Source organism: Mixophyes fleayi, chromosome 10 (genome assembly GCF_038048845.1).
Source record: "Mixophyes fleayi isolate aMixFle1 chromosome 10, aMixFle1.hap1, whole genome shotgun sequence".
Lineage (NCBI taxonomy): Eukaryota > Metazoa > Chordata > Amphibia > Anura > Limnodynastidae > Mixophyes > Mixophyes fleayi.
In genome coordinates, this window is record NC_134411.1 from 41,137,172 (window position 1) to 41,209,260 (window position 72,089).

The 72,089-nt window shown below is 42.2% G+C and overlaps 1 protein-coding gene across 1 annotated transcript; it reads right to left on the minus strand.

Moving 5' to 3' along the window:
• Positions 1 to 9,257: 9,257 nt before the first annotated feature.
• LOC142104082 (ribosomal protein S6 kinase alpha-4-like) lies at positions 9,258 to 52,645 on the minus strand. Its single transcript, XM_075188541.1, has 17 exons — positions 52,412 to 52,645; positions 45,962 to 46,033; positions 45,162 to 45,380; positions 43,902 to 44,017; positions 43,690 to 43,797; positions 43,198 to 43,278; positions 42,985 to 43,088; positions 42,691 to 42,835; positions 42,405 to 42,566; positions 40,989 to 41,108; positions 40,697 to 40,830; positions 39,443 to 39,536; positions 37,967 to 38,137; positions 37,678 to 37,869; positions 30,918 to 31,077; positions 17,373 to 17,536; positions 9,258 to 14,027 (listed from the first exon to the last, which is right to left on the minus strand). Exons 1-17 carry the CDS (start codon positions 52,458 to 52,460, stop codon positions 13,803 to 13,805), a joined length of 2,316 nt encoding a protein of 771 aa, XP_075044642.1. The 5' UTR covers positions 52,461 to 52,645; the 3' UTR covers positions 9,258 to 13,802.
• Positions 52,646 to 72,089: the final 19,444 nt, after the last annotated feature.

The window sequence follows — 72,089 nt, forward strand, 5'->3', positions numbered from 1 at the left end:
ATTGGCGTACGGAGGAGAGAACCTGTTAAAATAACATATCGTCCTTGGGGGTCTGTATAGGATGTATCGATTGTTATAGGAAGAGTATGATGAAGTAGAATAGCTGTACCCTTGACTTTTTGGGAAGATGTGGAATAATAAACCTGGGGGTAATTTTTGCATTGTAGATTTGGGTGCAAATGTTGGAAATGCGTTTCTTGTAACATTACAATCTGAGGAGAATGACATTTCAAGTACTGGAAAAAAATAGTGCGTTTTTGTGGTGTATTAAGACCGTTAGCATTTATGGTTAGAACCGAGAGGGTCATGGTTGAAACCAGTGGAATTTATGGCAAGATGATTTTAGGTAGTATAAAAGGAGCAGCTTGCTGCCAAGCCAAGGTGTAGAGGATTGGAAGGAAAGGGGATGTGTTAGTAGGGGAATGAGCGCAAAGTGAGGGGAAAGAAGACAGCTTGACTGGCAAGTCATGCCTTCCGAAAATTGAGACCAGTACATCCTGTGTACTTGGGAAGTGTGGGGGGTGGTTGTGTAGCCGTGGGTACACTTGCTCGGGGAGAAGGGGGAATCCTAGACCTTGCAAAAAGAAGCGGAAAAGTATACATGTGTGCAACTTAGACACGTTTAAAAGGAGTGGATAAGTAGGAGATACTATGAGGTACATTTAAAGAACATCAATCTAGCTAAACAGGTGCGGTCACTTAGCTAGTAATAACAGTAACAGTAATAGTATCAGTAGATAAGATCCGTAAAAGGATATCAATATCAAAACTGGATAATATATTCTTAGCCTTAATAATGAACTTAAATAGTTAGCTTATAACTAAACTGGAAATAAGATTCACAAATGAAACCTCTTTGAAGGTTCTCGGTGATATATTCAGACATGACTTGAGATTCTAGCAGATAATGGACAAGTTCTTCCTGTAGGGGTGGTCTTACCTGGGATGCGGTTGATAGGGCATTCCCATGGCTGATGAGGCAGTAACCTCTCAGAGGCAGATTTGCTTCTTGAAAGGAGGCATAAGGCAGAGCAAAAGCAGGCTTAGGGGAAAGTGTATGACAGGATACTCAGTGGGACATACCAGTCACTTGTGTGAGGTGCCAGTCAAGCTGGCGGGAAATGGGTCCTCAACCAAGGTAGCCCCAGAATGATGGGGTTGATGGTCTGTCTTAGAATCAGGAACCAAAACCACTCAGAGTGAAGGACTCCTATTAGCAGCCGGACTGGACCAGTAGTCCTTGTAATGGAACTATAGGCGACACTATTGCCATCAACGGCAGTTAATGACAATGGCTGCCGTTTCAAGAGTGGCAGAGATAATGTTGTTGGCAGACCCAGGCTGAAATCTCAATGGACCCACATGGGGAGCGAAGAGTGACTGGCATAAAGAAGTCTGGGTTTTTCTGAGAAAAGGGAGGAGGTACTGAAAATCCTAGGTCGGTGTCAGGCGCCGCTCGGTGGCCGCCCGCCCGTCTGCATAGCACGTCTGGTTGCCTAGCAACCAGACGCGTCAGTTCCCCTTCCGCCGGCCGGCCAGCTACTGACTTGAAAGCGTTCCCGTTGCTAGGCAACGGGACGCTGCATGAAGATAGCGCTACGGCGCTAAGGAATGACTAGCGCTACGGCGCTGGAGTATGACAGCACTACTAGTGCTGAGGGCATTGGCTAGCAGCACTATTTAAGCCTCTCTGACCCCACTTCCTGTGCCAGAGTTTCAGGTCCTTTCCTGTCCTCCAGCGTTCCAGTGTTCCTGTGATTATCCGTTTCCTGACCCTTTCCTTCCTCCAGTTTATTGCCGTTTGCCTGTGACCATTTTGACCCGGATTGCCTTTACTACCCTTTTGGATCTCCCTTTTGTACCTCGCTGTCAGAACGTTATCGACCCGGCTTGACTCACTACCCCTTCGGATTCTCCTTGTGTACCTGCATTGCCCGCACCGTTGCCGACCCGGCCTGTCTGACATTCCTCTCGTACTTCGCTATCTGACTCGTGGAAGGACCGCGACCTGCGTGTTTCCTGCAGCTAAGCTCATACCTCCTTGCGGGGGTCCCTGGTGAACACCAGGGGCACGTTAGACTCCGCACCTTCCTCCGAGTAGTGCCAACGATAGCAGGTACGCTATACTAGTCGTGACAGTAAACTCTGGCAATGTCTACCGAAGGAACTGGTGAACCCTCAGCCCGGGACCTTCTTATCCATTTGGCTGAGCGAGTAGAACAGCAAGAAGCAGCCCAAGCACATGTCCTACAATGTGTCCAAGGTATCGCTACACGCTTCGATGCTTTACAAGGCTCTCTGCCTGCTACTCCAGCCATTACCACCTCCTCAGTGGCGTCCTCTAGTGTGGTTACTGTATCCACTGCAACTTCTGGCATGCGTATCCCCACGCCTGAAAAATACGATGGAGATCCCAAGAAATGCAGGGGTTTCTTGAACCAGTGCTCCATCCAGTTCGAGTGCAATGCAGGAGCATTTCCTTCAGAGCGTACGAAGGTGGCGTTCATGATCTCCCTCCTGAGTGGTCAAGCACTAGCCTGGGCTTCACCTTTGTGGGAGAATGGAGACCCTCTTCTTAATAACTCCGGCTCCTTTATTGAAGCTTTCAGGAGAGTCTTCGATGACGCTGGGAGAGTAGCCTCTGCTGCCACCAGCTTGCTGAACCTGCGTCAAGGCAACTTATCTGTCGGGCAATATGCCATGCAGTTCCGGACCTTAGCGTCAGAGCTGAAATGGAACAACGAGGCGCTGGTCGCAACTTTTTGGCAAGGTCTAATCGACCGTATTAAGGACGAACTAATTTCTCGGGATCTTCCCTCTAATCTTGATACCCTAATTGTGCTATGTATTAAAGTTGACCTACGTTATCAAGAACGCACCCAGGAACGTCCTGTCTCTAAGCGGGTGGTTTCTCGTCTGGCTCCTCAATTTCAAAACCCAGTTTTGCCTATGGATGAACCCATGCAAGTAGGACGTTCCCGTTTATCCCCAGAAGAAAGAGAGAGGCGCTTCAGGTAGCGTTTCTGCCTTTACTGTGGCGATTCCGGACATGTTCTCAAGGTCTGTCCTAAGAGACCGGGAAACCCGTCCTCCTAAACGGTAGCAGGGAGGCCGGTTTAGGAGTATCCACAGTTGCTCCCTACTCAAAAAACACCCCTGAGCTTTTTATGGCAGTCACCCTGAGCACCCCTAGAGTTCCCTTCTCCACCACGGCCTTTGTGGATTCTGGCTCCTCCGGGAACTTCATTTCGGCCACTCTCGTTGCTGGGCTTCAAATTCCAACTCTCCCCTTGCCTCAATCACTATCATTAACGGCAGTGGATGGGAACCGTGTCAGCAGTGGCTCCATCTCCTTCATCACCTCACCTATTCGGTTAATGGTAGGAGCCCTCCATAGCGAGATGATTCAGTTATTGGTGTTGCCAAAATCCATCAATCCCATTATCTTGGGGCTTCCATTGCTACGAAGACACTCTCCGCAGATGGATTGGGATCGAGCTCAGGTTACCCGTTGGGGTACAGGATGTCATCATAGATGTCTACCTAGTGTTCTGCCTCCCGGTTCCCAAGTTGTTGCTCAGTCCACGGTTACGGAACCTAGCCTTCCAGCTGCATACGCCGACTTTCAAGATGTATTCAGTAAAACTGAGGCCGAGTTATTACCTCCCCATCGGCCCTGGGATTGCTCCATCACCTTACTTCCCGATCAACCTATACCCAAGGTGCGAACTTATCCCCTTTCTCGCCCAGAGACCTTGGCAATGTCTCAATATATCAAGGAGAATCTGGAACGTGGTTATATTCGCAAGTCTACCTCTCCTGCTGGGGCTGGATTCTTCTTTGTCAAGAAAAAAGATGGGTCTCTGCGCCCATGCATTGACTATAGACCCCTGAATCGTATTACCATCAAGAATCCGTACCCGTTACCTCTTATCTCCGATCTATTTGACAGGATCAGCGGGGCTCAAGTGTCTACCAAATTAGATCTACGAGGGGCCTACAACCTCATTCGTATAAAGAAGGGTGACGAGTGGAAGACCGCCTTCAATACGAGGGATGGTCATTTCGAATACCTGGTAATGCCCTTCGGTCTTTGCAATGCCCCTGCCATCTTCCAGAGTTTCGTTAATGACATCTTTCAAGACCTGTTGTATACCTCCGTAGTCTTTATCTAGACGACATTCTAGTGTTTTCTAAAGACTTGAGTTCTCATCAAGAACAAGTGAGGGAGGTCTTACGAAGACTGCGCAAATATCATCTCTATTGCAAATTGGAAAAATGTGTTTTTGAAGTTCTCCAAGTGTCCTTCCTTGGGTTTATTGTGTCTGGCTCTGGGTTACAGATGGATCCCACCAAGGTGTCGTCCATCTTGAATTGGCCTCAACCGCAGGGTCTTAAAAGTATCCAAAGATTCATTGGATTCGCCAATTATTATCGACAGTTCATCCAAGACTTCTCTTCCATTATTGCTCCAATTACAGCATTAACTAGGAGATCTGCCAATCCTAAGATATGGTCTCCAGAAGCTGTTTTTGCCTTTACTACTCTGAAGAAAGCCTTTTCCTCAGCCTCTGTTCTCTCTCAGCCGGATCAACAGCGACCTTTCTTTGTGGAAGTAGACGCCTCTTCAATAGGCATTGGAGCCGTGTTATTCCAAAAGACACCTTCAGGTACCCATTCTCCATGCGGGTTCTTCTCCAGACGATTTCTTCCCAACGAGATTAATTATGGAATCGGAGACAAGGAGCTTCTCGCTATTAAAGCAGCTTTGGAGGAATGGCGACACTTATTAGAGGGAGCCTTATTTCCGGTTACCATCTTTACAGATCACCGAAATTTGACATTCATTCGTGAAGCTCGCTGTTTGAATCCTCGGCAGGCCCGCTGGGCATCATTCTTTGCCCGCTTCAATATGATTCTTACCTTCTGTCCAGGTGCTAAAAATGGGCGGGCAGACGCCCTATCTCGTTCGTTTGATGATACAGACCGCCTGAATCCATCCATTCCTCATTGCATTATTGACCCTTCTAACATCGTTGCTATTACCAATACGGTGAAGGATGCTCCGCCCACAGGACGATCATTTGTGGAACCACAATTACGTCTCAAGGTATTGCGTTGGGCCCATTCGTCCTGTATTGCAGGTCACGCTGGCATAAAGAAGACCACATTCCTTCTCTGTCGTCGTTTCTGGTGGCCTACCATACGTGCTGATATACGGGACTTTATTGCAGCATGTACCATTTGTGCTCAACACAAAACTTCCAGGAAGGTTCCTGCTGGTTTGCTCCAACCCCTGCCTATGCCTGATGCTCCCTGGGAGAGCATAGCCATGGATTTTATTACTGACCTTCCCTGCAGTTCTGGATTTAATACCATCTGGGTTGTCATTGACCGATTTTCTAAAATGGTGCACTTCATTCCTCTCTCAGGTCTACCTTCGGCCAGTCACACAATGGGACATTTCCTGGTCTCTTGGGATATAAATAGATTATGATGATGATAGGTGGATAAGAGATGGCCCTAATCCCCACAGTGCAGATGATGATTCTTAATTCGGCACTCACGCTCTTCCTGTGTGAGGCAAGAGTGGCCAATCTGCATTGGTTCCTCAGGTGCCACAATAGGGTTCTGGAAGCAAGGTACCAAGAGAGGAGGGGGGACGCTAGGACCGTTCCCTCTCTTGTGTACATTCCTGGAAACAAATATCCACCTTGATGCAAAGAGAAATGAGGTGATCCAAATTTGAAGGCAGCTTTTGTGGGACTAATTCATCCTTTATGCAATCCGTCAACCCTTGCCAGTACGTGGCCACCAGAGCTTCATTATTCCATTTGAAAGCCAGGGTTTGAAATTGGACAGCATACTGACCCTCTGTGAGAGACCCTTGGCACCATCTGATCAAAGTATGCAGGGACTAGAGGCCAGGTAACTGTGGGATTTTTGAAGCTGAGGAGACAGAGTCCTGAACTTAGAAATTTGTGTAAAGAAAATTTACCTTTAGTTTGGCAGTTTGCAGGTTGGAGTGAGTGGTGAATCCTGAGCTTCCTGCGTTATATAGAATAAATTTCCTGGGATTTCAATGATGGGTTAGATGTTTTCCCAAGTATAGAGCTGGCTGATTTTCCAGCTCTCGGTCTCTGGGCTTTGTGAGGCTGCAAATCTTCTAGGTGGCAATTCTGGTGGCGTGCTTTAGAGTCGGTTTGCTGGGGCACAGATGTTGCCACTTAGGCAAGGGCAGGAGGTAGCCCCTCCACTAATGTTCGGCCCATAGCATTTGTTTCATTGTTGATTCTAGTGCTTAGAGATACTTAAAATATAACTATATGTATTTGTTTTTATCTAGAAAAGCCACCCTTACCCCCAAAACAGAGGTACAGAGCACATAGAGAGGTTGAAACCTCTTTTTGGGGGCCTACCAACATGGCTGGAATACCCACTATTGTGCTGACTCTGCCTACTTCTTTGTTAGGTCTGCCTGCCATTGTTGTGACTTTGTCTATTATCATGTGGCTAGTGCTAGTAGTGTGCTAACACCAACTACTTTTTTGTTGGCTCCACCTATCATCAGTTTGGTTTGGCCCACATGAGGCTGCTTCAGAATTTGCTTCTTATCCACTTTAAGTTCCCAATTTACCCCCGATTGCATTCACAAATTTTCAACACAATTATTACTATACCTTTTACAAATGGGTTGGGTTTTGCTTTATGGAAGTAGGTTTTAATAGCCAGACTTTCATGAGTTAAAGGGATTTGTACAAATGTGATTATAACATCTATATTTGTGTCTGTAAGAAATCATTTAGCTGCCTAAGTGATCTGAAGTGTACCCAGGACATAACATTACAGCCACAGGTCAAGCACAAAATAGTTATTACCCAAAAAATAAACAAACACAAATTTAGCCCAAACCTTCCCTGTCTCCCCTTCCCAAACAAACTAACCCTAGTGTTGCTGGGGGACTCGCCAACACAACACAGTAAATAAATACATTTTAAAAACACTGTGTCTCCCCAAACAGATAAACTCTAGTGCTGCCAGCCTAGTTTGGTACTAGCAAAATCAGAGGAACAAAATGCGTGGGTCTCCCAGATTTTCCTAGAACCAGCACTAGGCTTTGCCAGACTGGGCTGGTGGCACTATAGCAGGAGTCACCTGCCATAATGACAAACCAGCCCCAGGCCGGTCATCATGGGGGTTGGTTCCCTAGCTAATGGGGTCTGCAAAAAAAAAAAAAAAGCGGGTACCCAGATCCTATAAGGCTCTTCCCACATCTCTGGGGCGGTGGGTGTGGGGTAATTAAAAATTATTTTATACCAAAGACACCATTTTGCCTACACTACTACAGATCCCAGCAAGTCCAGGCTGCCATTAACAGTTTGGGCATGCTGGTGCTTGTAGTACTAAAAGTACTAGCATACTCATGGCTGCCAGGGCATGCTGGCACTTGGGGAACCACAAGTGTGAGCATGCCCTGGCACCCAGGGCCCTCTGGGACCTGTAGTGCACCAAGACAAAATGTAAATAACACACACCCCTCATTGTAAAATTAAAATAACTATAAAAAAACCTGCGATACACACCAACCACCAGGTTCTACAGCTGTAATAATTCCAATTGTCCAAAAAATATACCTAGTAAAATTAATCCCAGAGTTTGTGGTTGTCCCAAAAAATACCTAGTAAAATGAATCCCAGCTTGGAAAAAAAATATTTTGTTCTTTAAGCTTGATAAACCAAAATAATCCTGCAGAACATACTTGGTAAAATAACAAAAACCTTAACAGAAGACGCACACTAATCCACACGAGAGTCCTCAATGAAATTGTATGGATACAATGAAACGCGTTAGTACAAAGTCACTTAAGGACAACTAAAACTACCAGATCCTATATACACAGCCTGTTACGGAATGTGTTTCACACCATTTGCAAACATTGGGCCTGATTCATTAAGGATCTTAACTTGAGAAACTTCTTATTTCAGTCTCCAGGACAAAACCATGTTACAATGCAAGGGGTGCAAATTAGTATTCTGTTTTGCACATAAGTTAAATACTGACTGTTTTTTTCATGTAGCACACAAATACTTGATAGCTTATTTGTACACTGAAAGTTAAAGTTGATATTTGTGTGCTACATGAAAAAAAAGTCAGTATTTAACTTATGTGGAAAACAGATTACTGATACTAATTTGCACCCCTTGCATTGTAAGATGGTTTTGTCCAGGAGACAGAAATAAGAAGTTTCTCAAGTTAAGATCCTTAATGAATCAGGCCCCTTAAGAGGATCACAAGATTGGGCAACAGGGAGAGAATTAAGAACTGCTGTTATTAGACTTGGACACAGTTCAGCTGTTTAAGCTGCAGGTTTGATTTAATGAGCAAAGTCTGGAAGGTACAAATTTGAACATCTTGACAGGGAGCATTACGGCAGTTTTTATATACTAATATTAATTTACTCACCTTCCAGCTCTATTCCGTTGACAGACTGTTTACTCCAATTACACTATATTGGACGTACACACTACCTTTCCGACTGGATCAGATATAAATTAAATTTCTTTATACAGGAATATTCTATGCCCAATACGACAATCTGTTACTCCACTATACTCCGGAGTGACTGAACCAGCATATCCAGATTTATCCATGAGCATATAAGATTTGAAACACTGATACATTGTTATTGTACACCGATCAAATATAGAAATCCTGAGAGTTCAGTATATTTGGCTGTAAGAAATATATTTTGAAATTAGGAATACTAATGTGACACTGCATATTATAATTTTGACATCAGAAAAGAAAATACAGATGGGTATGTGACCCGAATTAAAGTGAATACCAATCTGACTGAAAAGAAACTGTTGAATTCAATACAAGATCAGCGCAATTTCTAAAAAAAAAATGTGAATTTCCAGGTTTGATCTGCATTTGGTGTATATTGTAATGTACCGTATTTCCCCATTTATAAGGCGCTCCCATGTATAAGACACACCTTAATTTTGGCCCCGAAATGTGAAAAATAAAAAATATATTAGCTGTCAAAAAGCAGCCGGTCCTATTTAATAGAGCTGGATAGAAGCACTTTGATATAGCTTTATTGTAAGCTCCTGCAACCTGTTATATAACATACTAGGGAAATTAAATGTTAGGGACCTAGGAACTGTACAATATCAAGGATTCAATTAAGTTCTGTATAGTGATACAATCAACCTCCAACGATTATGACTTACAAAGTTCAGTTGACACTCATGGTGAAATAATTTTTTTATTTCATAACAAAATAAAAGTTGCCAGGATTTACAATCCCTTAAATAATACATTCTGGCCTAAGTCAACTAAACAGTGCTGTTACGTTTAATTGGTTAATGTCATTGTTTAGCATGTTTAGTGCCAGAGCCATTAAAATCACAAATGGACACAACCTTCAACACTACAGCTGTTGTCCTACGATATAAGATACCTGACAACAACTATAGTGATGTTGTCCATTACTACATTAAATGGATGTCCACCCAAATCAATACGTAAAACATTTTCAATATTTGCATTTTATAAATTACATTGCTAATCTGTTACATAACCAACAACCCTAGTGCTGTATCTTGAGAAACCAGCAACCAAAATGCAGAGAACATATGACAAATACTGGTCATCACTTCAAAGCTATATCTTGCCAATTCTGTTGAGTCACCGGGAGCACTGGATGTATACTAATATTTCAGAAACGAACATTTTTTTAGAATAACGCAAGAGAATGTTCTAGAATACTTAAAATGTTTTACAGCTGATACTACTGCTTTGGATGAATATGTCCTTTAATGCTCTAGTGATCTAGTTAGTGCATACATCTCATATGAGAGAACCCATTTTTAGCTCTCCTGACAGATGCTTCTGTCCTACAAAGTGCAAATTAGTGGCAAAAAGATTCCTTCTGCAAAGCAAACAGGTTTAGCAACGCTCTGCAAGACTTCTCCAGAGTTAAGGGACGCAGAGCAAGAAATTGTTAGTAGGAAGATAAATCATGTTTGTATATATAATGCTGTTAAAAAAAAAAAAAAAGAGATGAAAAGTTCCAGCTTGCAAATTGAGTGTTACCAAATGCATTAAGGTATCAATTTTGTTTTTAATATCTGGTGTTTCCAGTTAAATGTAATGTAAGTAATTGAATTAATAATAAAAAAAAAGACTTTGTTCTTATTACACTTACTCAGTACGCCCATCCTCTTTCTTCTTGCTGGGAAACAGATCGCTACACCGCAAGTACCCCTGAGGAATACTTTCCTTTCTAGCAAGAAAAGGGTTTAAGAGCTGTTCTGCAGGTCATTGGCTGAAGAAAAGCCAGTAACTGCTATGCATCCTGTATACAGTTCAAATAATGTTCTGGGAGGCTTTGGCTGTGATGCACTGCAGTGATAAGACTACAGAGAGGGCCCAGGCTATCTCTGAAGGCCTCTACTTTGAGACAGATAAAGTGATGTTGTGCAGACTGCAGGGCTCATGTAGAATGGTGCTTTGCCCTGCAGTGCTTAAGCTGAATGCAGCTTAAATAGTGTGCTGCAGAACTCGGATTATACTATATATTACTCTCAATTTCCCAAAAGTAACAGTCAAAATGTTTACCAATGGTACAGACACCTCCCAATACCACCCCTTTTAAATCCCAAGAATACATTACGTGCAAAGCTGCACTGCATAAAAAATACATATACATATCTGAGTATTAGTTAATATACACAGATACATGTGTCTGCCTATTATAAAACTGCACACAGAGTAACCTGCCCAGGCTGAAACACTAATGCTGTAGAATACACAATCATAAAATACTCTGCATCTCTATACACTAATCTGCACACAGTTTCAGGTGAATACTGTTCTGCATAGATATATTTACTTCTAACAGATACACTGCTTTCAGAAAGCATATAAAATCGCATTGCATGCGTACACACAGTAACATACACACATCTCATCGGCTCACATACAAATGAAAGGTTTTCAGAAATTTAAAACAAACCAATTAAAAACTATAGATTCCTGGAAAAACAGGATCTTTTATACAAATATTGTGAGACTCTTTGTAATAACACACACACATATATACAGGCAGTGTAGGTTGTGGAAACAAAATGAAAACAGCTTGATTAAAAAAAAAGCCAGAGGTTGCACATACATGTTGCTTCTACTGTAGTTCAACATACTTAAAATAACCTACACACCATGGAGGCAGCCATTTTGTTGGCTGAATCAATATTCACTAGTGACACCACTGAAGCATAAGGCAATTTATGGCATTGCCCATATCAACAAGAGACTTGCATTCATATTCTAAAAAGCAATACAATAAGTTGAACTTGGTATTGTACAGAGGGCATTTGACATCACATCTCCCTGCACCAGCGCAATAGGATCCTCAGATCATTACTCTCCTTCCACTATGTAACTCTCAGTATGTGACTTCTTGGTTGCCTCCATTCCCCTACAAATGTTGGCACTGCCTGTGTCACATGCAGCCCTGTCCTCACTAATCACAAGTAGACAGGTCGCTGCTTCTCACAAGATCAGCACACACCTCCTGATGTAGTGAACATTCCGATGATATGATTGGCTATGCTGTGAACAGTTAAGTGACCTGATTGGCTAATAAACAGGATACACAGGATGAGCAGGAGCTGAAAATGGAGTACAGTAAGGCCTCATACACACAGGCATGTTTCTTTCAGTTGTTATTATTATTATTGTCGTTGACTTGTAAGGCACCACAGTGCTCCCCAGTGCCGGACAGAGGGGAGAACAGGGATGTACAAGGTAGACAAAATAAATGCAGACTTAAAAACAAAGGGTTGTGTTTTTTCTAGCGTTTGGAGCATACTGTAGGTTCTCTCAATCTGTTTACCCTCAGTAAAAGCAAAAAATAGAAAACAATGCATTCTGAAATCAGGAACACAAATGGAACGCCACTGCAACGTTACTAGAAATGGTGGTGGGTATTAGAAACAATGGTTTCTAGTGTCATACCTGTTAACATGTGTTGAAAAGCTAGTGAAATACGTGTAATAAATGTCAGTGGGTATGAGCTTAAAGGTAGCCATACCCTTGTCAAACACATCTTACATGAATTCAAATCTGTTTGGATGCTTTAGGCAGCTGTTTTCTACACATTTCTTATAATGCAGTTTTTATAAAATTTTCTCTGCTGTGTCAATATTTTTCACCAAAATCACTTGGGGGTATCAAGGTAACTATGTAGGAAAGAGGTACAATCAGACGGCCCCTTCGCTAGCCAGAAATCTAGCAGGTGCGGAGCGAGGACGTGCATGCCTTGTAACGATATTAATCATTACCATGCAACCTGCTGTCACACTCCCTCCGACTAAATTGGTGAGCAGAACTGTGCTATATTTAATAACTAAATATTACGTATGGTTCTGCTCTGCACCAGGACCGGAACAAAAGGGTCTTATGTAAATTAGTACCAATCATTACAATAATCTGGCTAATAAACAGGGTAAAGAGAACATAGTTGGTATATAACCCCTTAGCACAAACCACACCTATGTAAAAGTGCAGCATGGTGGCTCAGTGGTTAGCACTTCTGCCTCACAATGCTGGGGTCATGAGTTCAATTCCCGACCATGGAATGGAGTTTGTATGTTCTCCACGTGTTTGCGTGGGTTTCCTCCGGGGGCTCCCACACGCCAAAATAACATACTAGTACGTTACTTGGCTGCTATCAAATTGACCCTAATCTTTATGTGCATGTTAAGGAATTTAGAGTGTAAGCTCCAGTGGGGCAGGGACTGATGCGAGTTCTCTCTACAGTGCTGCAGAATTAGTGGCGATATATAAATAGCTGATGATTTTGATATACTTGTGGCTTCCTCTTTGTGTCAAGGCGTGTCCACATTGCCTGGCATGTTTAGCACATAAATACGCACTCTCAATGCAACGTCAATAGCGCCCATTGCAAAATATTGTTCCTTTGGGGTCTGTAAAAGAATATCATACATGTCAATGTCATACCTTCTTCCAGCACTGCTCATATCTACAAAAACATTTTTTTTTGCGTATAGCAATTTCAACAATGATCTCATGCTAACAAAAATAGATTTGTCATATAATAGCCATTTGGTACAATACTCCATCAGTAACAGTTATAGGATGTATATACATATTTACACATACAGATGTATCTGTTAATTTTCATGTATTGAAGCATACAGGGCTAGAGCTAGAGGGCCCAGGGCAGAAATCAAGAAGGGAACCTTAAATTCAGCTTGAATAAAATGCCTGTTAATAATAAAATACTATTATCAATAAAAAAATATACACATAACAAGCACAAATAAATCTAAAATGTACAAAACACAAGTTGGAAATGACAGTAAATGCTTGTACAGACACATCCCCATTCAAGCTGGTGGCCAAAGGCAAGTGCCTTCTCTGCCCTATCCCTACAATGTCCCTGCAGGAGCACATTTGATTTTGGAGGGAAGACTGATAATCCCTAGTAGTTGAAGAATGGCTAGTGTATAATGTCCTTTCTATGTACATTCCAACATACAAAGTGTGCAGTTATATTGTTGCTTCCTATTTGAACCTATGACTGTGTGTGACTTATGTACGTACTCAGTACTCACACATAATTCATATGCATATACGAGCCCACACCAATCTGAAATAAAATCAGCATTCATTTTAGAAGAGCTTGTCTTGTAGGGCAAAAGCACTCCTCCCTTTGTCCTCCATTTGCACAAAATGGCAGGGCCTGTAGTGTGTATCAGTAAAACAGACAATTAAGAATTTGCCAGTCTGTGGGTTTGCGGCAGCGGCGGCGGCCTGGATTTGGGGGAGCGGGATGTATTTGCAGCCGTTGATGAAGAAGAGGAAGAGGAAGAAGATGAGGACCCGCTGCGAGTATCCCCTCCAGTGCTACATTGTTTCAGTTTGCGCCTTTTGGCCAGTGGAGCGTTTTCCACGCTCTTCAGAAAGACTCCGTCACGCTTTCCACGGTTAAATGCCTACAAAAAATATGAGACAAGCAGTGGATAAGATATTTTGTATGTGCAATAAAAAATAGACCAATCAGGGATGACCTTGTTATACAGATCAATTTACATGTAGCAGAAAAATAGAAAACAAACAAAAATAAACTGCTTGTAGGAGCCATGCAGATTTTATTTCAATGCCTTGTATGAATTCGACCATGAAATGAGCCCTGTCTGATTTAAGTCACAAGGCTCGTACAATGCAGAACATACCTACAACGTTATGATTAACAAAAGGAAATTTCTTGACCCCTATAGTTGCAGATACAGCCAGCACATTATTGGCTTGTGAAGGAGCAATACAGACTCTAGAGTAGGAGTGAAACTGTGGATCAAAGGGACAGACAGCAACATTTGGGTAGGGGCCCAGTGAGCTCTGAATGCTTAGAGCGTGGGAAAGTCGCTCTGATTGGTTAGTTGCGTTTAGAACTACGCGGGTTCCCAGTGAACATTACTGGATCAATAAGGTTTAACGATCATTGTATCAATGAGGTTTATTGATACATATTAAGTTCATTGAGTCCCCAATTGGGGGTCTAGCTGCTACTAACCAGTTAGAGCAGTCTTATCATGTACTAAACAGCCAGAGCAAAGCCTCTCTAGATTGGTTAGTTGAGAACAGTCCTCCTCACTTTGGGGATCAATAAGGAGCATTTCAGCCTCTTTAACATGTTTTTGTCTTCTTTCTTTTGGAATACAAGGAAAAATAAAATAAGAAGAAGATTCCTTTTGGAATTAGTTGTATAATAAAGTGGTGGGCGAAGGATTGGGGGAGTATTTATTTTAAGGATTTTTTTTCTACGGTGTATGTTTTCTGTATTTCTTTACAGTATTTTTCTATGAGGCACTACAGGTCCTAGAGTGTTCTGGATGCCAGGGCATGCTGGTGCTTGTAGTTCTACAGGCACCAATATACTCTGCAGCCGTGAGCATGCTGGCACTTTTAGTTCTAAAACCACCAGCCCACTGAAGCAGTTTACGATTGCTAGGGCGGAAGTGCCACATCTAAAAATGCTATTTTTATTTTATTTTCAAATTTACACATTACTACTCCAAATAATGGAGGTGTGATGGGAGAGCCCCAGTGCTATCGGCGTTTGTACCGGAGTGGGGGTTCAGAATCATGCTGAACTTGTTGGGAGTTGTGTTCCACTATAAAAGAGGGAACCTAAGCTGTAGGTTTCCCTATTATAGTGTGACCAGTCGGTCATAGCCTGATAGGGGCAGATCCAGAGTGGGGCAATTTTTCTAACCTAACCTGACATAATAAAGAAAATATAGGGGGCAGCAGCAGTTTGCATGTCTGTTGCCCTGGAAGGGTTGCATGCAGATTAGAATTATTACAGCAGGCTCTAACTATGCCTGTAATAAACATAGCAGGCCAACAATCCAGTAGGCCACACCCCTGTGATCATCATCATCAGCACAGATCTTTACTCCAAGGCTTGTGTGCCCACATGAAAAATCCCTGCAGGTGTATCTGTTGAGGTTTCCACCTCTAATTTACTTGTAATTATATGAACACGCACTTGGCCTATGCTTTTTTTTTATTTTTTAATAAAAGGTAAAAAGCTACTCTCAAGCATACATTTTTACTAATAGGCAGTTCATTATTCAAGTCACTGACAAACATCCAGTGAGCAATGTCGTAATGATTTTCAACAATTGTTCAGACATTTAAGGAAAAATGTGCAAATCACCCTTCTCTAAAAAGTCTCAAAATATTTTATAAAGTAGGCCTAAACAAATCTAACCAAAAGTTGGGAGCCAGGGCCAAAATTTAATGAACAATAATAGTCAGGCCACACATTCCCAGACTTTAAGACTTTCTTGGTTGCACCCACTCTGTGGAATGCTCTCCCCCATAAAGTAAGACTTTCTCCTTGCCTCCAAATCTTCAGGCACTCCCTGAAAACTCACCTCTTTAGGCAATCCCTGAGCCACCTTCTTAATCTCCGTAGTCTCTTCTACCCTATTACCACCACACTACACAGTTCACACAAACTCACATTTATTCTCCATCTATATTCTTCTGACCCCTGACTGGATCACATAAGCACCACAAAGCCCCTTTTCCCTTTGCTATCTGGTGGCATCAATATGCAATAGGTGCATTTAACCTTATATATTGAGCTTTCCCTGTAAGCCTGAGAGCAGGGCCTCTTACCGCTTTGTCTGTCTGTTAATACCCAGTCTCTGTGTGTGTGTGTGTGTGTGTTAGGACATTTAGACTGTAAGCTCCAATAGCACAGGGACTGATGTGAGTGAGTTCTCTGTACAGCGCTGCGGAATTAGTGGAGCTATATAAATAAATGGCGATGATGATGATGGGCCCCCTGATGTCGGTAATGGTCCAGCATGGTTGTTTTTGCTGCTTCTTCCACTTGACTGATTCCAATAGGAAGCATTGCTGCCAATACCCCCCTCCTCATTGAACTTTTCATTCAATGAATGGGGAGTTTATGGAGGAGGGGCATTGACAACACACTGTCTAATAAAGGCCCACCTCTGCAAGAACGAGGTGAACATCGCTGCACATCAGTAAGAATGGTAAGCAAGATTCAGTATTATTGTTTAGATTATTCAACTTCACCCTCACTTTCCACAGCATTCGCTGTGAGGATTTTGAATTTAGAGGGACATTACTAACCTTACATTTTCAGGTACACTTCGGGGTATATTTACTAAACTGCAGGTTTGAAAAAGTGGAGATGTTGCCTATAGCAACCAATCAGATTTTAGTTATTTATTTAGTACATTCTACAAAATGACAGCTAGAAACGGATTGGATGCTATAGGCAACATCTCCACTTTTTCAAACCCACAGTTTAGTAAATATACCACCTAGAGTGAGAGACTGCAATAAGGAGAGACACTGGACTATCTTCTGACGAGTTCAGATTGGAACAGACTTATGATATACCAGGACTTTAACAACATATAACAGGAATATGGACTTTCTGGTGTTTAAAACCTAGTTTCAACATTTACATATACAGTTAGTTGTGCATCACACAACTGTTTGTGCTTTTTTACGAAACATAGACCATTCTTTGGTCACTCTCTCACATAATATGCCCTGGGAATTTTTTACTTCATTATCCCTATTTAGAGGGCCTGAATCCCCCCATCTTTTCCATTATATACAGCCACACCTAGGAAGCACAGACTACCCACCATATTGCTTTATTTAGTGTGCAAAATGTACACAAACATTTAATTGCATTGATTGTGTTCATGTGCATATGCTTGACATGCACTCAGTAATACCCCTAATTATACAAGCAGTAAACGCAGAGCCTACTGTGATGCACTTACCATAAAAGTGGCATGCACGCAGGTCTTTGTGGCAATGCCACTGGATTCCAGGACATCGGGTGTCATGAGGGGAGTGGATGAGAGAGGACGTCCCCCGCGCAGCCAGTCACTCTCCTTTAGTTCGCCAAGACTCAGTCGACAAGAAGGATCTACTGTCAGCAAGCCTGGAAGAAAAAAAAAACAACAAGCCATGCAGATAAGAGATTGCATCTTCATGGAGGGCCAGGATTGAGGCCAGAATTGCACTGCATTCCACTAAAGGAAAAATAATAATTTCTTTTTAGCAGGACAAATTTATTTTTCCTTCAACGTTCATTAAAACATAGTTTAAACCACTAGTCTTCACAGCATTGAAAGAGGTAAAATTACAGACAGACAATAGTACTAACTAGTGAGAAAATTATCCCAAAAAAGACAGTAGGATATTTACTTATGTCATAACAAAAGAAAAATTATAGTGCCTATAAAAAATCATCATACCCTGGCAAAATACACCATGGAAATTTAAATAAATGAAATCAAACTTTTTCTAGCTTTATTTGCACGTTATAAACAGCAACATCAATGTGAAAATAACATTTACAGAAATTTGTAACATCCAAGATGGCGGGCACAACTTTCCTCTGCTCCGACTGACCATCTGGATATTTGACTTTCCTTATTTCACCAACTCACCCTCTGCACTCATTGCCTCTGTACCACCTCTCTCCCACTCATGGGCTACTTACAGAGCCCAATCTCGAGCTCCTCACCTACTTAATACCATTAGAGACAGAGCTCCTGCTGGACCACTGCTCCTTCCTACGCTTCCGGAGCTCACCATTCCCAATGCACCGACCACCTACCTGAGAGTCGGGAGTCCGCAACCTGCTTTTGCCGCTCGTCCAGATCACCCACAACCAGAGCTCTGTTGCCCTCTCTATGCCAGCTCTCCAGGGTGCCTCCAGCAACACTGCACAGAGCCATGTGGCCATTGGCCTCTAGGCAGAGCCTGTCACCATCTTGTCCTCAAAAGGGCACCCCATCTCCAATCTACACTGAGTGCTCCGGCTGTACTCTTAATACACTCTGCAGGACAGACTACCCACTGAGACTCGTTACGAGCTCCTCAACTCTTTGGAATCTCCTGAATTGGTTCTCCTAGTAGTTCGGAGCTACTTTCTATGCTTCTGATGCTGGTTTTCTCTGCAGCACCGGAACTGCTGCCCAATAGCGGGGCTTTATAATACATCAACGTCCAAACCATCTGCTGAACAGAGTGCTCTTGCCCCATCAGCACCAGCTGCCTAAGACGTTTTACAGACACATCACGCTGAGCCATGGAGCTGCCGGTCTTCAGCAGGAGCCCGCCGCCATCTTACCGTGATAGGACATCTATTTCACAAGGGAGTGTCCCGGCTGCATTCACTATCAATACTGCTGAATAGGAGTCCGGCTACTTATTGGGCAACTTCAGGTAACTCCATATTAAAGGGGATTTATACAGCTTTTTGATACATAAATGCATTGACTTTATCCACCTATGCACTGCTTTACTGCAATATTAATACAGCCAGTGCATCCTCTGCTACTTAGAGGAGTTAATTCCTTTTGCCTAGTTACTCACTGTGCCACCCTGTCATACTCCCATTCTTCAATTGGGAAACCTCTCTCCGGATTCCCCTGCCCTCCCACTCTGGCACTCCAATTCACATACTTCGGATTGCAATCATAATCATCATCATCTATTTATATAGCGCCAACATATTCCGTAGCGCTTTACAATTGGGGACAAACATAATAAACTAATAAACAAACTGGGTAAAACAGACAAAGAGGTGAGAATAATACATAGGTACCCGGTTTGCTCCCTGACCACTTGACTTGTGCCTGAGACAGTGTCCTCAGAAGAACTTACTGATTATCTGGTCAATCATTTCAAGCTAGTGGTCCCTGCCTGACCTTACCACCACCAACACGTTGATGAATCTCACCTACCGGGCTCTCTGGCCTAAACTTCAAACAACTTTGCTCTATCAAGATGTGATAGTGTGCCTATACTACTACAAGGTTAAGGAGAAAGCTCTCCTCCACTGCACACAACATGAAGTCTATTTTTCATGCAGGGATTTTAAAGAAATGACGAAATCTTTTAGAAGTTACGAAAACTCTCAGATCCCTCAAGAATCAATATCGGTGGGGTTTTCCCTTTCAACTTACTTTGACTCACGCTAACAGAACATTTTCCATCAAAATGCACGATCAACCCCTGGAGTTGATATGAAAATTAGAGCTTGTGGAGCCAACTGATGCCTCGACTTCACCATGCTCCACCAGAAATGAACCCCTAATTGCAGAGTGGACCTCGACTTGAAGTCTCTTCTTGGCACTTAATGAGCTTTACAGACTTTTAGATAGCAGAGACTCTTAATTATTTTGGTTGCCTTTTCTTCTAATCTCTGTTTTTTATGCTTATAAATGTTCTTATTTTAGAGGTTGCTGCCCTGCAAGACACTCAGGAGACAGGTCTCTATCTGTATTCTTATTTGTATTTCTCTGGAAACTGTGGCCCAATTATTTCCATTTATGATTTATTGTCATCCACTCATGGTTCCCATGTGGGATACTTGGCTTAACTGCTTCAGCACATGGCGGAGTCTCTTCTGTTGTTTTTCAATATCTATTGTTATTTTATTAATGCTATTGCTGTTTGTGGTTGTTTTTGTTCTCGTTTTACTACCTGGGTCTGTTGGATGTCCTGGGAGACAGGACCGGCCTCTTAATTCCTATGATATTTCCAATCGCCATATTAAGGTCTCCTTTAATTGACACTTAACTTCCCCTTGTAATCTGCCTCCTGTTTCCTCACGGTCTCTGCTACATACAATCACATTGCCAATGTTATTAGTGTTTTTTACTATTGATTTGTCTCGCTTATTGTTATTCTCTTTGCTAATTTCCCATGTTTTCTCAACACTGTATGGGCTCCAGTCCCTTTTTGCAGTACTTTCGCATACATCCTTTAGCTTGCTTCCTCGCTTCTGTTGTTCATCTACCATGATGTTTGTCTTAACTACATAGAAGCCGGACTCACCTCCCTAGTTTCCGGGAACCGATGTTGTACCATTTATTCTTTATCTGGACTCGTTTCCCTACCTGGAGACTCATATCCCTTTATTACCTATTCTCTTTCCCATTTGAAGTCAATGTCTCATATGCCTTTCCCTGGTACTCTGACCCTCCATGACTCTTAAGATAAATGTTAATGGCCTTAATTCTTCCACTAAACGTACAATGGCCCTTCAACACTTTAAACAAGAAGCTGTCAACACCGTTCATCTTCAGCAGACACATTTCAAAATTGCTCATCTACAATGGTCCTGTAAAACTTACTCCTAACTGTATTATGCTTCAACCGACAGTAAACAGAGGGGCACTGCCATTCTTATTCATAATAAACTACCCATCCTTATTGACTCCTCAGCAGCAGACCCCCAAGGGTGATTAATCATTTTAGTGGGATCCATTGAATCTATGAAGCTCACAATGTCCTCAATTTATGCTCCTAATGTGGGACAGAGTGCCTTTTTTATTGACTTTTTTGACCAACTATCTAAGCTGGCCCAGGGCCACATTGTCGTGGAAGCGGACTTTAATACTACTAAATCCCAGGGTTGATTGCTCCTCCATGTCCTCCTCCCCTCATCACTCACTTTGTGATTCTAAATGCCTTACTTCATTGCTCAAATCTCATGACCTTCATGATGCTTGGCGTTTGGCGAACCCTTCCTGAAAACAATTTACAAATTTCTCTGCCCCACACAGCCTCCACACCCATATAGATTTAACTCTTGTTGATCGTCTGACCACTCAGAATCTAACTCACTCTGAGATATCTCCGATTCTGTGGTCAGATCGCACTTCTATCCTGATTCAAGCCAGACTCTATAGCTCCGCTTCTTCATCTCCGAAGTAGCATTTGGATGATACCCTCTTTCTCAAGCAAGAGAACTTCACACCTGTCTCTGAATCCTTTCAGGAATTTGTTTCTATTAATACTTCACCCCTTCGGTCCTCTGGGAAGCCCATAAGGCTACAAAACGTGTAGTTCTTATCAGACTTTCCTCTAACCAGAAAACGGGCCAAAAATTAACGTATTGTGGATTTGAAGACACGAATTACATCTCTCACCGTCTTACATGAACATTTTCCGAAACAATATTTGCTCTTAAGAGACAATTACACCAAATTCTATCTAAAAAAGATGCCAAAACCCTACAATGGCTCCAGCACAAAATTTACGAAAGGGGAGATCGGGCAGACAGACTTCTCTGAGAAATAAACGCAACCATAATCACATCACTACTATTAAAATGAACACTGGTGAACTCACGTATGACCTAAACAAGATGCTGATGTTTTCAAAGTACTTTTATATCTCCTTGTATAATTTTAAACCTCAAATTTCCAATCCTACTCTATTAAACGCAAAAATTAAAGAATTCTTGGATTCACTGCATCACCCTAAGCTCTCTTCAGCACACTTGAGCATTCTAAATAGAGATACCTCGGCCGAGGAAATTAAACAAACTACTAAAGAACTAAAAAATGCTTCTGATGTATACATTGCCATCTACTATATAAGATTCACTGCTGCCCTCATGCCCATGCTGCTAGGGCTTTTCAACTCTAACCTTTGCGGCTCTAAATTCGATTTAGCCACCACTTGCGCAGAGATTATTGTTATTCATACACCTGATTAGGATCTTTACTGTTGTAGCAATTACCGACCGATTTCGCTATTGAACTTTGATCTGAAATTGTTTCCCAAAATTCTGGCCAATAGGTAGAATCACGTAATTACTTCCCTTGTGTATCCAGACCAGGTGAGCCTTATCCCCGGCCGACAGGCTTCAGATAATACCAAACGCACTATAGATCTGATTTACGTATCTAACAAATGCAAGCTCCCTGCCCTGATGGTGGCCCTAGACACGGAAAAGGCATTTTATAGAGTGGTCTGGGCTTATATGAGACAGACCCTGGCGGCAATGGGCATGAGAAGTCCCTTTCTTAGAGGCATAGCATCTCTTTACTTTAACTCCATGGCCTCTTTCTTATGATTGAGCCTCATGCCATCAAACTCCGACAAAACCCTGATATTTCCAGTATACGAGTGAGCTCCATGGAACATAAAATATCATTGTATGCGGACGACATCCTCGCTGTCACTAATCCCGTTGTTTCCCCTCCAAACCTTTTTAAAGATTAATACCTCTTCAGTGACCTAATTATAAAAATGAATGCCACAAAATCGGAAATTGTATACCTTAACCTTCTCTAGCCTTCTTCAACATATTAAGGCATCCTTTAATTTCAGGCAACCTCAAAAATTCAAATACTCTTAAGATGATTGTTTTACCACGTTTGCTGTACCTCTTTCAGACCCTCCCACAAACACCTTTAAAATGCTCCAACAGCTGGCCATCAAATAAGTTTGGTCGGCAAGAAAACTCAGAATCCGTATGAGTGTACTACATAAACCCATTCAGGAGGGTGGCCTCGGTGTCCCTCATTTCCTTAAACATTACAGAGCCACACATCTCACTCAATTTGCTCTCTTACCCCCCCATGTGAGCGTTTTGGTTTATATCAAAGCTAGCATCTCAATCTTTTTCACCCTCTTATACCTAATTCCACAACATAAACCACCTCTATCTACACTACCCCTCACCGTGTCCTTTTCCTTAGCAATTTGGAACCATACCACCCGTTCCTATGACCTCACTCCTAACTCATTGCGAATGACTCCCTTGTGGAACAACCCCGAATAACCTCAGGGCTCACCCTATCTCAGTGCCCAGGGTGGACAAGTCATGATATTAAAATTCTTTAAGGATTTGGCTCCCACTCAATTTTCCCAATGTTTGATGATCTTCAGACGAGACTCTGTATCACCTCTTCCTGTTTTTATCAATACTTCCAAATCAGACATCTATATAATACCATTCTTAGTTCCCTCCCTGATATCCACCAATCCTCCTCACTTGTATCTTTTTGCACTCAAAAGGTCCTCGTCCTGAGGTCTAATCTCCACCTTCTGCCACCTAATATTACAATACCAATGGCCCTCCAAGGACCCACACAAACTTAAATGGGAGGAGGATATGGGGGGTACACTTGACCCTGAGGATTGGAAGGCCTTCAGACTTCACCTCTCCAAAACCTCAATTTGCGTTAAGATCAGCAAGAATGCTCGAAAGATTTACCACCGCTGGTATCTTGATCCCCATAAGCTTCATCTCATATTTCTGAATAGCTCTCCTCTTCGTTGGTGACTCTGTAGTGGAGTGGGCACTCTGTCTCATATTTGGTGGCAATCTCCGAAATGAATCCCTCTCTGGAGGGAAATTACACCGATTGACCACCTGTATTGCCGACGTTATCATTCCCAACATTTTATCCTAATCTCTGCTACCCTGTCGTGTCCCCAATGTTTCTAAACTTACACAAAAGTTGATTACTCATACTCTCAGTGCCACAAAATATAAAATTACCTTATTTTGGAAGAATCAGAACCCACCTCCTATCCTCTCCATTTTTAATCGGACCTGGCAAGTTTATTTTATGTAATTTATCTCTAGTATTCTCTATCATACTCCTAATAAACTTGCATGCACTTGGACCCCTTGGTCAGAATGCTTCAGGGCCACTCCTCCTTTACAGAATTAATAATATAAGACAGCGACTTCCTTCCTCCCGCTGTTTTTCACCCTTCTTTATCCTACACATTGCTACTGAGGTGCAATGTGCTTCCCTTTGAACCCCTAATGCATTGTTTCTTGTCCAACCCATGTGTCTCTCTTTTTTGTATCCATACCCTTCTCTTCTTTACCTGCTTAGGAAACTTGGAAATCCATAAAAAGTTTTATTATTTAAAAAAATAAAAAAACAATTAATATAATTTAATTACTAAAATACCTGGTTTGGACAAGTGATCATACTCTTAGAGCTAGATTTACTAAACTGTGGGTTTGAAAATGTGGAGATGTTGCCTATAGCAACCAATCAGATTCTAGCTGTCATTTTGTAGAATGCACTAAATAAATGACAGCTATAATCTGATTGGTTGCTTTAGGCAACATCTCCACTTTTCCAAACCCGCAGTTTAGTAAATATACCCCTTAGAGTAACCATAACAAATTTGCTCAGGTAAAACCAATGACCTTCCAGATCATAAAACAGGCCAATTGGACACCACCTGACACCAATTCCAGTAGTTTTGATTTATTCAGAATAAAACCGTCAGTTCCTTGAGGACTCCACCACTAGTTGTGCATGATAAGGCAAAGAATTCACCAGGGTTGGAAAGGTGCTTCCAAAAGGGCTCCGCAATAAAGTTTTGGAAAGGCACATGTTACAAAAAGATTTCAAAGACCTTTAGTGTCCGTTTGAGTACCATTCAAAGCATTATTAAGAAGTGGAAAGCATATGGCACCACCAACACCTTGCCTAAATCAGGGCGCCCCTCCAAACTGGATGATAAAGCCAGGAGGATATTGATCAGGGAAGCTACCAAGAGAACAATGGCAACTTTGAGGGACTTACAAGTCATTATGACGGAGATTGGTCAGTCTGTGCATGTGACAACTATCTCACAAGCTTTACACAATGCTGCCCTGTAAAGCAGGGTGACAAGAAAGAAGACTCTCTTGAAAAACTGCCACACTCATATGCTCTTTGCAAAAAAACAAGATTCCGATGCCATGTGGCTAAAGGTTTTATGGTCAGATGAGACCAAGATAGAACTTTTTGGACTGAACTCCAAGGGCTGTTTGGACCAAACCAAACCCAGCACACCACCCAAAACACACCATACCTACTGTGAAGCATGGTTGTGGCAACATTATATTGTGGGGGTGTTTCTCTTTAGCAGGGACTGGGTGATTGGTCAGTATTGAAGGCAAGATGGATGCTGACAAGCACACCCAAATTCTGTTAGAAAAGTTGCAGTCCTCTGCTAGACAGCTGAAGATTAGCAACAGTGCAGTGGCTTAAGAATAGGAAGGTGAATGTCCTTGACTGTCCAAATCAGAGCCATCATCATCATCATCACCATTTATTTACATAGCGCCACTAATTCCGCAGCGCTGTACAGCAAACTCACTCACATCAGTCCCTGCCCCATTGGAGCTTACAGTCTAAATTCCCTAACATACAAACAGACACACAGACTAGGGTCTGTGGTTTCACCCACCCTTAGGATGTAAGCTCGAATGAGCAGGGCCTTCTTCCCTCTTGTCTCCACACCTGTTCTTCTACTCCGCCTCTACTGCATTAACCTGCCTGGAGTTTCTGAAGCATTGGTATTTTGTTTATTGGTCTGTACTGTCTCACCCTGTATAGTCTACTGTTTGCTTTGTGTACGGCGCTGCGGAAATCTTGTGGCGCCTAACAAATAAATGATAATAATAATTAGAGATGGGCGGGTCCGGTTCTCCGAGAACCGAACCCACCCGAACTTTGGGTATCCGAGTACCGAGCTGAGCAGCTCGGTACTCTCCCGCCCATTCCGAATCCAAATCGAGGCCGAACGTCATTGTGACGTCGTCGGATCTCGGGGCTCGGTTCTCGCGATACTTCAACTTTATAAATACACGCCTCCACAGCAATCCATCGCCATTTGACAGAGGGAGAGAGCAGGGTGTAGTCATAGGCTAATTAGAGCAGGGACAGAGAATACAATATTGTTCTTGCAATTGCTCTAACCAAAATCGCTAGTGCAGAGAGGAGGATAGAGGTTTATTATTTTTTCTTCATATTTGGCACTCCCCAGCGCTTTTGGGGTGTCCCCCATAATTGTGCATAAATATTTCTGGCTGTCAAAAGTCATATCTGTCAGCAGTATCTACTAAATAATTTTTAGCACTCCTCAGTGCTTTTGGGGTGCCCTCCCTAATTGTGCATTAATATTTCTGGCTGTCAAAAGTCATATCTGTCAGCAGTATCTACTAAATAATTTGTAGCACTCCTCAGTGCTTTTGGGGTGTCCTCCCTAATTGTGCATTAATATTTCTGGCTGTCAAAAGTCATATCTGTCAGCAGTATCTACTAAATAATTTGTAGCACACCTCAGTGCTTTTGGGGTGTTCTCCCTAATTGTGCATTAATATTTCTGGCTGTCAAAAGTCATATCTGTCAGCAGTATCTACTAAATAATTTGTAGCACTCCTCAGTGCTTTTGGGGTGTCCTCCCTAATTGTGCATTAATATTTCTGGCTGTCAAAAGTCATTTCTGTCAGCAGTATCTACTAAATAATTTTTAGCACTCCTCAGTGCTTTTGGGGTGTCCTCCCTAATTGTGCATTAATATTTCTGGCTGTCAAAAGTCATAACTGTCAGCAGAATCTACTAAATAATTTTTAGCACTCCTCAGTGCTTTTGGGGTGTCCTCCCTAATTGTGCATTAATATTTCTGGCTGTCAAAAGTCATATCTGTCAGCAGTATCTACTAAATAATTTGTAGCACTCCTCAGTGCTTTTGGGGTGTCCTCCCTAATTGTGCATTAATATTTCTGGCTGTCAAAAGTCATATCTGTCAGCAGTATCTACTAAATAATTTTTAGCACTCCTCAGTGCTTTTGGGGTGTCCTCCCTAATTGTGCATTAATATTTCTGGCTGTCAAAAGTCATATCTGTCAGCAGTATCTACTAAATAATTTGTAGCACTCCTCAGTGCTTTTGGGGTGTCCTCCCTAATTGTGCATTAATATTTCTGGCTGTCAAAAGTCATTTCTGTCAGCAGTATCTACTAAATAATTTTTAGCACTCCTCAGTGCTTTTGGGGTGTCCTCCCTAATTGTGCATTAATATTTCTGGCTGTCAAAAGTCATAACTGTCAGCAGAATCTACTAAATAATTTTTAGCACTCCTCAGTGCTTTTGGGGTGTCCTCCCTAATTGTGCATTAATATTTCTGGCTGTCAAAAGTCATATCTGTCAGCAGTATCTACTAAATAATTTGTAGCACTCCTCAGTGCTTTTGGGGTGTCCTCCCTAATTGTGCATTAATATTTCTGGCTGTCAAAAGTCATATCTGTCAGCAGTATCTACTAAATAATTTTTAGCACTCCTCAGTGCTTTTGGGGTGTCCTCCCTAATTGTGCATTAATATTTCTGGCTGTCAAAAGTCATATCTGTCAGCAGTATCTACTAAATAATTTGTAGCACTCCTCAGTGCTTTTGGGGTGTCCTCCCTAATTGTGCATTAATATTTCTGGCTGTCAAAAGTCATATCTGTCAGCAGTATCTACTAAATAATTTTTAGCACACCTCAGTGCTTTTGGGGTTTGCGCTCAGAATGGATTCAAAGCAGTCCACATATGATCTGAATGAGCAACCAGGTTCTGTCACCAGTCCTGATGTTAGTGTTCCCAGTACGTCATCTGGCCAAGGCGATGTCAAACAACAGAGTGTTTTCAAATTAGTGCAAAAAACAAAAACCCCAAAAAAATTTACTGTATTGAAGCGAAAAAGAACTGTAACTGAGCAAAAGTTAAGTGACGATAAAAAAAAAATTGCAAGCATGCCATTCTACACACGCAGTGGCAAAGAGAGAATGAGGCCTTCACCTTTGGCTATTAGTGGCAGATCCCAAAAAGTTACCCAGCCTACAATTGGTGCACAACTACTGTTACGCGTCAAAGCCGAGCCTCAAGATAACAGTGAGGCATTACAGGAGAATATTTGCTCTGATTCACAAATGACAACAATCCCTGTGGAGAGTCCATCCAACAGTGGGATGTCTAATCGTGAGCATTCTGCTGATGTGTGCCTTAATAGCCCGAGTGTAGCCGGTGATACCCAAATTGAGGATGCCACTTTGGAATTAGAAGAGGATGAGGGGGAGATTTGTGTAGGCGACGAGGGCGCTAATGATGATGTTGATGATTATGATGCAGACAGATACCAAATTGCCTTTCTCAATTTATATTTATATTCTAGATTATATAACGGCTGAATAGTTTTCTATTTTACTCCTAGTGGAGAGAGGATCTGATGCAGACAGATACCAAACTGCCGTTGTCCATTTCAATTTATATTGTACAGTATATAACGGCTGAATTTATTAGTATTTTATACAAGTGGAGGGGGGCCTAGAGAGACAGAAACCAAACTGGCTTTCTCCATGTCAATTAATATTGTACAGTCTATAATGGCTGAATTTTTTGTTTTTTTAAAAAAGTGGAGGGGGCCTATAGAGACAGAAAGCAAACTGTCTTTTTCCATTTCTTTACATATTTAACTATAAGTGTAGGGTGTAATATAGATTCAAAGACGATGGCTGCATTGCCAATATGCATAGATGGAGAGGAAGACAATCTGTTTTGTGTGTAGAATAAATGAAGGCCTACCAACGAAGAATTAAACAGTTTTTTTGGATGATTTATTACCTCAACAATTAGATTACTTATTTCTAAAACAGTTGGAGCACTAAATTGGGTTATTTTAGGCACAAAAACATGTATTTTCCAACAAAATAGCAAAACAAAACCAAACAAAACCAAAACCAAAACCAAAACACGCAATGGCGGTTTTGCAAAACCAAAACCAAAACCAAAACACGACGCTAATCCAGATCCAAAACCGAATCCAAAACCAAAACACGGGGGTCAGTGACCATCTCTAATAATAATAATAATAATAATAATAATAATAATAATAATAATAATAATAATAGGGTAAATTTATTAGTAGCCAATTAACCTACTAGTATGTTTTTGGCGTGTGGGAGGAAACCGGAGCACCCGGAGGAAACCCACACAAACACGGGGAGAACATTCAAACTCCTCACAGATAAGGCCATGTTCAGGAATTGAACTCATGGCCCCAGTGCTGTAAGGCAGAAGTGCTAACCACTTAGCCACCGTGCTGCCATGACCTAAATCCCATAGAAATTCTGTGAATGAACAAAAAGAGATCAGTCCATTGCTGCTTACCACGAAATCTGACTGAACTTGCACAATTCTGCAAGGAAGAATGGGCAAATATTCCCCAATCTAGGTGCACAAAGCTGGTAGAGACATATCCAAACAGACTGATGACTGATGGCTCTACAAAGTATTAAATCAAGAGCTTGATCACTTTTCCAAACCTGTAATTCTAGTTTTTTATTTATTAATTTTCAGAACTGTTGCCATCTCGTTCATTAGTTGAACGTTGTAAATCGAAATTTGTAAATAAAGCTGGAAAAAGTTTGATTTAACGTATTTCAATTTCTATGGTGTAGAGTAACAAAAGGTAATAATTTTGACATGATATGACGATAGGCATTGTACCCAACACATAGCATTCAAAAGAAAACACTGGAGATTCCTTTAGTTGTCAAAACAATGTGTGCAGTCTGTGCCTATCTTACCGTTTGTCAAGATGGCATTTTCATTTCAGGCTGCAGAATACTAGGGGTTGAAGAGATTAGGTTCTCACCTGCCTTCACCACCAAGTACATTTACTGCTGTAGCTAGAGCCAGACAGCACTTTCCCCATACAGTGATGCACGGGGAAGCACACAATCACACACAAATTACTATGAACATCACCATGCAGTTATGTGGACCATATAGTAACAGCGTAATGCAGTAGAAGAGGAGCAATTAGGATCTAGTGCAGGTACCATTCTACATGTATCGCTTTGATAGATTTGAAAGACTAATATGACAGAGAAATAGTGTTTCCCAGTAAATTATATGATCGAGTCTGAACCAGAGTTTGTCTTGCTGAAAATGCAGCATTTTTAATTTAGTACAAAAGTAAAGAAAAATGAAGCCATTCTGTAATTAATCTTAACTGTCAGAAAACTGCTTGCCCAGTTGTAGCCAATTATACAGTAGCATGTGCACAATGATCTCTAAAGTTAGCAATACTATACAAATTGAAGACCTAACGGGCCTGAGTCATTAAGGAGAGCAAAGCAAGAAAAAGGAGTTAGTTTGCTACTGGACAAACCATGTTACAATGCAAGGGGTGAAAATTAGTTTATTACTTTACACATAAGATAAATACTGGCTGCTATTTCACGTAGCCCACAAACACTTGACAGCTTTATTTTAACACTAAAATTTAAAGTTGATCTAGGACATGCCCTATCCCAACTATAAATCTGTCCCCACATTTTAAATTTACCTCCCCCATGCAATGCAACATGGTTTTGCCCAGGTGCAAAGTTACTCCTTTTTTATGCTTTGCTCTCCATAATGAATCAGGCCCAGCATATTCAAAATGGACCTACTATTCTTTTGTCACATCCCTCTGCTGCCACTTCCTGTAGGCCACTGTGCAGCGGTTGAGGACATGGGATTTAATATTAAATAATTCTTCTGCTGACTAAGGTGAGCAGCGCAGTATTGGCATGCATATAAATACATAGAGTATATATTTGTTTTCATCTTCCCTTTGTTACTTTGACAGATCTACTTTTTGGTTGTTAAGCTGGTGGTGCTGTATTATAAAAAATGACATTAAACCCTACTAACAGGATATGCCGTATATATTACACAAAATGCCTCACCTTGCACCAGATCCTTTGCTTCATCGCTCACATGATCCCAGCTTTCACCCTGCATAACAAAGTCTCCCTCTTTGATCTTGTGAATAATGTCTGCGGCACGGCTCTGAGGAGACCCACCTCTTGCCCCTTGGAAGGGAACCTGGCCACACAGCATTGTGTACTGCAGAGTAGGGAGAAAAAAATAATCCCATATCACATCCCATAGATTGTAAGCTAGCGAGCAGGGTACCCTTACCTCTCTGTCTGTATGTATTACCCAGCATTGTTTTATTAATGTTTGTTCCCAATTGTAAAGAGCTACGGAATTTGCTGGCGCTATATAAATAAATGTTGATGATGTTGATGATGGTGTCAGTGCTGCGATTTCAGCAAATGTCATTTAGTTAATGGAACTTTACAGCAAAAAAATGTGTAATCAATGTCAATGTTTCTGTGGTGTGCAAATAATACTTCTTAACTCCGGTTTAAATTGTCACTACACCTAAATTATAATCCAGTATGAAAAAAACATAACATAAAGTAAGCAAATATATAAATCCTCAGTAATCTTACTCAAAGATTAGTGGATCACAGTGGCTTCCTGCCAGTATGCTTTTCGGCTCAGTAAACACATAACTGTGAAATAACTAAATCAGGGATAAGCCGGAATAACACTTCTACATAATTTGTTTCAATTTTGCAGATGGGAACAGTGTAAAAAAAGATTCAAAGTTAAACACCTTCTAACCAATCAGAAGCATGGGATTAGAGTAAAACCTTTTCCTTACTCCCTATGCTTGTGATTGGTTGGAATGCTCAACAATTTTGAGACATGAACACAGGTGTAAAAATATTGTCATCATTTCCCCATATCATAATGATTCCAATAGTTGACCGTGAATTAATAAACTGCCCTCTCATGAACATTGATTAAGCCTACAAAATGGTGATTTTCACTGTGTAGATTTCAGAGGCACATTATTGCCACTCATTATCTAGCGATGCTAGGAAAATGCTGATATTCATCTATCTACCTGTCTGTCTGTATGGAGTACAACTATCTGGTTAAGACCATACTGAATGGAATGAACCAACATTCTGACCACATCATTAGAACTGCAAATAATCATCCATTGTGTGTATATGTCTGCAGACACTGGTCATTATTAACCAATCAACAAACATAGCATATCGCAGCACAGTGTTCTTTCCTCTGTTACATCACACAGTGATTCTTGTGGCTCCTATACAGGTTTCTTGCTGCTGCTCATTCATTTACAGAGCAAGATTGCATTTATTGCAATCATGCCATGCAGGAGAGATGGTGACGTTTCTTATATATACTATCTAGTCTCAACTTTGTAAATCACTTAAAATCACTAAAATAAATAATTGACAAAAGTTTAGTTCAATAGGTTAGTGTCCAAATGGGCAACTAGGCAGAGCTTTCAGTAGACTTTTTCACCTTTTCAGCACAAGAGCAATTAATTTGCCCATCAGGACACAAGAGATACAAATGTAAGCACAGCAGTGCCAAACAACAGATATGTACTGCTCTGTCCAATTGTTGTCCCACAGTGCATCCTGGTCCAAACCAAAGGTAGACTAGACACGTGGGTCCAAAGTTACCATGGATGCTATAGAGAAGCCAGAACCATAAGAGCATTATTTTCCAAACTGATACACACAATAAAATGGTGAACATGACCTCTAGCAGTGGGATATCCATTTGGAACGCACAGAAGGGTGCTCTGAGCTACACAACGTTGTGTATACAAGTACAAATGGGGACAGACCCCAATTTAGAGGGAAAGAACCCTTTGGCAGGAGATCCAGACAGCACCTTCATGGTGATCTGGCTGCTGCTTATTGCAGTATTGCAGGTCTTTCATTCTTTACTCTTGGCTTGGTACTGATTCTTTTAATCTATTCACTCATCATATGGTTCATATATTGAAGAGGTAATAAAAAAGACATATTGTGCTCCATTTTGGTTAAGTCAGTGGTTCCCAAACTTTTGCAGTTCGCGGCAACCTTTAGAGTCTCCACATTTTTTCAAGGCACCCCTCCAAAATAATTATTGAGCAGTCCTGTTTTAGAAGTAGTTGGGTCAAAAAATTATAATAAGTATTTAGGTCAGGACAGAAATACTTATTTAGTTGTATGCAAAAATGCCCCCTCTGCATCCAGACACTCTGCCACCTCTGCATCCAGACACACTGCCCCCTCTGCATCCAGACACACTGCCCCCCTCTGCCACGCTGTCCCCCCTCCTCTGCCCTCTCTCACAATGTCCCCCTCCTCTGCCCTGTCACACGCTGTCCCCTCCTCTGCCCTCTCACGCTGTGTCCCCTCCACTGCCCCTCTCACGCTGTGTCCCCCTCCTCTGCCCCACTGTGCCCCTCCTCTGCTCTGTCCCCCTTCTCTGCCCCGCTGTCCCCATCCTCTGCTCTCTGTCCCCCTCCTCTGCCCTGCTGTCACCATCCTCTGCTCTCTGTCCCCCTGCTCTGTCCCGCTGTCACCATCCTCTGTTCTCCTCCTCTGTCCCGCTGTCACCATCCTCTGTCCCCCTGTCACCATCCTCTGTCCCACTGTCACCATCCTCTGCTCACCTACTCTGTCCCGCTGTCACCAACCTCTGTCCCGCTGTCACCATCCTCTGCTCTCCTCCTCTGCCCCAGTCACAATCCTCTGTCACCAACCTCTGTCCCGCTGTCACCATCCTCTGCTCTCCTCCTCTGTCCCGCTGTCACCAACCTCTGTTCCGCTGTCACCATCCTCTGCTCTCCTCCTCTGTTCCGCTGTCACCATCCTGTATTCCGCTGTCACCAACCTCTGTCCCGCTGTCACCATCCTCTGCTCTCCTCCTCTGTCCCGCTGTCACCAACCTCTGTCCCGCTGTCACCATCCTCTGCTCTCCTCCTCTGTTCCGCTGTCACCATCCTCTATTCCGCTGTCACCAACCTCTTTCCCGCTGTCACCATCCTCTGCTCTCCTCCTCTGTCCCGCTGTCACCAACCTCTGTCCCGCTGTCACCATTCTCTGCTCTCCTCCTATGTCCCGCTGTCACCAACCTCTATCCCGCTGTCACCATCCTCTGCTCTCCTCCTCTGTCCCGCTGTCACCAACCTCTGTCCCGCTGTCACCATCCTCTGCTCTCCTCCTATGTCCCGCTGTCACCATCCTCTGTCACCAACCTCTATCCCGCTGTCACCATCCTCTGCTCTCCTCCTCTGTCCCGCTGTCACCAACCTCTGTCCCGCTGTCACCATCCTCTGCTCTCCTCCTATGTCCCGCTGTCACCATCCTCTGTCACCAACCTCTATCCCGCTGTCACCATCCTCTGCTCTCCTCCTCTGTCCCGCTGTCACCATCCTCTGTCACCAACCTCTGTCCCGCTGTCACCAACCTCTGTCCCCCTCCTCTGCCACGATCCCTCTCACCCTGCCCCGCGCCAGGCGCCAGCCATAAAAAAAACCCAAAAAACCCAGAAACTTACCAATCCGTCGGGCGCCGGGACCTAGCAGCCTCCTCTCTCCTGCAGCTTGTTACTGACGTCGATATTCAGTGACAGCTGCAGGAGAGAGGAGGCTGCTGGGTCCCGGCGCCCGATGGATTGGTAAGTTTCTGTGTTTTGTTTTTTTTTATGTCTGCCCGCGGCACCCCAGTGACAACCGCCGGGTTAAGTCATATCCCTTCATGATAAGTCATACCACTAAGAAAGTTACAATATTATTAGAATTACAACAAAGCATCAACAAAATGGAGCCTGAAGTCCACTTAACAGCAACAAGAATGTTTGCTGACTGTATAGTGTAACCTCTAGAAATCCGTTCTATGCGAAATGAGGTTCCAGAGCAGTCAAATAAAAATGAAATTGCAGGGAAGATGCTCAACAATTGTGGTGCATGTTTCAAACAAGCTGAGAGGTAGGAGAAGAATCTCGTGTAATGTGGGACTATCAGACCCATCGGGCACTCTGGTGGTCACAGTAAATCGAGCACAGCAGGTAAGTATGCTTTCTGGTTTTCTATACACACAAGAATATGGATGTCACAGTCTTTCCATTACTGACTCTGCATCTTAATGAACACAAATGTTCCCAACAACAGCTTGTGTACCCATCACTTCCTGCTAAAGTTCTGGCAATAGTGGCAGATGGTTGTGGGTGTTCATATGATGACTAGGTGGAAAATTAGGTCATCACAGAACAGTATGCATTTTTCATACTCTCAAAACAAAACAAATGGATCTTAAATTGTCTGGCAACAGTAATAAACATATTTTAAAGGTGATAAAATTGCAAGAACACATTTAAGGCCTGAATTGGAGTTGGGCACAAACTCATTTGTGGTGCATAAAAATACTTTGAACCGCACATGCGTACACGGATAAAACGGTGTTTAGAGTTGGACGTAATTTGCGCTTGCAACCTCTTAACCCTTTTATCTAACATGTATCTTTAAGACATCCCTTTCTGGAGACCTATCCTGTCCCATAGGTTTGGTAAAAGTTGATGATGATGACAGACGTATTTCTGTGCTGGACATATCTATACACTAGATTTTAAGAAGCACGTATCTTCAAAATACAGCTTTTTAGGTATGTATACAGACACTTTTTTGCATGCAATTTTGCATGCAATTATTATTATATCTTTAACTCTAAATAAGGCCCCACAAGGAGGCAAATAAATTTAACTCTAAAGCAGTAAACTCCAAGAAGGCATATAAGGTCATGGACAGGGCCTGATCAAGCACTAGGCTGACCAGGCTGCAGCCTGGGGTGCTGGGTCCCGGGGGGCGCGGCACTGTGGGTATTTTTTTTTTTTTTCATTCATTTTTTTTTTCGGGGTGGGGGAGGGGGGGGGTCGCCGCGGGGGGTGGAGGGCTTGACGATCAAAAGCATTGGTGGTCAGTGGTTAGCAACACACAGCCAATCGCCAGGCTGCCTGTTGCTGTGCAGCAGACAGGAAGCAGGACGTCTTCACTTCCTATCTGCTGATCTGAGGAGAGGAGCGACGCTGGCACAACTACAGGTAAGTGAAGGGGGGAACTGCCCTGCATATCTATAGGGAGAGGGGGAACTGCCCTGCATATCTATAGGGAGGGGGGGGAACTGCCCTGCATATCTATAGGGAGGGGGGGAACTGCCCTGCATATCTATAGGGAGGGGGGGGAACTGCCTTGCATATCTATAGGGAGGGGGGGGAACTGCACTGCATATCTATAGGGAGGGGGGGGGGAACTGCCCTGCATATCTATAGGGAGGGGGGGAACTGCCCTGCATATCTATAGGGAGGGGGGGAACTGCCCTGCATATCTATAGGGAGGGGGGGGAAACTGCCCTGCATATCTATAGAGAGGGGGGGAACTGCCCTGCATATCTATAGGGAGGGGGGGAACTGCCCTGCATATCTATAGGGAGGGGGGGGACTGCCCTGCATATCTATAGGGAGGGGGGGGAACTGCACTGCATATCTATAGGGAGGGGGGGGGAACTGCCCTGCATATCTATAGGGAGGGGGGGAACTGCCCTGCATATCTATAGGGAGGGGGGGAACTGCCCTGCATATCTATAGGGAGGGGGGGGAAACTGCCCTGCATATCTATAGGGAGGGGGGGAACTGCCCTGCATATCTATAGGGAGGGGGGGAACTGCCCTGCATATCTATAGGGAGGGGGGGGACTGCCCTGCATATCTATAGGGAGGGGGGGAACTGCCCTGCATATCTATAAGGAGGGGGAGAACTGCCCTGCATATCTATAGGGAGGGGAAGAACTGCCCTGCATATCTATAGGGAGGGGGAACTGCCCTGCATATCTATAGGATGGGGGGGGAACTACCCTGCATATCTATAGGGAGGGGGGGAACTACACTGCATATCTATAGAGAGGGGGGGGGGGAAACTACCCTGCATATCTATAAGGAGGGAGAGGGGGGACTGTCATGCATATGTATAGGGAGGGAGAGGGGGACTGTCATACAAATCTATAGGGTAGGAGGGGGGGGGCTGCCATGAAAATATATAGGGAGGTAGAGAGGTTGATATGTATGAAGGAGGGCAGAGGAGGGGGGCTGATATATGTGACTGGGGGAGTTTTGATGTGACGGGGGGGGATAGCTAGCTAGCAGAGTGGAGGTAAGGAAAATAACTGCAAGGGGGATGGATGCAGGGTGGGAGGTAAAGAAAATGGCTGCAGCAGGGGTTAAGGAAAATGGCTGTGGGGGGGGGGGGTTGTGGTTAAGGAAAATGGCTGCAGGGGGTATTTAAAAAATAGAGCAGCTTTGGGGGGCAGAATCTCATGATTGTGTGGTGGTCACATGGGTGGTCTCAGCAATCACTAGAATACTAAATATTGGTGAGATGTGGCTGGTAGAGGTTTGTATTTGATTGACAACAAATATTCAGATATTGCTTATATATGCCTGTCCAATGGGGTACTTTTAGCTGGCCATAATGGAGTGTTTTGTTTTAACTAAAGGGCCTAATATTCAGGGTTTGCATTATAATACATTTTTGCATTTTCAAAACAGGACGCCAACTTTCCAGAAGCCAGCGAGAGGATAACAAAGTTGCAAGAGAGAAGAGCAAGGACAGGTAAGAGACAATGGCACAATCTGTCTAAATTTGAATGCTGGAGAATACACCTGAACATTCATATTCAGGAGTGTTCCTATACACCTATATATTCGGAGGAGGGGGGGGGGGGGGCGCTGCGGCCGTATTAGCCTAGGGCGGCCAGAACCCTTAATCAGGCCCTGGTCATGGAACACTTACCATAATTACCCCAAGGCTCCATAAATCACATGACTCATCATAGCCCTGGTGAGAGAGCAGTTCTGGAGCAGCGTAGTGCAGTGTGAAGCAAGGGGTATGAAGTGGGCGTGTCCCTGGAGGGCGGAGCTTGGCAAATCCAAAGTCTATAACCTTCAGAACAGCAGCTTCACCGGGAGATGAAAGGAGAACATTCTGCGTGAAGAAGAATATTGTGAACAATAAGATACAACATCCAATATTTTCATCCCATTTAGATATTATATTGTTCTGGTTTCTCATACACTCTCACCTCAGGTTTAAGGTCTCGGTGCACTACTCCAGCTTCATGCATGTGACAGACGGCGCTCACAAGACTGCGCATGAGACTGCTTGCCTCTACCTCACTGAAACATGACTGTTTCTTTATGCGTTCCAGCAGCTCCCCACCGTCCAGGAGCTCCATCACAAGATAGGAATGATACTGGCACAGAAATGATAGATTTTATAGAACGAATAAAGAGCCACAGGTGAAGGATTATCCAAACAGAAGAATCATGCTTAAGGCTAATGTTACATATGCATTTTATAATATTGCGCTTTCCCATCCAGACATGAGCAGCATTCTGAGACTGAAGCATAGCAGTGAACAGGAAAACTCTGCGCCCTTCCCATGTGACCAGGAAACCACAGTTTTCATTTACTTTACAAACTGCACTTTTCTGGCTGGAAGAGCGAGTCACTCTAACACACAAATGTGACAGTAGCCGTACACAGATATCTACTTTACAGATGGCCTTAGATTACCATGATTTCTTCTGTATTATAGAAGGGCTCTGCAATGCCAAGCTCAACAATAATGGATCTAGGAACGGCTAGAAATTTGCTGGGCACTTGTGACTACAATGACCTAGACCAGTGATGGGCAAACTTTTTCAGGAGCGGGCCAAATAAAAAAGAAAAACTTTAGGCGGGCCAATATAATTTATTAAAAAACTCAAATATCGAAATATATAATACAAATTTTTTGAATTGGACGGGAGGGTGTTATATAGCAGTGTTCCCTCTATAAGTGCAGCGAGCGTACAGACACAGCACTTATTTCAGCAGGTTGTTACAGATCCGTCTTTCTGGTGAGCCACTAACTGACAACACAGCAGCCAATCGAAGTCCGCCTTACTATATGGCCCAGCCCATCTCTTCTCACATGACTTTCAGCCATTAGGGGGCGGGCAGGTGTTTGAGTGATTGACATACAAAGTGTCCTTTTAGGAAGGAGGATAAAGTGTAATGGAGGAAATAGCTGGGAAGGCATAAAAATGAAGGTTCTGACACACAGGGTCGGCCCTAATAATTTTATGCATATTTTAATGACATTTTTTAAAATATTGGCGGGCCGGATAGAACCTCTAAGTGGGCCGGATCTGGCCCGCGGGCCGTAGTTTGCCCACCACTGTACTAGATTATCAAAGCAAGAAATCCACCAGCTTTAGAGATGCAGGTACCATCACTCTAAACCTGTTCGATTACCTCTTTCAAAAAACATCTGGCACAAGAAAATGTAACAGTTTCCAAACAAATGGAGTATATAAAGAAGATGAAGTAAAGCTGTAAGCTGGTAGAGGCCAGTGATAGTGTGCTAAAGTACCCACATGTAACTGCTGCTAACAAGGACAAACTGGATTATTTTAACAGAAGTCACTAACACGGGTAAGTAAACAAGTACGTATAGCAATTACACAGTAACAAGGTGGACAGAGAAAATGGATACTTATAGAGGAAGTCAGACCTGGTCGTGTAGGACTTCATGAAGAGTCACAATGTTCGGGTGTCCCTGACATAACTTCAAAGCAGCCACTTCACGCTGAGTGTTTGCCTCCATCCTGCGAGAAAGGAGAAATGTGACCTGAACGGTAAATATGAGCTGATCCAAAGTGTAAAGTGTAATATATGTAAAATTTATCAACACAATGACATTACTCCTAAACCCACAAAACTAGTGCTGGGTGGACTTCACGGTGTTAAAATAAACAAGAAAATTATACTGATGGGGTATGTGCCATTTGCTGCACCCTCTCTGGTGCCCGGAGCTCTTGATGGTCCCACACCACTGAGCGGGTGTTGATGCTTCAACCACATGAACTTGTTATTGCTTGAATGGGAAGCTCACTGGTGAGGTGCAATGAGCTAGTGTGTGGAGTAGAGCGCCATGTTACAGGCATTTTAAACCCCAGAAGATACTGAGTGGGCACCATTTGTTTTAAGTATGAATTTACTTTTCATGTTAATGCCATAAAACTTCACCCAATACTATTTTTTTTTACTTTTGGGTGCTTACCCAATAAGATAATTGACTGTAGTCCAGTTACCTAGCCAGGTTTATTTTATGGTTCCCTGTAATTCATAAGTGTAACATGCTACAACGCAATATTTAACATGTTTATTAGCTTCGTTAACTAAATGGCTCATCCAGCCATGATAATTTATGCATATGAAGTCTCTTCCTTTGGAAAGTATATAGATGATTGTCAACCTGCAAACTGAAAACACCACTTGTTCTACTATCGTCTTTCAACCTCCTCCTTAAGATCCTGCTTAGCAGTAGAGTCTGAGTGTTGATTGGATGGTGCTCCCAGTGGGATAGTGTGACCATCCAACAGTACTATTCACCCACATCATTTCAAGACTTCCAGGTCGCAGTGCCTGAATATTGGTATTACAGAGACTGTGAATATCAACTACTAGGAAGTAACAGTGGAACGACAGAGAAGTGACCCCATGTATCTGCTGCTCAGGGGCAGGCACCTAAAAAAAGGAAAAATATGTCCATAGCTGTATATCAGGTTGTTTTTACTTAAAGGGATTGTGCACAATTAATTGAATCAAGAACAAATCATTTTCCAGTACCCTTTTTCTATTTAATGCTTTCCCATATGTGGTGTATAATGGTATATATGGTGTCTTGATGCATCTTCATAGAAGGATTTAGAAGACGAGAAAATATGCAACCTCTATCCTAATGTAAAAAGGAGGCTCAGCTGACCTCTTACTCAGTATCTTCACAGAGTATTCCTTCTTGCTCTGCCGATGCCGACACTTTCTGCACACAGAGAAACTCCCAGATCCCAGAGCTGGCTCCTGCAGATCCATCTCATACTGCTGGAAGAATGGTGAATCCTAGGGGTAGAACCAGAGTGATGTACAGACAGAGGATTCAGATGTGACATGCAGATCGTGCTCTTTTAAGTAGCTGGAAAACTAAATAAAGTAACATCTTCTTAAGGTGAGCTAATAGCAGAATAAAGATCACTTATTGAATGGATTAATCCATTTACCTTCATAGCAGCGCTCAGAACCAGTGTAGGACTTCCAGGTTTGTCAGCAGACGGAGCAGGCATATCTGTCATTATAGCATTGACACCAAAGAGTACAGATGGAGCCACAAAGGAATAACCCTGAGTCATAGGAGAAAAGAACAAATATAGAAATCTCACATGTGGAGAGAGGAATTACAGCATGATACTAAGGACTAGTACAAATTTTAAAAAGATTGTCAATACCTGTAAGAAATTCTTTTGCAAGATAGAAAATTATTTTCCTAAGATAAGCAGGCAGTCTGTTGTATGATCTATACAAATGTATTGCGATTCTGTGGTTTTATGTGGAATAGCATCTCAATAACTCTTTAATATGTACATGTACATTATAAGTATCAATAAAGACTAGGGTGTATTATCTTTCGCCTACACACAATGTAGACTCTCATTTTGCTGGTGGAACAAATATTCTTTAGACTACAAATGACTGGAAACATAACAGGGGCATAAGGCCTGCAGTGCCATTATTAAGGCACACATCAATGGTCTTCTCATGAATATTGTCCCAACCAACATAATGGCAGCATGCATTGCAATAACATGAGGAGTACGTTTAAAATGAAATAGGTGAACTGGTGGAGCAAACTACAAGGTGTTACGAGCCTCAGCGGTCCACTTCTCGCTTCTTCCATCTGCATCACGGCTGTCATGAGAACAGCCGGGACGTCACTTCCTCCTGCCCTATCAGCCGGGACACTTACATAATCAGCGTCGCGTCCCGACAACTGTGGGTAGCTGGGCATGTGGGTATTAGTTGTATATTAATTAATCACCTCCTGGGGCCAATTACTATTCATTAGAGAAATGGCTCCTGATTGGTCAGTATTACTATTTTTAAGCAGGGAGGGCATAGTCTCCCTGCTGGTTATAGTGTCTGTGTGCTACACAATTGCTGACTAGCTCTGTCCTGTTCTGTGGATACTCAGCGTTTGACCTGATTCCTGTTGTGACCTTTGGCTTTGACCCCACTTGAATGCTGATTGTCCCTGACCTCTCCCCATTTACTGGATTACCCGTTTGCTACCTGCCCTGACCTCTGGTTGTTTCCTGGTTATCCTACTCGCTACTGATCCCCAACCACTGGATTGTCTCTGGTACCTGCCCTCTGTATTCCAGTTATCTTCCATCCTGCGCTATGGTTATTCTGATAAGCCTTTACTACCCTAGAGTTAAGTCCTGGGGGCATCCAAGTACCTCCAAACAAGTTCAGTTCTACAGGAAAGGTGGCTGCTTAAGATGAAGACCTCTATTAGCCCGGTTTTAAAAGCTTATCTAATAGCGGTTAGCCTAACACAGATGGAAGAAACAGAACATATGGGTACCCATTTCGTAGAAATGAGAAAAGTGACACATGGAATTAGGGTAGAGCAAGACCTGGAATATTCGTGCACCAGAAGGTGGAGTTGCAGCTGGAGAGTACACAGGGTCAAGACTGGTAAATTCATCGGAAAAATTACTGACATCCGTCTCACTGCGGATGGAGGGGCGGAATGGAGGAGTGACTTTGCGGAGAGACATAGATTCCCAGTCCAGGCCCTGCAACAGAAAAAATTTGAAAAGTGAGGTTACTAACCATCCATATCCATCAGTGGTAAGTAGGGGAAAACTGTTCAATCAATTAATTCCAAACCCTGGAAATCACAGCCTAGTGGTTCTTTACCCTATAAAAACGATGTTCCTTTATTTGGGAAGCACCTGCTGCTCCAAGTCGTTTTTTGGGGTCCTTGCGGAGCAGTTTTTGAAGAAGATCTCGAGCCTCCAAACTTAAAGAGGAGGAATATGAAGGTTCCATCTTCAGGATCCGCCTGTAGCAAAAACGGTTCACAATTTTATGTAACATTCTTCTGTCGCTAGGCTACACATTTTATGGTCTTCCATGATCTCCTAAACCCCAATTTTCTTTCTTCCATAAAACACTGACATCTATTATTATTGATTTTACTTTGTTCCTCACCTGGACACCTCGCTCTGTGTGTTCTTTTCTCCCTCCAGCGTGAATGGGGAAGCTCCTGTCAGCAGTTCATAAATGAGGATTCCCAAACTCCACCAATCTACAGACTGCATTAAAAGACACCCCAAAAATCTTATGAGACTCTCCTTCTACAAATAGAAATCCTAATAAAACAGCGCTTTCTGAAGAAATGAACGCCCGTGAAAACTCACTCACTTTGCCATGACCTCCTTGCCCTCGTATTATTTCTGGTGCCATATATTCAGTTGTGCCACAGAAAGAATATGTGCGCTCACACTGCAATGGACAAAAATTGGCAAAAAATAAGACACAAACAAAGGGTATTTTGAAATATATTTACAAAAATAAACCTTGCATTCACTTACACTGAAGGAGGCATTGTTTTATATAATTATGTTTCATTTTATACAATTATGTCTTTATGTACTGTGGAAAGCTATATTTTTGTGCATATTAGTTCTATTACAAAACATGTCATTTTACTGGAATTATTACAAACATCCTAACAAGTACGACAAGAACAACTACATGTTATAGCTTCCTCTTGTTTTTTTTTTTTTAACAATTTATTATTTAATTTCTTTATTAATCTCTGTGTAAACAGAGGCAGATTTCCATTATGCTAATATGACAACACAGCCATAATGTGTAATATAACCAATTAGTTTCCAACCAAAGACATCTCACCTCTTCAGACATAAACTCCTTGCTCAGGCCAAAGTCAGTCAGCACCACATGACCATCACTGTCCAATAAGATGTTCTCCAGCTTAATGTCACGGTATACAATGCCCAACTGGTGAGGTGAGGTGTGAAGAGTCATTGAGTAAAGCATAATATAAAAGGAAATATTCACATATTTTGCGGTTTCCTGCTTGAAGCAAGGTAGCCCGGTCTTACCTTGTGCAGATGCTCAAGAGCCAGAATAACCTCTCCGGAATAAAACTGCACGGCGTCTTCAGAAAAGTTATCCCGCTGATAGAGGTGAGTGAAAAGCTCCCCGCCACTAACATAGTCTAGTAGAGTACAAGAAAGAAAGACGATAACAATGGTATATGTTGATTGTACACTAAAAAGTCAGGGTATAGATGACGTGTACTATGTCCTGGCTACAAGACCTGTCCCATGTGATATTCCTGAGCAGCAGATGCTCTCTAGTGTTGAGAGCAGCACTTCTGTGATTGTGGACACCTAGTAATAGCCAGGCTCCATCATTACCGCTGGATCCATGCTGGTATGTGACACACCCACTGCGCAGCTGGTGCCAGCAGTATCAATCATTATAAGATGCTGCTGACTTGTGCAAATATATACAAGAGGCTACAAACCTTATCCATGTATAACACATTGGCCTTAAAACCCATTTTTGTTTGAAATTGTATTTATTTATCTTAAAAGGGTTTCTTATGTAAAATGACAATTGTATACTGAAAGAAAAGAACTTTAAATAATGAAAGGTGTAATGTGTACAATATGGTAATACAGTTTTGCTTTTCACTACCCAGTAGCTTGTTCAAGTAAAAACATTTTAATGCAAACACTATATTAAGATGTTTTCTGACATATAGCTTGTATACCCCAACTTGGATTTCCTTATAACATGTAATTAAATACAAACACCTCCATATCTGTTAATTAGCAGTTTAAAAATCAAATGGACTAGGTGGGCATGTGTGCTTAGACAGTTATAATCCACACAGGTTCCTTTCAGTCTCTTGTATGCTTGGACACGAGATACATGGATGTTCACAGAGCTCACTGATCCCTGTGAAGGAACACATTAGTGTTCTCATTGTGTTTTTAACAAAATGGATCATGAACATGGATGGATAAGAGTAGAGATTTAGGGGTTTATTTACTAAACTGCGGGTTTGAAAAAGTGGAGATGTTGCCTATAGCAACCAATCAGCTTCTAGCTTTCATTTATTTAGCCCTTTCTACAAAGTGATAGCTAGAATCTGATTGGTTGCTATACGCAACATCTCCACTATTTCAAACCCGCAGTTTAGTAAATATACCCCTTAGTCTCTCTTGCGTTTCTCCTGTGTCCATGCATGTCCAAATGCAGAAAAAAATAAATGGAACAAAAGTGGAACAAAACTTCCTGTGTGCATTTATTTTACGATAGATGATACAGAACACAGTAATCCATTTACCTACCTAGTATAAGATGGAGTTTAGAGTCTGTCTGGAAGGCATAGTGAAGGGTCACAAGGAAGGGACTCTGTCTCACATGCTCTAGCACTGTGCGTTCAGTCCGTGTGTGCTCTGCAGTTTTCTCTTTTAGAACCAGGGCTGCTTTGCGCAGAACCTTCATAGCATAAAGACGTCTCACATCTGACCCGGTTACTTTACGGACCAGGAAAACTTTCCCATATGCTGTAGGAGGAGTGGGAGGCGATTACAATAACCAGTGAGACTGATATGAATACTACTCAAAGTGTAACGATTTTTTCCATGTATTTAAATAGTTCATATTAATTCTCTCAGACTTCTGTTGCTGACAATCACAACATTGTAATGAGATCCGTATAGGATTGGTTTACAAAGCTTGTGATGTTGCTGAAAATACAGTCACTCTAGATTCAAATTGACAACGTGCAGAATTATTTACCGGCAGTCTCTATCACGCAATGAGTTTTGCATGAGTTTCTTGACCTCAAAACTTGAAATGACATCTTTCACAGAAATTAACAGACAAGATACATTTACATAAAAAACACTATTTTGTAATTAACCTCTCATTCCTCTTCCCTTAGCTTGGTAGATAATATCAAAATGAATAAAATATCACTGGAATCAACTACAGCTTAGTAAAGAGGAGAAATGAAAACGTTTGATATAACTCCTGTGATAAACATATAACTTCTGTTACTGAAACAGAACATTTGAATGCGTGGCCATTAGTCCACTGTAATAATAACACATTTAAGGGAAGAGAGGTGTTTGTTACTTCTTACCTCCAGTTCCCAAAATTTTTAGAAGTTCAAAGTCTTCCATTCCAACTTTTTCTTCATGTCCTGTCAGATTCACTGTTGTATGAAAAAAAAAAAAGAAGTGAAACATATATACATGAAAACAGACACAGGAGTTTCCACTTTAAATGTTCGAAAGACTCACAAAGTCTTCCAGGAATTACAGAGGCTGTCATTGACCTTAGTAAGCTGGTCACAGTTTACAGGTTACCAGAGCTGATATCAGCAAACTGGCCCAATAGGGGTGGGTGCTTGGTCTCAAATCTACAGACTTGCCCTGGTCAACCGATGACTATTGTGAGCCTGAGTGTGGTCACCTGCCAGACACAGGGACAGACCACCATTCGATCCATCAATTCACCCTGAACTGTCCATTTTGGCCATGAATGTGTGGAAAGTCATCTCCGTGCTCAGACTGAGCTGCAGGACTGGCCTCTGTGTGGTCATCTTACTTTTGAACACATGGTTCCTACTGAATGTAATTTTGCCCTTGCAAAACTAAACTACTTGTGTGAACAGCTCTAGAGAAATAAATGGGGTCATGTTATCCAGACTTACGCCAATATAAGTAATGCAGTGTCAAACAGCTTCATGCTTTTCAAATAATTTTCCTGTTGTTGTGTAATAGAAAGATATTATCTAATACTTCCTAGATTTTATCTAAGAGTGCCATTAGGTTCTGTTTTTAATGAACCACTTCCAGTCTGACCTTCCACAGAATTCAGGAACCACCATTACTGGGAAAGATGTACACATACTGGAATGGCCATGGGACCACCAGCGCATCTGTGAGATGCCCCCCCTGGTGCCTCATTGGGAACCTTGTGATTGAGGTGCCCTAGCTTTTTCTTTGGTGACCTCCAAATATCTACAAGGTCACAAAAAACACTTGGGTGAAGAGACCATTTGCTTACTCAGGGAGTCCACCCCCCAGTTGTTGACCCCCAGGATGATAACTGTTGAAATGGAACAAATGTCTCTTCCTATTGCGAATACAAGATTTTTCCTTTATGGCATGGGGCTGCGAGTAATACTCTGATGGTTCAGGTAAGTCACCAGTCTATCTTCAAAATTATGGCATAACCCTGAAGGAGCGATGTCCAGGTGGGCAGTGGCAAGTAAATGGCCCTGAGCTCCTCCAGGATGTTGGCTGTAAGATTGCACTCCTGAGGACACCACATTTCATGGGTGCAAAGGTGAAAGAAAGCCAACACTCAGAACTGAAAATTGGCGTCTGCCACGACAAACTGCAAAACAAGGACCAAGAAGGGCCTTCCTACCAACAGATGAAACTGGTCCATCCAACATCTCGGAAAGGTAACCACCATGTGAGATTGTAGGATGGAGCTTGCAAGGTATCCAAGAGATATGCAGAAGTGTAGTGTGAGAAGAATGCTTGCCAGATGGTTGAGCAGTTGTTGAAAAGAAGAGAAGAGATTAACCTTTAGAGTGAGTGAACCTTGCCCTGGGAACACCATGGAGTTTCATGGCACCAGAGACTACTGGAGCCTGTTGATAATCCAGCCATGGGTCTCCAGAGTTTAGATGGTCAGCTCAAGATGTTGACTTGCCAGTGGCGTGGACTTCACCAATAAGTCTAGATTGAGGCCATAACTTTAGCGAAGGACAAGTTGTGGTGCAAAGAACAAACCAAATTCTATGGAGCGTAGGTCGAGCAAAAATTGGAATTGGGATATAAAATAGAGCAAGGAAATTCCTATTCCATTATGGTTTGACTCACCAACTGTAGTGGCTCGATCTTGAAGTGGTGGAAAAACATGTTGAGGGCTTTTAAATCCAATGTGCGATGGAATGAATCAAACCTTTTAGGCGCCATACAGAGACTAGGCTAGAAATACTGACCCCCCTGGTACTATGATGATGACCACCATGTCCATGCCTGTAGATAATACTGTGAACGGGCACTGGGTCTTGTATAGCTAATAGGAGATCTGAAAACAATTGTCTTGTACCTTTTAGAATTTATGTTGAACACCAATGGGACAGGTACAAATTGAAACCAGAAATTATTAAAGGACAAGTAGGAGAACCCCTACTGTACTTTATTTTATAGAGCAGAGGTTTCCAAAATCAATCCTCAGGAGCTACCAAGAGCTTATGTTTTCAGGACTTCTTTAATCATGCACAAGTTAATCTATTTGTCTGGGTCAGTAATTATCCAACTTAATTCTACAGACAGAAATCCTGAATCCAGGATGTAGGTGTTCATCTGCATTAGTTCAGATGTGGGTGTGTCTTGCTTTAGCCCCTTTGAGAGTTGTTAGACCTGGAAGACCTCTACCTTCATTGAAATTTGTAAGATTGGCTAAATATAGGCCCTTGCCCATTTCTGGGATTGAAGCAGAAGACATACTTAGACCTCCCCCACACCCTCCAACAAGAGAAATAAGCATGAAATCCCGACCATTGAATGAGTAAGAGAAGCCACTTGGGCATTGGCATCACATGGCGTCTGTCTCTTGGGAGGTGTTGTCTGATGCTTCAGTGTAGGTAGAACAAATAGGGTCCAGCTACCACCAGAAAACTTAGTCTGGCATTAATCACAGACATGACTGTGCAATACAACGTGGTGAATTCTACCTCATTTCTCTGTGGGAAAGACCTGACTCATGCACCCTGACTGACAAGATAAGTGCAATTTTTTTGGCAAGGTGGAATTAGTTAGTGGGCATTAGTTAGTGGTCATTAGATTTTAATTAGTGGTGGTTGGTCACTGGTACTCCCAGTAAGGAAGGGGGGGGGAAGGTAAGAGTGACGTGAGGAGCTTTGGAAAACATATGATGCATTTTGTGGCAAATGGGCTTCAGAGTGCATGTGGGGAATTTTTTGGCAATTGGAGGTCCAAGGGTATTTGGGGCTTGTATTGTGGCAGTTGCAGATATTTTGCAGATGGGAGTCTGAGGGCATGTGGGGGAATTTTGGAGCAAGCAGGGATCTTAGCTGATGTGAAAGGTCTGTGGGGCATGTAGGGACATTTTAGGAGGAATGTGGGAGAGCAGACGGAAATAGCTAATTGTGGTCATCTACTGACCACATTTTTCAACATGCTTAATGATTCTATAACTATTGGACATAATGTTCATTTTAGGTCCATATAAGTAACAATTCTGTGCCAGATGCATATCTCTAAAAGAGAGGTAGAGATAAACTGTAAAGCACTATGTAAATAAAATAAATCCCCTATAAACACCACAAAGTACCATGGTGGTAGGGGAAACATGTTGGCCTCTGGCTATTTGTATTTCCACACTTATGGGGAACCCACAAACACTGCTCTAGCAGTTCTTGTCTTACATACAGGAATCACAAACAATTGGTGCCTTACAGAGGTTTTCTCTTATCTGATAAGACCACAGCAAGGTGTAACATGTGTTACCTAAAGCTGGGTACACACTACAGCATTTTCCACCAACTTTTTATCCCGATCGATTTTACATGCGATCGATGGTCCGATCGCTCGGTCCATGGACTGCATACACACTAGCCTTGTTTTAGACGATAAAGGGAAGAGCAGCTGTCCTGTTAGCGACTTTTTACAGCCATGTTGTCGTGAGCAATGACTGTAATTTCTTACTGTTGTGGATCGGTCGGAAGTTTATACACACTACACAACGGAAGCGAGATTGGAACGAAAATATTTAACGGTACGACCAACCAAATAAGGCGACAATCGTCCATTTGGGCAGACTTTCGACCATCGTGTCACTACACACACTGACCCGACTTTTGAACGAGCGGTCGTATGTCGGCTGATTGAACCGATTATTGGACGAAAACCGTGTAGTGTGTACCTAGCTTAAGAATATTTAAAACTGGTGGTATGGTAGACTTGCTTCTATACAGTCACGTGACAGTCGTATTTCTTATAATACATGATCTGTTGATTTCCAGCAGAACCAATTCTATGGGGCAGATTCAATTTCCCGCCTTGTTCGGACTATTACTGTTACTACGGTAACAGCTCCACATTATTACCGATACTACGGTAATTTTTCAGCTGAATTTTGCTTGCAGCTCTGTGAGCCGCAAGGAAAAACCGGCGTTGAAATTGCTGTAGTAGCGGTAATAATGCACGGCTCGCGTTGTTCTAAAGAACAACACGGGGGACTTGAATCTGCCCCTGTATGTACCTATTATTTACTACAAGTGTTACTATTCATTCTTACATGCTGTTTACATTTTAACTTGGTGCTTGCTGTTTTTATAATGCTTTAATCCAGTAACTAGATCATCATCAGCAGCAGCTATTTATATAGCGCCACTAAATTCCGCAACACTATACAGAGAACTCACTCACATCAGTCCCTGCCCCACTGGAGCTTACAGTCTACATTCTCTAACATACACAGTGAGAGAGAGAGAGAGAGAGAGAGACTAGGGTCAATTTGATAGCAGCCAATTAACCTACTACTATGTTTTTGGAATGTGGGAGGAAACCAGAGCACCTGGAGGAAACCCACGCAAACACTGGGAGAACATACAAACTCCACACAGATAAGGCCATGGTCAGGAATCGAACTCATGACCACAGTGCTGCAGAAGTGCTAACCACTAAGCCAATGTGCTGCCCAAGGTGTGTTACACAGTGTATAAAAGGTTCTACAAAAGATGCAGCAATGTATTGCAATTGCTCTCCCTCAAGACGAGGGTCCCTGAGTTTGAGGATACCACATGTGGACAAGGAATGCATAAAACAGTTCTCAATGACATCAGACATCTTTGGCTTTCATCGTGCTCCGTATACACAGGTGAACTTAAGCTCAACTCTAACCTTTCTGCAATAAAGTGTTACATTTATTTGTCTATACCAGATTATCAGTCAGTTACAATTCAGTAATGTAGTCCTTCCTAAACAAAGACAAGCACACATGTAAAAGTGTGTGTCTTCCCCTGTTAATATTTAGGCCTAAATTGCCACTAAAACCAAAATATTAAAACTGTCTAAAACTCTGTGTATTTATTAGGCATCTATTCATACATGAAAATTAGAAATTGATATTTTAAACTAAAATAATGGTGTGGCCTATTTGCTGATTCTGAACTGCTTCCTTATCTCCCAATGCTCTCTGATTTTAAATAAGCAGAGGTGGAATCAGGAGGGAAGAGGTGATGTGGTATGATGATGTACTATTCTATATCCACAGCTGCAACAAGTGTCTTGACCTACAATGGAACTAAAAGGATGCAAGTATCCTGGCATTGGGAATGAGGGAGCACACTGACAGCATGAGACATGTATATAGTCATATATGTTCCTATATAATATATAGAGGCATAAGATGCTATATAGATTAACTGCAGTCTATCTCACATGTGAACATATAATATATGGAGTCATTATATTGACCACATTCTGGTATGTAATGTTATACTGGCATATTAACTAGATGGTGGCATATGAGTAGAAAACTGTGTCTGATGTACACAGTATCTATTGTGCCATGTTGTGCACATTAAATATTTACATTTTCTCCATACTAAAACAAAATATATCCTTTTGTTCAAAAGCACCCATACTAAGTACTCACTATGCTGCAAAAAGTACATATTTTTTTCCACCAAAACACGCATACCAAATATTTAAGTATCCACCTAGCACATTGCATACGCTACAAATATATTTTTAGAGCAAGTTATTTAACTTTTATGTGTTAATTTAATGCAATAATTTCACTTGATGTAACAACACACCTTTTTCGTCCTAAATTTGCAGCAAGTGCTGCACGAAAATCATACTGTATACACAATTGTAGTTTGTAGGTGTGAAGTAAATATAGGTGTATCTTTTCTTATAAACAATAGCAGATAATGGCACCTAGGCTGCAAAGCAACTTCATGGTGACACAATTTTATAGTTGCTAATCTTTGAAAACAATTTCCAGGGACACTCTCCCATAGGTTAGATACACACCTATAGACACCAGAACAGCTGCACAAGATATACCCACTATGACCATAACATATTTCTATTGAATCATAAATACCTTCATCAAATCTAACACTGCATGCAGAATAGAGCATATATTGATAACTGCACTGTGGAGTTTCAGAATTAAGATAAGAACAGGGACAAATCTCGATAATCTGTGGCTTATCCAAATATAAAATTGCCCTCTCCTCTTCAACTAAACATATACACCAGGATTTATTAAGATGCACATATGTAACACACAACCAGCTATCAGCCTGTCTAGTTACGCAATCAGTGACAGTGTGCTAGAAAAGCAATGACATACAGGGGCGACCAGCACTTAAATGATTTACATAGATGGTGTTTACAGTCAGTGACCCTGTGGTGCTGCAGCCTGAGTGTGTTTTTGCGGGTAGATTATTACAGTGTGTCATATATTTCCCGGTGTAATAGTGGATCATATGATGTGATCATATGATGTGAAGGTGCTCTGGTTGTGTTACCGTGAATCGGTTTGTTGGGCTCAAGCTCTGTTCTGTCAGGATCTCCCATGTCCTGTATCGCTGGGCCCCGGAATACGGTGACTGCTCCTGTTCCGGTCCACACCGGGTCCCTGACTCCAGTGTATGGTATGAGGAAAATGGCACAACAATCAAATGGGGAACTTCCTGTACGGCTGTGCGTACAGTCTGTAGGGTGTTACCATGTGTGTGTCAGACTGTAATGTGATACAGTGTGTGGTGCATTGGGTGTGTCGCAATGTGTATGCATTACAGTGGGTGTGACAGTGTCTTTTATTCAACCGTACAACTTGCATTATCTGTGGTGTATTAATGTGATTGAGGGTTGTGACAGTGTGTATGTTTATTATTAATGTTCAGTTCAGCATACGTGTGCATCTGCGATTTGTGTTACAACAACACTCTGTATGGATGGGTAGTACTGTAGTTCATGTGGTGCAGTAGGTTTCTTTTGCAGTATAAGTGGTTTACACCCATAGAACATGCTTGAGATAAGAGACATTAGCTTGGATGAAGAAATGGATTGGGAAAACAATAGATACATTGTCAAATCTGAAATGTTCAAAATAGTTGAGATTACTAATAGTTATTGAATGGTCAGTTGTTTTGGAATTGTTTTGAAAATCTATAAAGGGCTCACCGTGTATGTTCCCATAACTTCACATCAACCTTAAATATTAACATTTGCATGCAAATAAACACACGGAGACATATATAAGTTATTAAAATTGGCAGAGCTTTTATTATTAGGATTTTATATTAAACTAAACCTATGGTGGCGGAGAAAGAGCACCGCGGAACAGCTCTCAAGCTGATAACACTAGATCACTTTGGGGACTGGCGCAAACCGCTGTAAGTCCGCAAACCATGGGGAACAAATCCCTACATAACTTGCGCTGAGTTGGCGTCAGGGTGACTGCCCCTTTCAAACTCATGCTGCCCTCCCTCACCGAGCCGGAAGGGACCCTCCTCACCGAAGGACCAAAAGGAGTTACTGGTGCCTCTAAGGGGGCAGTGACCTACGACCAACTACCTGTGCGCCCACAAATCAGCCGCTGAACGCAGTGCCTTCCTACCCCCACATTAACACACAACAATACTAAATTAAGGAGTGGGTGGGTGGGATCTTGTGCTGCAAAGTGAGGCAGAGCAGGAAGTACAGCCTGCTATATTCAATCAAGGTCCCTCCCACGGGAGCAACCATTGGTCGGTCCCCACCCTATGTTAACCCCTTAAGGTAAGTGTTCAGCTTGCTACAAACCCTGTCGCCCTTTAAGTGCGTTCATCCTAAAAAGCCTTACTTGTCATGATAGAGGTTGTTGTTTTTGTCCAGATTAAAGAGTAAAGAACTGATTTTCCTTACGAACCGTTATTCCTCTGCTGAGCCACTCTGTCAGTCTCTACATTGGCTGCCTGTATTTCAACGAATCCAATATAAAATTCTTCTACTAACATACAAGGCCATCAACAAAATTGCACCGACATACATTTCCTCACTTGTCTCGAAATATCTCCCTACTCGACACCTCCGTTCTGCACAAGATCTACGTCTCTCCTCCACTCTCATCACATCCTCCCATTCTCGGTTACAGGATTTTTTCCGGGCTGCACCTACTTTGTGGAATTCCCTCCCTCGCACAGTAAGACTTTCCTCTAGTCTTCAAACCTTCAAGCGTTCACTGAAAACCCACCTCTTCAGACAAGGTTATGATATTCCTCAACCATCATCTTAATTTCCCTAGATTACCCTATTGCTGTCCTCTACACTGCTAACGCAAGACAACAACCTTCTGACCAACATTGCAACACACACAGCCCACTCAGTACTTTTACCTTTGCAGTCTGGCTGGTCCATTGTGCAATATGATGTAGCACATGCCCTTGTGTTTCTAACTCCCATTGTTCTATAGATTGTAAGCTTTCGAGCAGGGTTCCCTTACCTCTCTGTCTGTATGTATTACCCAGTATTGTCTTATTAATGTTTGTTCCCAATTGTAAAGCGCTACGGAATTTGCTGGCGCTATATAAATAAATGTTGATGATGATGATGATGATGATTAAAGGGTTGTTGACTTTTGAAAACATGTTTCCATCACTTAGCAGCCAGCAATTTGGAATGGTCACATCACTGAGATTCTCATCATAACATAATTAACACTGCTGGCCTGTATTATTTTTAAGTGAAAACAACACTATAATATCAGGGCTGTAACTAGGGTTGTGTGAGAAGGGTGACTGCCCAGTGCGCAACGCTGAATTACGTGCAGTTTCTGAATATTTGAGGTTCATTTTGTTACATTTTCTTAGGTCTAGGTGGGCAGCAGTATTGCTTCTTGCACCAGCTGCTAACATTTTAAGTTACGGCTCTGTATAATATGACAAGAAATCTAGCACATTACAGTGCATTAGACAGCAGGAAAGCTGCATGGAAACGTGTGTCTATAGACCTTTCAAGTCCATTACCGTTAAGACTGGGAGTAGGGAGACTAGAATTGTGCAGTCTCTGTATACTGTTCAATCAGTTCTGGATCATCGCCTTGGAATGTATAAATAAAAAAATTAGTTTTTATTATGGATGAGTCATAAATAGGTGGGTCTACATCAAAATTTTATGGTACCTCCTCCAGATGTCTCGATAGTCCACTGATTCTCCCAACCAGAGTCTATATTTCCTCCTTTCATCTTATTCTTTCCACCAGCATTGACCACCTCACAACTCTTACATCCAAAATTAGAGTCCACAATCCAAAAATATTACTTCTAGTCATATACTACTAAACAGCTCAAACCAGACATACTATCTGATTCATCACGGCACGTATCTTCCGATTTTGAGCGTGTTGTATGCAAAATCACTCTGCAAATGTCCGGAACCATATCATAGGCCAGTAAACGCAGCCCTGGCCACTCCGTCTTTGAGCGCAAAGGACACTTACTACAGCCTGCAATGTGTGAACGGGGCAGGGAAGGGGCGTTTGGCCATAGTCAATGTACAGTAAGGGTATGCCAAATTCAAGCGCACGCAGCCATGTCCGAATCAAGCTGTGGGCATCTTTAAGTTAGTTGTTTTTCTGCTGTATCTCTTGTTCCAGCTACAGGGCTAGTCTAAGTCCTGAGTATTAGTGATGACAGCCTTGTATGCATGCTATAACATGTGTTTGCAAAGAGGAGCACTTGCAAAAATGTATTTTCTGTTCAGTAGACATTAAGAACATACTAATAAATGTATTTCATGCAGAAAAAACCCAAAACAAAACACTTGTTTTATCATTAATACCTATATTAATAACAGGTGACATTAATTAAATATAATTTTTTCTCTGTGCATTCTTTTGCGCATTTATATTCCACATACGTATTGGATTTATCCTGTAGTATCTTTTGTAGTAAAGCACAGCAGACCTACTCCCAAGTTCATCAGCGCACGTATCTTCAGATCTATTCCCTGTTGAATACAGGGAATACAGAGTGACGATTTACGTGCGTTTTTAATAGGGATGTGCACCGGCGACTTTTGAGGTCTCGTGTTTTGTGTTTTGGATCCGGATTTTCGTTTTTTTGGGGTTCGGATTTGTCTCGCAAAACACTTGACGAAAGGTCTCGGTTCGGATTTAAGGTTTTGGATTCGGATTTTTTTTGAAAAAAACATAAAAAGTTTAAAAATCAAGTTTTTGGGCTTATTTTCACTCCTAGGCTATTATTAACCTCAATAACATTCAATAACAAGCATTTCCACTAATTTACAGTGTATTCTGAACACCTCACAATATAGTTATTAGTCCAAAACGTTGCAACAAGGTATCTTTCTGGACTGCGTAGAGGAGTGGGTCACCACAATATATATTAAAAACCCTGAACTTTTATGATTCGCACCAATAAATGTACCTGGACTGCGTAGAGGAGTGGGTCACCACAATATATATTAAAAACCCTGAACTTTTATGAATCGCACCAATAAATGTACCTGGACTGCGTAGAGGAGTGGGTCACCACAATATATATTAAAAACCCTGAACTTTTATGATTCGCACCAATAAATGTACCTGGACTGCCTAGAGGAGTGGGTCACCACAATATATATTAAAAACCCTGAACTTTTATGAATCGCACCAATAAATGTACCTGGACTGCGTAGAGGAGTGGGTCACCACAATATATTAAAAACCCTGAACTTTTATGAATCGCACCAATAAATGTACCTGGACTGCGTAGAGGAGTGGGTCACCACAATATATATAATAAGAAAACCATCAACTTGTTTGATTCGCACCAATAAATGTACCTGGACTGCGTAGAGGAGTGGGTCACCACAATATATTAAAAACCCTGAACTTTTATGAATCGCACCAATAAATGTACCTGGACTGCGTAGAGGAGTGGGTCACCACAATATATTAAAAACCCTGAACTTTTATGAATCGCACCAATAAATGTACCTGGACTGCGTAGAGGAGTGGGTCACCACAATATATATAATAAGAAAACCATCAACTTGTTTGATTCGCACCAATAAATGTACCTGGACTGCGTAGAGGAGTGGGTCACCACAATATATTAAAAACCCTGAACTTTTATGAATCGCACCAATAAATGTACCTGGACTGCGTAGAGGAGTGGGTCACCACAATATATTAAAAACCCTGAACTTTTATGAATCGCACCAATAAATGTACCTGGACTGCGTAGAGGAGTGGGTCACCACAATATATATAATAAGAAAACCATCAACTTGTTTGATTCGCACCAATAAATGTACCTGGACTGCGTAGAGGAGTGGGTCACCACAATATATTAAAAACCCTGAACTTTTATGAATCTCACCAATAAATGTACCTGGACTGCGTAGAGGAGTGGGTCACCACAATATATATAATAAGAAAACCATCAACTTGTTTGATTCGCACCAATAAATGTACCTGGACTGCGTAGAGGAGTGGGTCACCACAATATATTAAAAACCCTGAACTTTTATGAATCGCACCAATAAATGTACCTGGACTGCGTAGAGGAGTGGGTCACCACAATATATATAATAAGAAAACCATCAACTTGTTTGATTCGCACCAATAAATGTACCTGGACTGCGTAGAGGAGTGGGTCACCACAATATATTAAAAACCCTGAACTTTTATGAATCTCACCAATAAATGTACCTGGACTGCGTAGAGGAGTGGGTCACCACAATATATATAATAAGAAAACCATCAACTTGTTTGATTCGCACCAATAAATGTACCTGGACTGCGTAGAGGAGTGGGTCACCACAATATATTAAAAACCCTGAACTTTTATGAATCGCACCAATAAATGTACCTGGACTGCCTAGAGGAGTGGGCACTGGGCACCACAATAAAATATATAAAAAACCTTCAACAGGTCTGCATTACACTACACATACGGCTGCTCCTCCATCCTCTCCATCATATACATGTTGGAGTTTTAGCGTGTGACAACCTCTTGTTTTTGATAATGTCAGTGCATTTTGAATATTTTTCAATTTGCCCCACACCACTGAATGTACTTTATCTATGATACGCATCTATCTATCTTGACTGCGTAGTGTGGTGGCCCCGGTACACAATTTGATACCGGGGCCACAATAAAATAAATACACCCTCCACGTGTCAGAATTCCACCAAACAAGTATCTGGACTGCGTAGTGGGGTGGCCCCGGTACCCAATTTGATACCGGGGCCACAATAAAATAAATACACCCTCCACGTGTCAGAATTCCACCAAACAAGTATCTGGACTGCGTAGTGGGGTGGCCCCGGTACCCAATTTGATACCGGGGCCACAATACCGCCTCCAAACATGGTACAGACAATTCGTCATTGAGATCCCATCAAGTATGTTAAAGACAGACAGGGTCGAAGTGTTATTGGTTGACTTTGTAAACCAAAAAACTGTCCCTGTTGCACATAGTCGTGCAATGAAGACTGACTTTTTCATTTAAAGGCACCATCTTTCAAGTGTAGTGTTTGTAAGTCTAAGTCATATTATACTTTTGGTAAAATTGGTTTATTTTGTTCCTCATTATGGTAACTACTAATAGAATTAAAGTATTAAATAGAAGCGGCAGTTCCTCTTTATGGTAATTAGTAATAGAATTAAAGTATTAAATAGAATTAAAGTATGAAATAGAATTAAAGTATTAAATAGAATTAAAGTATGAAATAGAATTAAAGTATTAAATAGAATTAAAGTATTAAATAGAGTGGTATAGAGTTGTAGTGTGGTATAGATAGAGTGGTCCCCACAATATAATAATAAAACCCTCAACTGGTCTGAATTCCACCAAACAAGTATCTGGACTGCATAGTGTGGTGGCCCCGGTACACAATTTGGTACCGAGGCCACAATATAATTAAAAAATTGGGCATCAACTGTCACCGTTGTTTAATATCTGATACACCTAAATATGGACTGCACAGTGGAGTGGCCCCGGTAGTAAATTTGGTGCCGGGGCCACAATACCTCCTCCAACTTCCAAGTGTAGTGTTTATAAAGACAGACAGCGTCGAAGTGTTATTAGTTGACTTTCTTAACCCTAAAATTGTCCCTGTTGCAAATATTCGTGCAATGGACAGTTACTTTTTTATTGAAAGACTCAAGCTTTCAAGTGTAGTGTTTATAAAATATAAACAACAATACAGTAGTTTTAGAGCACGTCAATACCTCTTGTTTTAAATTATGACACGGCATTTTACTTTTGGTTTAATTTCTTGAATTTTTTTAAATTTGGTTTTACTTTTTGAACATGGCAAACGACTGTTGATTGGTCATATAATGCAAAAAAAAAAGTTCCAAGATGGAATTGTCCTTGGGCCCTCACACCCACCCTTATGTTGTTGAAATAGGACATGCACACTTTAACAAACCAATCATTTCAGCGACAGGGCCTACCAAACAACTTTGGCTGAAATGATTGGTTTGTTTGGGCCCCCACACCAAAAAAGCTATTCATCTCTCCCTGTACAGACTAAACAGGCTCTACTGAGGCAAGATGTCGTCCTCATCCTCAACCTCTGATTCCTCTCCCCCTACAGTGTGTACTTCCTCCTCATCACACATTATCAATTCGTCCCCGCTGGACTCCACAACCACAGGTCCCTCTGTAGTATCTGGAGGGCAGTGCTGTACTTCATTGAGGAATTGATTATTCATTTTTATAAACATCATTTTTTCAACGTTGTGAGGAAGCAACCTCCTTCGCCGCTCACTGACCAGGTTCCCCGCTGCACTAAAAACTCTTTCCGAGTACACACTGGAGGGGGGACAACTCAGGTAAAATAGAGCCAGTTTGTACAGGGGCTTCCAAACTGCCTTTTTTTCCTGCCAGTAACAATATGGACTGTCTGACATGTCTACTTGGATGGTGTCAGCAAAGTAATCATCCACAATTTTTTCTATTGTGACAGCATCCAATGCAGCGAGAGTAGACATGTCTGCAATGGTTGGCAGGTCCTTCAGTCCGGACCAGATGTTATCAGCATCCCCGCCAGTGCCTCTTTTGGGAAAACTGAGCTTTTTCCTCGCAGCCATAGATGTGGAAGAAAATGAGGGTGGAGCTGTTGGCATGTCACGGTCCTCTTCAGAGGACAATCTCCTGACCAGCAGGTCTTTGCACCGCTGTAGACTTGTGTCCGCCGGAAACAGAGACACAACATACGCTTTAAACCGAGGATCGAGCACGGTGGCCAGAATGTATTCCTCTGACTTTAAAAGAGTGACCACCCTCGGATCCTGGCAAAGCGTACGAAGGGCTACATCCACAAGAACTACATGCTTGGTGTAATCGCAATGGCTTACCAGCTCCTCCCTCACTTTCTCCAGCTGCTTCTGCAACAGCCTGATCAGGGGAATGACCTGACTCAAGCTGGCAGTGTCGGAACTGACTTCTCGTGTGGCAAGTTCAAATGGCTGCAGAACCTTGCACAACACGGAAATCAGTCTCCACTGCGCTTGACTGAGGCGCATCCCCACTCCTTTGCCTATGTCGTAGGTGGCTGTGTAGGCCTGAATGGCCTTTTGCTGCTCCTCCATCCTCTGCAGCATATAGAGGGTGGAGTTCCAGCGCGTCACAACCTCTTGTTTGAGGTGATGGCAGGGCAGGTTCATGCTTTTTTGATGTGCCTCTAGTCTGCGGTAGGCACTGGCTGAATGCCGAAAGTGTCCAGCAATTTTGCGCGCCACCGCAAGCATCTCCTGCACACCCCTGTCACTCTTGAGGTAATGCTGCACCACCAAATTAATGGTGTGGGCAAAACATGGGACGTGCTGGAAATTGCCCATATTTAATGCCCGCACAATGTTACTGGCATTGTCTGACACCACAAATCCCCATGAGAGTCTAAGTGGGGTAAGCCACTGGGAGATAATTTCCCTCATTTTCTCTAATATGTTGTCAGCGTTGTGCCTCTTATTAAAGCCTGTAATACACAATGTTGCCTGCCTTTGCATGAGCAGCCATTTTGTAGATGCTGCTACTGATGCAGCTGTTGCTGTTGCTGCGGAAGGGGATGCATCTACCCAGTGGGCTGTCACAGTCATATAGTCCTTCGTTTGCCCAGAACCACTTGTCCACATGTCCGTGGTTAAGTGGACAGTGGGTACAACCGCATTTTTAAGAGCACTGAGGACACTTGATCGTACTTCTCTGTACATTTTTGGTATCGCCTGCCTAGTGAAGTGGAATCTCGAGGGGATTTGGTACCGGGGACACAATACCTCCATCAACCCTCTAAATCCCACTCCACTGATGGCGGACACCGGGCGCACGTCTAACACCAACATTGCAGTTACAGCCGCAGTTATACGCTTTGCAATAGGGTGACTACTATCGTATTTGGTGGTCATGGCAAACGACTGTTGGACGGTCAATTGTTTTGTGAAAGACTTAGCGGTCTTACGACTTCCCCTCTGGGAAGATGACCGACTAACAGCAGCAACAGCAGCAGTGGCAGTAGTAGGCGTACCGCTGCAGGATTCCTCGGATGAATCCCGTATTGAGGAGGACTCAGTCTGGCTGCTGACTTGGGCTGCAGGACTGAATCTGATGGAGATTGTGGAGGAAGTTGACGAGGAGGGTGTTGCTGGTGTGTATCCAACTGGACCACGGGATTTAGGTGTCCCTGTACCGATGAGGGTCCTAGCCCCAGTTCCTGAACTAACCACTGAACTATGAAGGTTATTCAGGTGACGTATAAGGGAGGATGTTCCTAGGTGGGCAAGATCCTTACCCCTGCTTATTTGAGCTTTACATAAGCTACATATGGCCATACATTGGTTGTCTGGATTTGGATAAAAATAACTCCACACCGAAGAGGTGCATTTTTTGGTCTTCTGACCAGGCATGACGATGGGCTTTTTCATCCCATGGACATCAGCTGTTTCCCCCCCTGGTGCCTCATTTACAATAACCACATCACCATCCTCATCATCAAGTTCCTCCACAGCGCCAGCTACATCATCAATAGCCTCCTCCCGAGCCACCTCTTCCCGTACAGTGATGGGAAGGTCAGGCTTGACAACCACCAACATCCTTGGACTCGCCTTGTGGATTTGTGATAATTTCTCTTTAGAAGGCAGAGTTGTTTGCTGTTTTGTTGCTGACAGCATAACTCTCTTCAATTTTTTGTAGGGGGGGGGAGGAGGAGGAGGGCTAAGATCTGTGGGTGAAGCTGAACCACTAGTCATGAACACGGGCCAGGGCCTAAGCCGTTCCTTGCCACTCCGTGTCGTAAATGGCATATTGGCAACTTTACGTTTCTCCTCAGATGATTTTAAGTTTCTCTTTTTGCTACTTTTTCTTAACTTGGGCTTTTTGGATTTTACATGCCCGGTACTACGAGATTGGGCATCGGGCTTGGAAGACGACGTTGATGGCATTTCATCGTCTATGTCATGACTAGTGGCAGCAGCTTCAGCATTAGGAGGAAGTGGGTCTTGATCTTTCCCTACTTTATCCTCCAAATTTTTGGTCTCCATTATATGTAGCACAAGATACTGCAGAATGTGTGAACTTGGTAATATTGCAGTACCAATGGACTTATACTGCTGTATTGGTTTTGCAAATTTGGTTATAATTATTATATTTTATTTTTTTTTTAAATTTTTTATTTTTTTTTACTTTTTTTTATTTTTTAAAAACTTGGGAATAATGGGGAAATAACTATGCCCTTAGAAGCACAGAGCACAGGACACAGCACCACTGGACTGAACAGGACACGGCACAGGACCCAGCAGCACTACGGAACTCAGCAGGACAGAGCACAGGACACAGCACCACTGGACTGATACTGCAGAATGTGTGAACTTTGTAATATTGCAGTACCAATGGACTTATACTACTGGATTGGTTTTGCAAATTTGGTTATAATTATTATATATATATTTTTTTTTTTTAATTTTTTATTTTTTTTTACTTTTTTTTTATTTTTTAAAAACTTGGGAATAATGGGGAAATAACTATGCCCTTAGAAGCACAGAGCACAGGACACAGCACCACTGGACTGATACTGCAGAATGTGTAAACTTTGTAATATTGCAGTACCACTGGACTTTTACTGCTGAATGTGTGAACTTGGTAATATTGCAGTACCAATGGGCTTATACTGCAGGATTGGTTGTGCAAATTTTGTGGTAATTAAAAAAAATTAAAGTAGTTTTTGGTATTTTTTTAAAAAACTTTTTTTTATTTTTTTAAACACAGGGGAATATTGGGGAAATAACTATGCCCTTAGAAGCACAGAGCACAGGACACAGCACCACTGGACTGAACAGGACACAGCACAGGACCCAGCAGCACCACTGACCTCAGAAGGACAGAGCACAGCACACAGCACCACTGGACTGATACTGCAGAACACAGCACAGCACAGCACAGCACAGCACAGCACAGAACTAAACAGCACAGCACAGAACTAAACAGCACAGCACGAGATCTACCAGGACAGAGGACCACCTAACACACCCTCCCTCTACCCTGATCAATGCCCGAGTGAAGATGGCGGCGACTAGCGGGGAATTTATAGGATCCGAGTATCGCGAGATCCGACAACGGGATTATGAGTCAGAGCCTCAGTTTCACATTTGAATTTGGCGCCAATACCCGGATCTGTCTCGGATCCGACTCGGATCCGCAACGTTCGGGTGGGCTCGGATTTCATAAATCCGAGTGCGCTCATCCCTAGTTTTTAAACAAGTGCACGCTGTGCTTAGAATGTGTGCCTTGATGAATCAGGCCAATCATATTTACTAATGATGTCCTAGTTACACCCTCGGGTACCCACTGGGTGTGGGTGATTTTACACACCATCTATCAGGACCTACGTGACCTCTGTTCTCAAACTCAAGTCTGATTTTCAATTTAATACATGGTAGGGGCATCATACCTTTAATCTCTTGTTATGGCTGAAAGATCAAATGTAAGAATAGAGAAATGGAAATGTCATAGGTCCTTAGAGAACAATTATGAGATGGTAATTAGGTGCACAGATAAAGGAGGTGGCACTCAAATTAATAGAAATAATAACCTGAATGAAACCAATATGGCTCTATGAGAAATAATTAACCAAGAACAGCAAGGACCACATTTTAACCAAGACTCCTATTATTCATCTTTATCATTCTCTTAGGTCACAGAAAACTATAAATGATACTCTGGTGCGTCCCATCATTACTGGAATGAATTTTGCAACTTTCTGTATCACATTTCTTAAGCTGGGTACACACTACACTGTTTTCATGCAATAATCGTCTCAAACAGCCGACATACGACCGCTTATTCAAAAGTCGGGTCAGTGTGTGCAGTGACACGATGGTCGAAAGTCTGCCCAAATGGACAATTATCGCCTCATTTGGTTGGTCGTACCATTTAATATTTTCGTTCCAATCTCGTTTCCGCTGTGTAGTGTGTATAAACTTCCGACCGATCCACAACAGTGAGTACGAAATTACAGTCATTGTTCCGACAACATGGCTGTAAAAAGTCGCTAAAGGGACGTCCGCTCTTCCCTATATCGTCCTAAACAAGGCTAGTGTGTGTGCAGTCCATGGACCGAGCGATCGGAACATCGATCGCCTGTAAAATCGATCGGCATAAAAAGTTGGTCGAAATTTCTGTAGTGTGTACCCAGCTTTACACCATCATTTCCAAAGATTTGCCCTCAGTCTGCCCTCCTGCCACAAGATAAGGGCACATTTACTCTCCATTCTCCAAGACCTAGATTGGGATGATAGTTTCTGTTGGTTCACACAGAATATGGCCTCACCTCACTTAAATATCCCCCATGATTTGGTTATTACAGCTATCACCCATATCTTGTATCACATCCTTTTATGCCTGAAATACAGAGTTCTTATTACTAGTAGCTATACCATTGGTCTTAATCCATGCCTCACTGCGCTGGGTTATTCCAATCTAATCACTATCTGTGTGAACTATATATGTTCTCCCCATGATTGCGTGGATTTCCTCTGGGTGTTCCGTTTCCCTCCCACAGTCCAAAATAATGGTAGGTTAATTTACTTCTGACAAAATTGGACTGTGTGCGAGTTTAGACTGTAAGATAGTGCAGGGACTGATGATGTGAATCCTTAATATTCTCTGGAAAGTGCTGCGCAATATGATGGTGCTATACAAATAAACATTAATAAATTATTGGTAATTATTTATAAGTTTCAAAACTATTAACAATTGCTTTCTATTTTAGGAAACAACTGTCACAAACAATTGAAAAGGTTACTGATGGTTTCTGGAGGCCTAAAGCCACTTGTATAGTGAATAAAACATTCTATAGAAAACATGTAACATGTTACAACTCACATGCATTTGCTGGGTTGGCATCTGAACTGGGGCAAGGAAAAAACTTGGGAGATGGGGATGGCAGTTCTGCATTTGCCAGATTATTGAGTAGTTTTGACCAGTATCCACCATATCTGCTCCTGTGATATTTTGTTTACCTGACCTTGGCTATATGTCATGGAACTCACAGAATTGGTAGGATACTCACAATCTACCTGATTGAGCTCCACACACCACGGAGATATGGAGTCTAAAGTGGCAAAGGTTTAATCCAGGGACCACCACAAGGAGGTTTGGTCTTCACTGCTAACACCCCGCAGGTCACGGTTCTCTGGGTGGGTACCAGGCGAGACTGACAGGTGATTACCAGCAAGAGGAGATAGAGAAGCAGAGCAGATCCGAACACAGGAAGCTGGTAATTGTAGAGGAGTTCTAGATACAGGATACTGGTAAAAAGGATAGCTAAAAGGCACCGGATACTGCATACCAGGATTAGTTGAGAAGCGTATGGAAACTGAAAACCAGGATTTGCTGAGACACACCAGATACAGGATACCAGGAATACACAAGGAAGTACAGGGAAATTGGTGCCAAAATGATCCAACAGCAGCCAGGTTAACAGGACATGAAGATCTGGCACCATATTGCCAGAGCAGGTGCTTCAAATAGGCAGCTGTATGAGGTGGAGTGGTAGTCAATCAAGCAATGCCAGGAAATAGGAGAAGAAAAAAGACGGGAGTGCACATGCACACTCTCACGATCCAAGATGGCAGCTGCCATAAGAAGACAGAGGACCTGTCATCGCTATCGAGAGGCCGGGCTTGCGCACTGAACCCAGCTAAGAGAGCCAGATGTTCCTTACCTGTTAAACTATTGTTTGTCTGCTGCCCATACAGACCTTGGATGTCTGCTGCCTGCATATTTGACCCTGGCTATATCTGTGACTAACATTTTTTTTGCTGAGCACCATGTGACAGCTACTTATGTACCAGATCCTTGCTATCTTTCATATCACCGTTGTTTGCTGTTGCTCACTTGCTACCAGAATACCAGTTTCCTGCTAAATACTTTAACTATTGTAATCTATTGCTCACATAAGTAGAAAACATTCCTGTTGCACATTTACTTCCAGAACATTAGATTCCTGTTAACATTTTTAACTATTGCTTATCCACTTCCTGCTTAATACATTTGGGGGTAAATTTATCAAGCTGCGGGTTTGAAAAAGTGGAGATGTTTCTTATAGCAACCAATCAGATTCTAGCTGTGATTTCTAGAATATACAAAATAAAAGATAACGAGAATCTTATTGGTTGCTATAGGCAACATTTTCTCTTTTGCAAACCTGCAGCTTGATAAAGTTACCCCTTGGTCTGGAACCCTGACTATCGCTTCCTCATGGCCTGTGCACTAGGCCTTAGCTCTGAACTTACTGTTTACCTGTGGCCTGTACTACTATGTGTATGCCTACTTATGCATCATGTTTATTGGCATTCCTGTACAGCAATTATCAACAAGACATTTGTGTTGCAGACAACCTGGTAGTTAAGCTGATGACAGTTCCAGACCAACTTCATTCTTTGGACCAGATCTGCCTTTTGATATTTGTATAATTTGTATATGCTATATATTATACATATATATTTCATTGTGTAAATAGATCTGACACTGGGTGTTAGTGGGTCTATTTATCTTTCTAGACACTAGATACACTGTGACAAAAACTTATTTACACATCAATGGAACAGCTATAGGGGTCAGATTTACACCATCTTTTGCAAATATTTACATGGGTTTGTTTAGGAACATATCTTGAGCAATAACCCCTTTGGCACATAGCTGGCCATCTACAAACTGTATATATATATATTTATTTACCAGGATGAAACCTCTTTAATCTCACATTTTGTTGATTATTTTAATTGCAACAAGAGTGGTTTAAAATTCACTGACAAATTTGATAGTCTTGAAATTGATCATCTTGATGTAATTTTATATCATGGTAAAAATGGACATAGTTATAAACACATTTTTTCAAACTGTTGATGTGAATAGTTCAGGAGAACTGGTTAGAAAATGTTTTCTACAGCTAATTCAGGAGATTGAAGAGGAATTAAAGTACTTAATATAAGGACTGAGAGTCTCAAACTGAAATTCTAATAGAGAAATTCAAGGATAAAAATACCCTCTAAGATTAACAATTCAGTCAGAAGACAAAATCTCTCATATAAACTGACTTTTGTTTATTACAAGATACAGTAGAGGACATAGTGAAATTATACAGACTCTAAAGACTATTGGCATTTCCGAGAGATCCTCTTGAGATAATCCTGCTGCTTTCAGGATAATACATACCATATAACCCTCAAGAATAAGCTTGAACCCAGTAGGTCATGGAATACAGCTATTGAGAGGACCTTGGACCTTCTCTTTTTTGCTGTTTCTAGTGTAAGGCCTCTAGATGTTTATGCTGTTCAGTGATCCAGGCTGGTAAGACCAATTCTTCTTCTAAGTGCATGGGGACAATTTGGTCCATTCCTACCAGAATGAAATGCAGTATGAGTTATGTTATTGACCCCCTGAGCTGCACATGCCAGATATAGTATGTATTCATACTATTCAGTCTTTGAAAAAGAGATTTTAAAATAATCGATCCAATATACAAAAACAATTCTGCCAAAGTGCAATTGGAAAGTACAAAAACCATTCAAGTGTAGATGAGACTGTTCTCCACCAAATCCTTTTGTCTCACTATGACCAACTTCTCCCAGTACTTAGTACAAACTTCTACTCCTCTGCTAACGCTAACATCTTGCTCAGTACAACTATGAGTGAGAAGTATTAAGGCCCAGCAACAGAAATTAAGGCACATTTCGCCACCAAAGAGGATTTTGGTCTGCGCCCCAGCGCTTTTGATCTTAGAAAACGAGGGTACTAACCCTAACCAAGAATGCTGGACAGAAATACTATTACATATGCTACTGTATCTGTCCCAATTTGTATCGTTCTCACTGTGACTGAAGGGGGAAAGGGTAGAGAGTGAAACTCTCCCCACCAATGCACAAGCAGGGAGACCAAGCATTTGTCAGTGAGGTCAGTCTAACAGCCAATCAGAATAATGAGGTTCACTCTGATTCGCTACCAGACAGTCCCTGTACTTACTGTGGAGCAGCTCGGGTGGAAGGTAAAAAATATGTGTTACTGTGGGGGTAGAGGGTATGTTGCTATAGAGGGGAAAATGTGCTGTTATGGGGGTGTGTTGCTACAGAGTGGGTAATGTGGTACTACAGGTGGAATAGTATTGCTACTGGGACAGATGAATGTGTTGCGCCAAAGGGGGAAGAGGGGTATTAAATGTGTGCACACTGCTCTCCCTCTTATATGCTTGCTCCGGGACCTCCCTGGTTGTGCAGAGGAGATGATGTTATGCGGAAGTTGCTGCTTCCATTCAGTTTAATTTTCTGCAACAATGCAGAAAATGAGAGAGATCTCGGGTATGCTGAATGGAGGCCACAGGTATTGGCTCGGCGGGCTGCTGATGGCCTGCAGGCCGCTTATTGCCTGCCACTGGCTTAGAGCATAGCCTACCCTTTAAGCGTGTCTTCCTACAACGTAATTTACATTCTCAAGATACGTACAGCTCTGCATACTTTGGTAATTGTAGGGGGTTTTTGGACACATATTACATCTGCGTTTTGTACATATAATGCGTCCTACTCTACATCGGGTCTTAAAAGTATAGACCTTGAACCAAGAAGTACATTTCTAGACACACTCCAAGCAATGTAATAAAAAGATTTACACATACACAAAAGTCCAGATGTCTCTGTTACGTTCACAGGTATTCCCTCAGTCTAGATTGGCTCTGGCCTAGCAAGGCATGGAGACTAACAGCCCCCTGGTCTTCTCTTCTCCAAGAACCGCCACAAGGCATCATGGGTTTAGCTGCTGGGAGACTGCAGGTCGCGGCCCTTGGTTCAGATGGGAAAAATGGCACCGAAGCAATATAACAATAGGCAGTACCTTATAAGATGCTGGAGTAGATCTGATACACAGTTCAGCAGATTATTCAGCACAAGATGATCCAAAGGAAATAGTCAGATGCAAGCCGGATCTGGTACAAAGTTCAGATGTCTGACCTTACACAGGAATGATCAAAGGAGAATAGACAGTAGGCATGCTGGGTCTGGTACACAGTTCAGATGTCTGACCTTACACAGGGATGATCAAAGGAGAATAGACAGTAGGCATGCTGGGTCTGGTACACAGAGAGTAATCAGCAGGCAGAAGAACTACAGGAACGAGCAGTCTGCACAGGAGTCAGACGGTAAGTAACCTGTTGCTCTGACACAGTTTAGTGTCAGAGCAATTCTATTATACAGGAGGAATAGGGATTTCAAAATCTCAGCAGAGGGATCATGTGCCGGCCCCGTGGGCGCATCCGTAAGTACCGCGCGGCTGACAGGACGAGGAGAAGGTAAGTTTTCTTACAGTCTTCTTACTCTCATTATCCATTTAAGCCCTTATTAAGACTAAATAAATAAATCAGTAGTTTAAGAGAGAAATGGAGAATTTCTATAATTGAAAAAGGTAGTAGTTAACGTGTTAGGAGGTTGAACTTTATGGACATTTACAGCGCATCTCCTAAAGATGGAGGTGCACTTTCAGTTTGCAGAGGCTAATTCCGTGCTTCTGAGTCTGGAGAGGACTAATAGAGCTCGATGTGCACTGGGTGGGCCATTGAGGTGTACTGGTGTTAAACCAAGGTGTTTTGCTGTATGTATCAAGTGCAGTTCATAAAAAGGGAGCATTGTCATTTTTATGGATGAATGTTGTTGTAACATACTGTATATTTATATATGCTTCTTGTTAGTTATTTTCATTACTACCCCTATTGTTGTTTGCCTTGAAGCACCATCAGCGATCCATGTCTAGTGTGTTTTATATAGGTTGTATTACTTGGAAAATGCATTATTGCTCTCTCTGACCAGATGGGCCACCTGGTGTTGGTCTCTGGAGACGGAGGTCTTATACAGTTTGTCTGGTTCCCTTCTTACTATCAACCAATCCTTCTGGTGTCACCTGGCAACTGGGAATGCCAACTGCGCACTAGTTGTAGGAGGATAGCGCTGCCACAACCAGGCTCCTTCACCGCCACCTGGAACCGCTTAGTTCTGGGTAGTTGGTATAGATTTAATTTTTAAATCTCCCACCTAAAAATAGATGCTCCTGGAGCTCTTCAAACTACAGTATGCTTCCTAGCCCTGCGTCTACTGCATTCATTTGATTTCAGGAAGCACAATTAAAAGCCCCTCTTGCAGCCACTGCACTGAGGCTGTCGGCGGAGGTGACTGCGGTGACTGGACTCATGGCTGCTCCTGCAGCCTCCCACTGAACCACCAAGGATCAGGTACCCCTTGGGACTGCAGGGCTCTGGTCCCTATGAAAGTGAAGCGGAGCAGCGGTGTAACTTTGTCAGAGGAGTCCCAGATCTATACTGGACCATTAGGGAGGTAGGTACAATTTTATTTAAAATACATTTTAAAAATACACATTTATTTATACATTTTATTAAATTAGGCATACGGTCACTATGTTTACACACTACCATTTCAACACTGTGCACACGTGGAAGATGATGGAATAAAGGCGGATCCATCCACAGTCTCATTTAGAGTTAGAGCAATTCCAGTTAAAGGGTAAAATCTTTTGTCCTTGGACAGATATGTTGTGTACAAATACTGAACAGTTTTATTTTACTCTGCAATTTAGAATTGAGCTAGAATGCACCGCCGTCCTAACTCTGTGCGCACATTTTAAGTTTGCCCATGCTGCAGTGCAACACGGTTTTGCAAAATTGCATCTTCAAGCTGGATTTAGTTCTAACTCTAAATCAGGCTCTAACTGTGATGCTATATTTTTCAGCAGTGCACTGTCGCACTTTGGGACTCATTTAGGGATGGTCGCATATCCACCTTAGGTGTACGTGAGAAAAGACACACACAAGGAAAAGCGTATATATCTCAATAGGTATAGTCAGACACATATTGCAATGAGAACAACTGAAAAATAGCACTGCTTATGCTAGGCATCTGCCAGACCTGCCAGTGTGGAAGCATGGATATGCAAGTGTTAGGCGATTGTGTTAGTACTCACTGCAGAATTGGCATTACCCTATTTGTACACAACCTAACAGTGTAATAGAAACACAAGAGAAAATAATATTTTGTTAATAAAAACGAAGAGCTGCATTTACCAATTGATAAAAAGGGGCACAACACCTTCACATCTGCAGTATATCCCATTAAGAATTAAATGGGAATCGTCTTTCCTGCAGCAGTTCCTATGGAAATGACAATTAAGTAATGCGAACAGATGAACTAATTAAGTACTAGTTGAGTTGCAATTATGTGAACACGCCTTTCCAAAACTTGGCTTACACTCACCCTCCCCTTCCCGCCCCTGTTCCACTTCTAAAGGCGCAAGGAGTCGAAGATGCACAAAATCTTGATACTGTGTTTTTTTTCGTGAGCATGCACAGATGAAAACGCATATCTTACACAAAACAACAGACATACATCCAACTGTAAATGAACCTCTTTATCATACATACATATTTATACATATTTACATTTGCTTATAGCTTGCAAACTTTTTACTTCTAATGTAGGTTCTCTTCTATTTGAATCTATAGAACCTGATCCGAAGCTGACTACAAATGGGCGTAATTTGCACTAAAAATGGCCTAAAACCAAGAAATAGGTTAACTTCTGAGTCACACGGATCGTAAGATCGCAAGAATCAGCATATAAATAACATAAATGCGTGTATATGAGTAAAGCATTATAATAC

What these genes read in the sequence shown, in the direction of transcription:
- LOC142104082 (XM_075188541.1), bottom strand. Translation starts at nt 52,460, where the DNA reads ATGGGAGATCCTGACAGAACAGAGCTTGAGCCCAACAAACCGATTCAC. An exon ending in GGCAAGGAGGTCATGGCAAA is followed by an intron (nt 43,089 to 43,197) that starts GTGAGTGAGTTT and finishes CTTTTAATGCAG; the next exon opens with TCTGTAGATTGGTGGAGTTT. An exon ending in ACACAGAGCGAGGTGTCCAG is followed by an intron (nt 42,836 to 42,984) that starts GTGAGGAACAAA and finishes TTTTTGCTACAG; the next exon opens with GCGGATCCTGAAGATGGAAC.